We start from the raw sequence: 72,089 nt of genomic DNA, 5'->3' as shown, positions 1-72,089 counted from the left end.
GCTCTGAGAAAACTGCTCCAAGGAGGCAGGAGGGAAAATCAGATTATATACAAGTTTCCAGCAAAGGGAACAGGCAGTCTGAACATCAAAGATGAGGTATCAAGTTAAGGAATTTAGCATTCTGTGTGCAGGAGGATGCAAGCCTCTGGGCTCCCTTAATTCACTTCTTTCATATGCACCTCAGGTGTCTGGGGCCAATCCTGTTTCGTTGTTCACCTTGCTTCTTGCATTTCCCCAGCTCCTCAGCAATCCCCATGAGGGGTGGCAGCCTCTGCTGGATCGCAGTTTGGGGAGTGCTCATTCATATTTGGAGGCCACAAATCAATGATGGCTGTGGCATTTCTTGTTTATTAATATGGCAGGAGATATTTTCATTTCACAGATTTTCCCCCAGAGTTGTTTCAGCCCCCCCTTAGGTGTATTGGGTAATGCCTGTGGAGTATAAGACTTCCATGGGTGCTCAGATGGAAGAATGGCCAGTTCTTTTGTGTGTCCCTGGTTGAGCAGTTTGTTAATTATGTACGTGCGTTTCCCTGTACTGGACAAGCTGCAGGGCATGAGGACTTGCCTCTACCACTCTTGCAGGTTTCCGTCGCCTGAGAAAGCCATTGCTGGTCAGGAGGAGAGAGTTCCTTCTTTGCACCTCAGAAGCTCTCATAAGATTTTGGCTTTTTTTTTTTTTTTTAACAAAGTTGATTAAGGTAGCCAATCCAAGGGAAAATGACAGGGCAGTCTTCCCTCCTGAGCCTCTCAGTCCCAACTTAATCAGTGTTTAACTAAGCAAAGTCTTCCTAGTCTCTAAACTGAGGATAACCAACAGCTGAGTTATCCTTAAACTGAGTCTTCCCAGTGCCTTTTACAATGAGAAGAAGCCACTCAGTGCCTAAACTGAGCAAAATCTTCCCAATCCTCCCATTGAGGATGTCCCACCCTGTGTCTAAACAGAGCAACCCAGCTCTCTCTTCTGGAAAGGTATCCTTTCAAGGATAACCTCTTCCCCCACCAAATAAAACTTAGCATTATCAACCAATAATGGGAAATCCTAGAACCAGGAGAGACTCACTCAAATTTGTCTGGACTTTCCGAGGAGGTGGACGGGTACAAGGGGCTTCTGTTAGTATGAAGGCTCTGGGTCCTCGGAGAGCTCAGGTGGAGGTGAGGAATCTGCCCTGGTCCTTTCATCAGTCACCATAGCTGTTGACTGAAGAAATATTCACAACCTAAAAGTTGGAGTAGGTCTTATTTGGTGGGAATTTTTAGGATTTCAGGACTGGGAGGCCACATCTCAAGTAGCCCTGAGAGAACTGCTCTGAGGAAGGGAAGGGAAGAAGGGAAGGGAGGAAGGGAAGGGAGGACCCAGCTAGTCTGAACACCAAAAGATTATTATTAAAGAAAATTAGATGTCTCAAGCTGAGGAGTCTAGTGCTTTTCTATTATGAAAAGTTGCAAGAGTCAGGGCTCACTGAAATCATCTCTTTCTACGCATCTCAGCTATCCTGGGCCAGTGTCCTGTGTTTTCACATCCTGAGCTCCCTTGGCGGGCTCACCTTAGGGAGTGGCTGCAGCCACTTGCTGACGGCTCTTAGGACGCATGCTGGAGGGCTGCAAATTGCTCATGACTGTGACATTCTTGTTTACTGATACGGCAGAAAATACTTCATTTCTCAGCCATTTCATTTATATTAAAAACTAGAAATAGCAGACTATCAAACTTGCTCTCAGGAAAGCAGAAGGTAGAGTCCTGGGGGCTCAGGGTATGGATGAGATAAAGAGAATTAAGTCAGAAAGGCAATGATTTCAGCCTGCAGTCTTAGCTTATGTTAGGACAAGCCTTGCTAGTGGAAGGACAAATCAAGTGAAAAATTTCAGTTCCTAAAAACTAGAGCAAGAAGCTGTGAGATGGTTGTAAGGAGAGAAATGAGAAACAGTCTCATGGAGAAAGAGGGCTGGAAAATAAAACATACACAACCACATGCTTCTTTCCTAAAACTAATACTTGCCTGTGTGTCTTATTACATGCCATGAACCATTCACAAGTAGTCTTTATCTGCCTATTTTACAGAAGAAATACTAAAACTCAGAGATTATAAATTACTTGCCCAAGATTATTAAATGAAAATAGAAATTACAATCAGACATGTCTCCCGTAGTTTGTAGTGATGATTATCCATATTAGAAAGACCAGGCTCAAAGGATCAAAGCTATGGAGAAAGAGTTTGACCCCACGTTTTATTTTTTGCCCCCAGATTTTTAAGCAGCAATTTTAGCATGTTCCATTTGACTGATAATAGCCAAATTTGCATTGAAAAATCATTGAAGTAAGGAAGTAAAAACCCAAGCGATTTCATGTAGATGATTTATTGCTACAGAAACAATTTGCTTGATACTTGATGGTTACAGGCTGGACAGATCTTGCTTTTCGTCCAGGAAATGCAAAATTGAAGGAGTCCAAATTTGCCAGGCAGGGAACAACACATTAAGCTCATGAAAAAATGAAACCAACTGTGAGAAAGTTTTTAAGAGTTTTTTTTTTTTTCTTTTTCCTGAGCAATCTTCTTTAGGCCTACATCCTGGTTTAATGATAAATGTTTATACCTTGTTGTCATCTATGTTGCTTACTGGCACCCTGAGGCTGACTACTAAAATGTTATGAAATCTTTTATTCTCAGCCATAGTTAAAGCACTCAAGCATTTGAGCTACCTTTCAGAACCATTTTCGGATTCTATAGTCACCAAAGTAACCTGCTTCTGTGATGCTATGGAACTAGATTGGGCATCTAAAGCCCGTAACTGAAACTGTTTATTATCTAAGATTGTGCCTATAATTAGTAGATACTATCAAGAAGATGGTGGAATTTAGGCCCCTTGGGGTTCCCTGGTAGCTTAGCTGGTAAGGAATCCTCCTGCAACACAGGAGACCCTGGTCCGATCCTGGGTCAGGAAGATGGATCAGCTGGAGTAGGGATAGGCTACCCACTCCAGTTTTCTTGGGTTTCCCTGATGTCTCAGACAGTAAAGAATCCACCTGCAATGTGGAAGACCTGGGCTCAATCCCTGGATTGGGAAGATCCCCTGGAGAAGGGAATGGCTACCCACTCCAGTATTCTGGTCTGGAGAATTCCATGGACTGTACAGTCCCATGGGGTCACAAGGAGTGGGATACAACCGAGTGACTTTCACTTCCACACTGGGGCCTTTGGATTTACCTGGTGGCTCAATGGTAAAGAATGCACCTGCAATGCAGGAGAATGAGTGTGATCTCTGGGTCAGGAAGATCCCCTGGAGAAGGAAATGACAACCCACTCCACTATCCTTGCCTGGGAAATCCTATGGACAGAGGATCTTGGTGGGCTACAGTTTGTGCGTTTGCAAGGAGTCAGACATGTCTTAGCAACTGAGCAAGCACAAGCACATTGGGGCCTATGTAGTGAAGGAACTTCAAGAATCAATGACTAAAAAGTCAGGATTTAGCTTTATTAAAAAAAAAAAATCTTAATTAACCCAGACACAATAGGAGAAATGTCTGATTCTACTTACATGAGGAACCCAGAATACGAAAACTCAGGGAGACAGAAAGTATGGCAGCTATCAGAGTCTGGGGGGTGTGGGAAGAGGAGATGGGGAATTATTGAATTCAGAAATAAAGAATTCAAATGTATTCAAATAAATGAATACAGAGTTCCAGTTGGAAAGATGAAAAAAATCTGAAGATGGATATTGGTAATGGTAGTATAACAATGTGAATGTACATTTTTGCTTCTTCGTTGCATACTTACAAATGGCTAAAATGGTAAGTTTCATGTATATTTTATTTACCACAATAAAAAATTCTTAAGCCACAACAGTAATGCAGTAATACCTGAGAAATGAAACGCTTCCTGCCATATCAGTAAACAAGGATGTCACACTCATCAGTGGTTGCATCCTCCAATGTGAGCTGGTGAGTCCTAAGGGCGCTCAGGAAGAAGTACCTGCGATCTAGCAGCCGTCAGGACTGCAGCCACTTCCCACAGTGAGCGCTAACGGGGCCAAGGTGTGAAAAAAAACCACAGGATACCGGCCCAGGACAGCTGAAGTGCATATAATAGGAATGGCTTCAGTGAGCCAGGACTCTTGCATCTTCCCGCATATAAAAAAGCACTCAACTTCTGGAGATGTCTGATTTTAATTAACAATAATTTTGACGTTCAGACTACCTGCCTTTTGTCGCAAAACTTCTATATAACCTGGCTCCTCTCCTCACATCCTTGGAGCAGTTCTCTCAAGGTTACTTGAGATGCTGGCTCTTGGGCTTGACGTCCTAAAAATCCCCACTGAATAAAACCTCTCAACTTTTAGATTGTGACCATTTTTTTAAGTTGACATAAAAATGTATGGTGTTGACAACTGCACTGGACAATGTGCTAAATGCTTTTCACCCATTCTTGTAGATAACTCTTAAAATTAAGTACCAGAGAATGAAACATAAAAACCTAAGTCATCTATCTGGACTCCACACAGATAGTAAATGGTATAGGGGGCTTTGAACCTGGGCCTGTTTACAAAGCTCATGCTATACCTACAGCATTATATATATAAGACTTTAGAGAACTTTTAAAAAATTTTATAAAACATTTATATTAGATGTATATTTCCATATCAAACCAAAGGCAAGGTTTAAATAAATAAAAACACTGAAGCTCAGTGTTCTGACAAGTGGCTTTATTCTCAGGTGATGCTTTTTCAACTCTCCTTCATTTACAGAATCTCACACTCACAATAAACTGTGGAAAATTCTGAGAGATGGGAATACCAGACCACCCGACCTGCCTCTTGAGAAATCTGTATGCAGGTCAGGAAGCAACAGTTAGAACTGTACACGGAACAACAGACTGGTTCCAAATAGGAAAAGGAGTACGTCAAGGCTGTATATTGTCACCCTGCTTATTTAACTTCTATGCAGAGTACATCATGAGAAACGCTGGACTGGAAGAAACACAAGCTGGAATCAAGATTGCCAGGAGAAATATCAATAACCTCAGATATGCAGATGACACTACCCTTATGGCAGAAAGTGAAGAGGAACTAAAAAGCCTCTTGATGAAAGAGGAGAGTGAAAAAGTTGGCTTATAGCTCAACATTCAGAAAACGAAGATCATGGCATCCAGTCCCATCACTTCATGGGAAATAGATGGGGGAACAGTGGAAATAGTGTCAGACTTTATTATTTTGGGCTCCAAAGTCACTGCACATGGTGACTGCAGCCATGAAATTAAGACGCTTACTCCTTGGAAGAAAAGTTATGACCAACCTAGATAGCATATTCAAAAGCAGAGACATTACTTTGCCGACTAAGGTCCGTCTAGTCAAGGCTATGGTTTTTCCTGTGGTCATGTACGGATGTGAGAGTTGGACTGTGAAGAAAGCTGAGCACCAAAGAATTGATGCTTTTGAACTGTGGTGTTGGAGAAGACTCTTGAGAGTCCCTTGGACTGCAGGGAGATCCAACCAGTCCATTCTGAAGGAGATCAGCCCTGGGATTTCTTTGGAAGGAATGATGCTCCAATACTTTGCCTACCTCATGCAAAGAGTTGACTCATTGGAAAAGACTCTGATGCTGGGAGGGATTGGGGGCAGGAGAAGGGGACGACAGAGGATGAGATGGCTGGATGGCATCACTGACTCGATGGACGTGAATCTGAGTGAACTCCGGGAGATGGTGATGGACAGGGAGGCCTGGCGTGCTGTGATTCATAGGATCGCAAAGAGTTGGATGCAACTGAGCAACTTAACTGAATACACACAACAAAAGCAAACTCAGAGGCCAGCATCCATCTTTCTGACAGTATAGCGTGGAATTTGACAGTAAGATGGAGGAGGGGCAGAATGCATTTCTTCTTTCCCTGTTTCCTACTATTGTTTCTAATTATAGTGCCAACTGATGGCCTCTGTTATGATTTCAAGAATGGACTTCTTACTTTTGATGTTGCTCTCATATCATACTCTGCTCTCAAAACCGTTCCCATCTCTACCTGGATAATCCAACAGGGGCCCAACCTCCACCTAGAGGTGGGTAAATGACTGCAGCAGAGACAGAATCATTTTGAAGGAGTGTTGACTTTTCTACTACTTAATAAAAACCTGCTTGAAGATGAGGCCAATACTCAGAAAAGCAGAACCAAGAAATGGAGACTCCGAGTTTTCTTGACAGTCTTTAAAATGTCTGGCTTTTGTTTCAGGAATGCCTGGAACACAATGAGTACTGGGTTGTATTTTCTGTGAAGTAACATTTTCTGACCAACATATGAGAACTCCAAGATCTTGATTTCTAAAATATGGCACTGAACACAATCTTTTTAACCCACTTCTCCCATTCATTCAATCACTAAATATTTATTATGTAGCAGGTGAGACTACTTGATCACATGTCATAGTCTATGGTGAACAAAGCATCAGAAACATTCACAGTATATTACAGGCCATAGAGGAAGCAACTCTGCCTCTGTGGGAAGAGAATTCCATGTAAGGATGGAAGGTACAAGCCCTCAGGGGGTTATGCTGGGTGGGTTCAAGGATATCATGGAGACCAGGGTGGACTCTTTTTTTGCCTGCCTTTCTCCTGTGAAGGCTGGTTATGAAGGCAATGTGTCCTTTAGTTTACCTTTTCACTTTATTCCTTGGAGAGGTCTCTTTCATGCCTAAGGCTAAAAGTAGATGGCCCTTAACACAAATCTTCCATCTGAATCTTTCCATGCAACCCCGGGCACGCATTTTCAATTGCTTTCCCTGGCATCTCATGTGAACCACATACCCAGTTTGGTCACTCAGCTGTGTCCAGCTCTTCTGTGACCCCATGGACTATAGCCCGCCAGGTTCCTCTGTCCATGGGATTTTCTGGGCAAGATAACGGGAGTGGGTTGCCATTTTCTTCTCCAGGGGATTTTCCAGACCCAGGGATTGAACCTGTGTATCCTACATCACAGGTGGATTCTTTTACTGCTGAGCCACTGGGGAAGCCCAACAAAGAATACAATACCCTCAGCACTGAATTCACAGTTCCTGCAGCAACAAAGTTATAAAGTTCCAAGGATAGCACCCACCAAGTTTCTAAACCAGAGTAATGTGTAATTAGGCAATCATTCTCTGGCCATTGCAACCAAGGGGAAATTTTATTTTCCTTTTTGACTCACCTGCAACACTTACCTTTACCTGAAAAGTTGTATTGAGGTAAAATCGGGAAAACCACAAAGCACACTTTCAGATGAGCTTCCATGCTTAATGCATTGTGAGCAAATCATTTTAATCATAGTGAAAACACTTGAGGGGAAGTGTTTATGCATCACTACACTTTGATTTAAACCAGCTAGGATTGCCAGTTGTGTTCCTCTGTGCTGTCTCTAAGGGACCCAGGGATTCTATTCAGTTTAGAATATTTCATCCTGGCATTGAAATGATGTGAAGTCCCCAAATTCACTTCAGTTCTATGCAAGGGCTTCTAAACAGCCCAAGTTTTTCCTTATTAAGACAGCATTCCTATTCTCTCCATATTTTTCACCTTTTTATTTTATATTGGAGCATAGTTGATGTGGTGATAGTTTCAACTGAACAGCAAAGTGGTTTAACTATACATATACATGTACCTGGGAGTCCTCGGTGGCTCAGATAGTAAAAAAAATCCTCCCAAAATGTGGCAGACCCAGATTCAATCCTTGTGTTGGGAAGATCTCTTGGAGGAAGGCATGGCAACCCACTCCAGTATTTCTGCCTGAAGAATCCCCATGGACAGAGGAGCCTGGCAGGCTACAGTCCATGGGGTCACAAACAGTTGGACATGACTGAGCGACTAATACATGTCTATTCTTTTTCATTCCAATGAAACCAGTTTTCATTCCAATCCGAAAGAGTCATTGCAAAGAATGTTCAAAGTACCACACAATTACACTCATTTCACATTCTAGCAAGGTAATGCCCCAAATCCTTCAAGCTAGGCTTCAACAGTATGTGAACTGAGAACTTCCAGATGTACAAGCTGAATTTAGAAAAGGCACAAGAACCAGAGATCAAATTGCCAACATCCATTGGATTATAGAGAAAGCAAGGGAATTCCAGAAAAACACTGGACTTCTGCTTCACTGACTATGCTAAAGCCCTTGACTGTGTGGAGCAAACAAACTGAGGAAAATTCTTAAACAGGTGGGAATACCAAACCACTATATCTGCCTCCGGAGAAACCTGTATGCAGGACAAGAAGCAATAGTTAGAAATGGACATGAAACAATGGAAAGTTCAAAACTGGGAAAGGAGTAGTCAAGGCTGTTTACCGTCACCTTGTTTATTTAAATTATATGCAGATTCAGTTCATTCGCTCAGTCGTGTCCAACTCTTTGTGACCCCATGGACTGCAGCACACCAGGCTTCCCTGTCCTTTGCCAACTCCCAGAGCTTACTCAAACTCGTGTCTATTGAGTAGGTGATGCCATCCAAACATTTCATCCTCTGTCGTCCCCTTCTCCTCCTGCCTTCAATCTTTCCCAGCATCAGGGTCTCTTCATGATGAGTCAGTTCTTCTCATCAGGTGCTCAAAATATTGGAGTTTCAGCTTCAACATCAGTCTTACAAATGAACACCCAGGACTGATCTCCTTTAGGATGGACTGGTTGGATTTCCTTGCAGTCCAAGGGATTCTCAAGAGCCTTCTCCAACACCACAGTTCAAAAGCATCAGTTCTTTGGTGCTCAGCTTTCTTTATAGTCCAACTCTCACATCCATACATGACTACTGGAAAAACCATAGCTTTGACTAGACAGACCTTTGTTGGCAAAGTAATGTCTCTGCTTTTTAATATACTGTCTAGGTTAGTCATAGCTTTTCTTCCAATGAGGAACCATCTTTTAGTTTCATGGCTGATTATATGCAGATTATATACAGATTACATCATGCAAAATGTTGGGCTGGATGAATGACAAGCTGGAATCAAGACTACTAGGAGAAGTATCAACCTCAGATATGCAGATGATACCACTCTAATGGCAGAAAGTGAAGAGGAACTAGAGAGCTTCTTGATGAGGCTAAAAGAGGAGACTGAAAAAGCTGGCTTAAAACTCAACATTCAAACAACTAAGATCATGGCATATGGTGCCATTACTTCATGCAAACAGACAGGAAGAAAGTGGAAACAGTGACAGATTTCTTTTTTCTTGGGCTCCAAAATCACCGTGGATGGTGACTGCAGCCATGAAATTAAAAGACGCTTGCTCCTTGGAAGAAAAGCTATGACAAACCTAGACAGCATATTAAAAATAGAGACATCATTTGGCCAACAAAGGTCTCTTTAGTCCAAGCTATGGTTTTTCCAGTAGCCATGTATGGATGAGAGAGTTAGACCATAACAAATGTTGAGCACTGAAGAACTGATGCTTTCGAACTGTGGTACTGTGGTACTTGAGAAGACTCTCAGAGTCCCTTGGACAGCAAGGAGATCAAATGAGTTAATCCTAAAGGAAATCAACCCTGAATATTCATTGGAAGGACTGATGCTGAAACTGAAGCTCCAATACTTTGGCCACTTGATGTGAACAGCTGACTCACTGGCAAAGACCCTGATGCTGGGAAAGATTGTAGGGGGGAGGAGAAGAGGGAGACAGCGAATGAGATGGTTGGATGGCACCACCGAGTCAATGGACATCAGTTTGAGCAAACTCTGGGAGACAGTGAAGGACAGGGAAGCCTGGTGTGTTGCAGCTCATGCAATTGCAAAGAGCTGGACACAGCTTAGTGACTGAACAAATGAACTGAAAAGACTTAGCGGAAAACTACTCAGGTTCCCTGTCCTTCCAGCTTTGGTCAACTTGGGAACTGGATTTTAAGAAATAATGAGTATGAAACAGACCATGTCTCAAAACATTTCTACTGAAAATGGCTTTAAACTATGAAAGGCAGAATAAATGAATCCACTCAAGGTTTCTACTTTATGGTGGTTATGAGTTTTATGCCATCCTAGGATAAAAATACTTTTATTAAAATATACCAGTCTAAATGTATACCTACTTTTAGAACTATGTAATTCTCAAATTGCTCTTTTTTTTTGGTTCAAAATGTATTCTACTCACTCTTCTCTATCCCATTTCATGCATATTTTGTAATTTTTAAGCCTTTCAAATAGTGGGTTAACCCACAGAATAGTAGTCACTTTTAAGGCAGTAATATCACTTAATTTGGATAATCAACTTCACTGAAACATGACAGAATTACTAAATACAAATTTATCATATATACACCCTGTTTTAACACTATCACACCTACAATGCTTTCCCTAAAAATGTTCAATATTTAACTCATAATACAGTTGGTATTAAGATATGTTTTCCCCACACTCTGAGTACGGATAGGCACCCTCAACCAAGGAAGGTGACCATGGCAGAAAGTACTCTACAGCCCTGCGTAACGAATACACACACAGCCAACATATTTATTCAACGAGTGCTCCACTGCACCACCCCAGCTGAAGGCAGCCTGCAATGTGTGGTAGCCTATTTGTGCTCTAGCAAGCAATTCTGATCTAAAATGTCTAGGAAAAGTGTACATGCAACAGTATGGGATCAGCTCTTGATGAAAGTTAGAGAGAATAGTGAAAAAGTTGGCTTAAACCTCAACATTCAGAAAACTAAGATCATGGCATCCAGTCCCATCACTTCATGGCAAATAGCTGGAGAAACAGTGTCAGACTTTATCTTTTTGGGCTCCAAAATCACTACAGGAAGTGATTGCAGTCATGAAATTAAAGGATGCTTACTCCTTGGAAGGACAGTTATGACCAACCTAGACAGTATATTAACAAGCAGAGACATTACTTTGCCAACAAAGGCTATGGTTTTTCCAGTAGTCATGTATGGATGTGAGAGTTGGACTATAAAGAAAGACTATAAAGCTGAAAGCCGAAGAATTGATGCTTTTGAACTGTGGTGTTGGAAAAGACTCTTGAGAGTCCCTTGGACTGCAAGGAAATCCAACCAGTCCATCCTAAAGGAGATCAGTCCTGGGTGTTCATTGGTAGGACTGATGAAGCTGAAACTCCAATACTTTGGCCACCTGATGTGAAAAGCTGACTCATTCGAAAAGACCCTGATGCTGAGAAAGACTGAGGGCAGGAGGAGAAGGGGACGACAGAGGATGAGATGGTTGGATGGCATCACTGACTCGATGGACATGGGTTTGGGTGAACTCCGGGAGTTGGTGATGGACAGGGAGGCCTGGTGTGCTGCGGTTCATGGGGTCACAAAGAGTCAGACACAACTGAGCAACTGAACTAAACATACCAACAAGGACAATGTCATTCCAAGTACTAAGAAGAAAGTTTTATGGTAGCTGGAACAGGCCTTTAGGAAATAGTCATAGAAACAGGGTAGACATCAATAGGAAATTAAGATTGGTAAAAGTCGTTTAACATTATGAAAGGCATCATAAACATTTCTATAGCCTGGGCAAATAACTGTTATTTGACTGGCAGGTAGCATTTCATGATTTGGGGATGTTAGAAGAAAAAGCACACTGAAGGTTGCGTGCCAGTGTAAGATACCAAAATGATTTCTCCAACAGGGCCTCTGCCATAACCATAACCATCCTCATCTAGGGCCAATATGAGCATAATCACTTTTAGAAACATGTACACCATTCCTCCTGAATTGCTCCCTCCCCTTGCAAATGACCCTAAATTCATTAAATTACAGAGGGGAAGTAAGAGAAGAGAAAAGGAAAATAAAACATAACCTTTTATTTTCTCAGGCACACAAGTGATTTAGGATACCAATTATCAAGAGATTTTACTGATTTACCTTTAGAATTATCTATTTTAAACCTTCAGCTACCTTAGAAAATAGTTTACAGTGATCACTTTGCCATTCAGAAGTACCAAGTTATAATTCAGTTGCTTAATCAGTTAACAGTTTATGTTCAACATATCCGAGGTTATTGGAATTCCTTAGTTTTAAATATCCTGTGGAACAAGTATTCCACTTCTTTTAAGTTTTTCAGGTTAAAGACATGACCATTAAAAAGTATATCCTAAGTAGTTTATTATTAATAGAATCAGCAATGTAAAATTTAAAAACCAACTAGCGTTATTCTGACCACTATTCTGGTACACTAAGCGGCTTGTGTTTGAAACAAAATTCCATCACTGAAGTCAACAACTTAGTATCATTATTCCTGAGGTCCTCATTAAACCTCTCTTTTTCTCTGCACATGGTGACTGGTTTTGAACAGCCATGGATTCACCATGCACCTCAGAATTTACCTGTATCAACCTAGCATATACTTAGCAACTTTCAGCATTCTACAAGACAGTCCTACAAACGTAGATGTATATAAGCCACAGCACCTTTCCTAAGAATAGTTCCAATCAGCACTGCACATTAACAGACGCATACTGGTATATGTTAATAGCCTCCACCACTTAGCTCAGTTACAGCAATGGTAAATAAGAGTAGATACTGAATTATATAGCTTCTCAAGGAAGGAAATGCTTTATAGTCATAAGCTTGATCCGATCATGGGAAAGTCTTCTTTGAAAGGTTTGCAACTGGTTACAAAGTACATACAAAGGGAGTATGGCTGGCTCTGAATAAATCCACAACTCACTTCTGAACATAAACTCAAAATATACATTCTAACGACAGACATTTGGTTCTATTATTTTCACAAACCAAAGTATAGATTTCAAGTTATTTCACAAATCACATGATCAAATGAAAATGGACATGAAAACATTTAGTAAATTATTATGTACATGTTTTTAAAAGGGGATGCTGCTGTTTAAAAATAATTCACGAGACAAAACTTGGCAAAGAGTAAACAAAATCATTAATAACAAACCAGAAAATGTGGAAAACTAAGGAAAAGGTCCAAAGAATTAAAAACAGCACTTATCTTTCAAAAGGTTTGAAACAAGTGTATTGCGTGCTTTTAAAAATAAGCATAAAGCAACTTTAACTGTACTTTAAATGATTTGAGAAATAAAAAATCCAATATATAATTTATATATATATAAATATATATATTTAAGAAATCCAATATATAATATATGTATTAATATATACTCTATGACTGGAGGCAATATTAGGGCAACATAAAAAGGAACCTATAGAAATTTGTTGCTGCCAGAAATATGGCATGTGGGGTTAAAGATGGAAAGACTATAACATTGTACATGTTTTGTACAATACAGCATGTTTTGTACAATTTATAGATAGCACATATATTAATAAAAAACCAGCAACCAAATGTAGCTATCAAACAGCATGATTATAAGGGATAACAGTTTATGTGGAGGCTGGAAATGATGAACAAAAGGAAAACTGCAGTTTTAGATTAATGTTTTAAAAATAGTACATCCATACTATTTTAAGTAAAAATGGATGATTTTATTATATAAAATCATGTTGGCAGAATATAGAAAAATTACTTCTCTTTTACCTTTACATATTTAAGTACTAAGCAAAATGCAACAGTTGGAAAAACTCATGACAAACTACCAAAAGTTTTTCATTTGGCAAAATTATTCAAGTTACAAAATGCCAAAGTAAATAAATGCACTTCAAAATACATGAAGTGTAATACAAGTGTATGAAAGTAGTGATCTTAAATTATTAATTTCTTTATAAAAAAACTTAACAAACAGAAAGCACAAGATAAATATTTTCAAGTTAGACAAGAATAAATCAAATCACTGTTTATTCGGATAATTAAACTAAAATAATTATTAAAGAAACTAAACAATTAATTAGGATTTTAAAAAGAATAACAACATTTCAATGGTATTTTTCTATGAATAAAAGAAGGAAAGATTTGTAGGTCAGTTGACTGCTATAGACCCAGGTCCCTATAAAATCATCTGGACTATACCAAGAAGAACTTGGTACAGACATAAAAACAAACTTCAGTGTTATTCAAAGGTGAGAAAACTTATTCATTATGAAGGAAAGGGAAATAATTATACCTGCAACAGGGCAAAAATTTATATACTAAAATGATTAAATGCATCCGTAGCATAAAATTAAAATAATTGCTTCCAAATAAATCTTTTGCACTTTAGTAAATCAGGGCAAAGATTTTACCCTAAAGAAAAGGCAAATGGGAGGTGTCTGATAAGGTGGCACCTTCATAGCTAAAAAACATATACTTACCAGAAAATCTGCATTTATATAGATAATCTCTACTGTAAAATAAACTAATCATTAAGATCACAATTAAGCTACTTTAAAAATATAAGGTGATAAATGAATATCATATGAATCGTATACCAAATTATTATATTCTATACACATAAGTACTATTAATAAATATACTCAATTCATTCTACAGGAAAAAGAATTGAGACTTAATTTCACATTTCAGAATTCCTGAGTCTTATCAGAGGAAAACAAGTACCAAAAAGCAAACAAAATAAGCCTACTCTACAGTAGGGCAAATATAACAATACAAATCTGGGCATCAAGATAACATTATGTACAGTTTTAAAGCTGAAGACTATGGGGACAAATATATATGTACTTCAACAGAATTATAAACCTGATTTTAAAGCTCAATTTTTTAGATAGGCATTTTGATCAAACAAGGCCACCAGAGTGACATCTTCAGTGATTGCAAGCCCACCACTTTAAAGGAATAACATCTTTATTTCAAAGCCTAATAATGAATACAAAAAGAAAAGAAGTTTAATAAAATTTTCAGTAAGACTGTAATAGGACAGCCCTTTGATGGAAGACCTAAGGAGGCTAAAACCAATGGCGTGAAATTAGAACACAAGTTCTAATTTGAGACACTACTCATTAAATAATTTCCCTTTCGCTTTGCATATTACACAGCAAAAATTAAAAAAGGTATCTTAAGAGCACTTCAGTCCCACAATGTAGGATTTAAACTTGTGTGTATAGGTGTAACAATTTGATACTTGCAAAAATACATTTAAACAAAAGTTCATGTCTATTTTCTAACTAGCAAGGAAAAGGAAAGCAAAGCGGTTCCAACTAAAACATTTAAAAAAACAAAACAAGATATCATTTACCCTTTCTGGAAACACTATGAAAGCAAAGAACATCCAATAATATTATACATTTAAAATTGCATACTTTTACTCATTTTTATAAGCAGGAAAGACACATACAATTATTCATAGTCTTTATAAATGAAGACACTAAGCAGAAAAATATTTGGATTATTTTTCTGTTCATAAGTACTCATAAAGAAAATAATGAAAAAAAAAAAAAAAAAACCCCAAAACCTAAAGTGCAGACTTATAGGCCACTATGGGCATAATAAATGATAAAGAGCTGCAGCCAAAATTGCATCTACATTTACACTTATGTATCCGGAAAATGATTCCTGTTTTTAAAAAATGTGCAATTTAAAAACTAGTCATTTGTGTGTGTGAGTGTCTGTGTGCCATAATACAATTAAAACTTGCATCCCTGCCCAGTAGTAAGGGAATCGCTAGATCTCAGACAGCACACTAGGCTCTTGACAATTACACATTTCATTAGAATCATACAATATTGATTCCATCTCCAGAAAATGTTAGGGTCCTCTTGTAGAATGAAGAGCCACTGATATTTGGTTGATTGCCTTTAACCAGAGAGGTTTTCAGTTCCATTTCGCAAGCTACAATAGCTGCATTCAATTCCACTTGAGCTCGATGAACTACATAAAACATGAGGCCTATACTTATAATAATCTGTGAATAAAAATAAAAATTACAGTTAATAATATTTTACATAGTAAAAAGGGAGAACTTTCTAAGCCAATAAATATTGTCTTAGAAATGTTTCAAACAGGATATTTATAATAATCTGTGAATAAAAATAAAACATTACAGTTAACAACGTTTTACATAGTAAAAAGGCAGAACATTTCTAAGCCAATAAATATTGTCAGAAATGTTTCAAACAGGACAGTTTTCAAATACAGTAAGTTAACATTTTTAAATAGTTTACACAAAGGTGTTATTTATTTATTCTTTTGTCTGCTGGGTGTGGAGGGCCAAAATCTCCTGGGTGTTCATAATATAGTGTCAGGTTAACACAAAGCAAGCATATATACCTTTTAGTCCATATTAAATGATGTGTGTTTGATACATGTCAAGTTTCTTTCTTTGTATCAAAAAGTTTCCTTCAAGGAATAAAAAAAAATATACTTCTACAATAGAGATAAAGTTGGCTAAACTTTGTTAATGTAATTAATGTAGTATCACTTCTGTGCAAAACTATAAATGTCTGTAGGTATTTTTAAGTTAACTTAGAAACACTACCATTTGCAAATGACCTACCTGGTGCAGCTGAAATTAAAAATATTAAAACATTTGAAAAATGAAATGCCAATAAGCTTTAAAAGAAATTAACAAGAGATTGTGAACATGAAATTGTCTACACTTTTCAAACTAAAAACACAGGAACAAGGTAAGGGGAAAAATTCCAGTAAAAGGAATAGAAAAAGCACCCCAGGCTGTAGTCTCAGTTCAGCCGCTCACTTAGTGATCTGATTTCAAGCGCCTTTAAACCACGTGGGCTTCTCCCGCTGTCCAGAGGCTGTGCTCCCTCTGTACTTAAACATTCTACAAACAATTCAGCACAATGACTGTCTAAGCAGTCTACATCTTCTAAATGATATTTATTCCAAAGTTCATTTGTAAAGCAGTTCTTCAGGGTTTGGAGCAAAATATTCTCAGTAGATGTTGTTTAATGTTTCAGCACGCTTTCAAAAGCTGCTCTAAGCATAGTGATCCTGAAATACAATACTGTTTCAATTAAGCCTACCTATACTTTTATGGGAGAAATACTCCAGGTACAAATGTTGAGGGTGGAGGGGGAAGGTGATGAGGGAACCTGGAACTTGTACAAGAGATGTACATTAAGTGAGTACTCATTTCTCAATACAATTCTAAGCAAAGTAGTTATTTAATCTTATTTTTTATGCTACAGGAGACAAAGATAATTAATTTTCACCCATATTTAAATTTTTTTCTTTTTTTAATTTTATTATAGTTGATTTACAGTACTGTGTTCGTTTCAGGTGTCTATTCATTCTTTTTCAGATTCTTTTCTCACATAGGTTACCAAAGAATGCTGAATAGCTTCCTGTGCTGTACAGTAGGTTATCTACCTTATATATAGCAGTGTTTGTGTGTTCATCCCAAGCTCCTGATTTATCCTCTACTCATCTCCTCTTTTGTAACTCTAAGTTTGCTTTCAATGTCTGTAAGTCTGTTTCCGTTTTGTAAATAAGTTTATTGCATCTTTTTTTTAAATTAAATTCCACATATGAGGAATATTAGAGAAGGCAATGGCACTCCACTCCAGTACTCTTGCCTGGAAAATCCCATGGACGGAGGAGCCTGGTGGGCTGCAGTCCATGTGGTCGCTGAGGGTCGGACACGACTGAGTGACTTCCCTTTCACTTTTCACTTTCATGCATTGGAGAAGGAAATGGCAACCCACTCCAGTGTTCTTGCCTGAAGAATCCCACGGATGGCGGAGCCCGGAGGGCTGCCGTCTATGGGGTCGCACAGAGTCGGACACGACTGAAGCGACTTAGCAGCAGTGGCAGCAGCATGAGGAATACATATATGTCTTTCTCTGTCTGACTTACTTCACTTAGTATGATCATCTCTAGGTCCATTTATGTTGCTGCAAACAGCACTGTTCCATTCTTTGTATGGCTGAATAGTATTTCAGGATGTGTATGTACCACATTTTCTTTAACCATCCCCCTGTCAATGGACATCTGGGTTGCTTCCATGTCTTGGCTATTGTAAAGAGTGCTGCAATGAACGGGGTGCATGTACACTTTCGGATTATGGTTTTCTCTGTATATATGCCCAGGAATGGGACTGCTAGAGCATATGGTAGTTTTAAGGTTTTTAAGAAACCTCTATACTGTTTTCTGGGCTTCCCAGATGGCGCTAGTGGTAAAGAACTCGCCTGCCAATGCAGCAGATGTTAAGAGATTTGAGTTCAACCTCTGGGTCAGGAAGATCCCCTGGAGGAGGGCATGGCAACCCACTCCAGTATTCTTGCCTGGAGAATCCCATGGACAGAGGAGCCTGGTGGGGCACGGTTCATGGGGTCGCAAAGAGTCAGACATGATGGAAGCAACTTGGCATGCATGTTGTTCTCCATAGTGGCTGTACCAATTTACATTCCCAGCAACACTGCAGAAGGGTTCCCTTCAAATCAGTTATTTTAAAGGTAGGCCTTTAAATCTTGTCATTGTTCTCTAATATGTTATCTCTCTGAAAAATGTAGTTATACTTATTGAACACCCTAAGTCTGATACTATGTGGATGGTAATACCATAAAAAGAGATGGAAAAATGTTAGTTAGTTACCTAGTTGGGAGAGGGTGTGAATGAGATGCTAAGTTCTGCTCTGGATATGCTGAATTTGAGGTGCCAATTAGATATCCGAAGCAATTCGGTGAATGGGTCTAAAGGTATGGAAAGAAGACTAAGCTGAAGATGCATATTAAGGAGCCCTCACAATGTCCTTAATAATAGTAGCCACCATAGTAACTGCATTTGCCAAGAAGAAAAGTTTTCAGAGTGAGACTAAAAAGCTTTGGCTAGAGTCTTGAGGAGGACCAAGTTAGGAGTAAAAGGAGGAGGTGCTGATAAATGAGCCAGGAAAACAGTGAAAAAGCTCAAGATAGTGGTGTCAAAGAAGCTAAGAGAAGAAAATGTTTTTAAAAAGCACAGTCATGAGTCTTAGCTTGCTAAGATGAGAACTGAAAAGTGTATCTGATTTAGAGAAGCTTAGAGATGAAAGCTTGAGGGAAGGATTTGGCAAAGCCATAGAAATTAAGTTTAGAACTAGTGAAAAAGTTTTTCAGGTTCCCCTCAAGGGTGAATTGCCTAGATCTTTACATGGGATTTTCTCCAGATGCCTTTCTGGAGCCCAGGGCTTGGAAATTTATACTGACTCTTCCTAACAGCCCAGTGAAGTGTTAAAATAATACAAAACAAAACCTTTTTACAAAGTTTCCCTACTAAAACAAAAGAATCAAACAAGTAGAAAGACAGCCTTATACAAGAAGGCATACAGAAAGTGATTTCTTCCACTGTTAACTGAAAAGCAGGCCGAGAGTATAAGCAGAACATAAGAAGGTTAGGAGATTTCATAGCTGTAAATTGAGGGGTTTCTCATTTGAAGGCTTTTGATTTTTCTGTTAAGCAAGAAAGGCAATCTGTTGCGAATGAAGAAGGAAGTTGGGGCAGGAGGAAAAATTTGTGAGGGGAGTGAGGAGAAGTTTGAAAGTCATCAAGAAAAATGCAGAAATGGGAAGATGAAGGAACAGAATATACAGCGTGTTGAGAAACCAGCTGAAGGTTTGCAACCGCAAATTAAATATCACCAGTCTGCTTGGATGCATTACTTCCCCAAAAGAGCAGGTGTAAAAGCAGATCAAAACTTGGATTTATCACAGGACTGGGTTTTGGTTGATGAATACATACAAAAATATATGGAAAAGACTAAGTTGACAAACCATGGAATCTATGTTGGATTTCAGTACAATGAAGAGTTGTGCCTTCCTCTGAATATCTATGTGGTACTGCTCTAATGTTATGGACATTCTGGATTCTCTCTGGGTGGCTTAGGTGGCTATATTGGGAGGCAAATTTGTGGCTTACTTCTACCAAGTATGAGGAACCTTATGATACTAACTCCTTCATGGATCATAGCTCTGTCATGGCAAAGGGGCTTGTGTAACTCAATAAAGCTATGAGCCATGCCATGCAGGGCCTCTCAAGATGACGGATGACAATGAAGAGTACTACCTGATGGTCCACTAGAGCAGGAAATAGCAAACCACTCCAGTATTCTTGCCAGGAGAACCCCATAAACAGTATGAAAAGACAAAAAGATATGAAATGAAAGATGAGCTCCCCGGGTTTGAAGGTGTCCAGTATGCTTCTGGGGAAGAGTAAAGGGCAATGAAATAGCTCCAGAAAGACTTAAGAGGCTGGCCAAAGCAGAAACGGTGCTTAGCTGTGGATGTGTCTGGTGGTGAAAGTAAAGTCCAACACAATAAAGAATATTACACAGGAACTTTGAAGGTTTTTTGACCCTATGAACTGTAGCCCATCAAGCTCCTCTGTGCATGGAAGTTTTCAGGCAAGAATCCTGGAGTGGGCAGCCATTCCCTTCTCCAGGGGACCTACTTCACCCAAGGATTAAGCCTGGGTTGCATGCACTGCAGGCAGGTTTTTTTTTTTTTTTACCATCTGAGCCACCAGGGAAGCCCATTAGGTCAACGAATCAAGGTAAATCGGACATGGTCAAGCAGGAGATGGCAAGAGTGAACATTACAGCGTCGGAATCAGTGACTAAAATGGAGGGGGATGGGCAAATTTAATTCAGGTGACCATCAGAGCTACTACTGTGGGTAAGAATCCCCTGGAAGACATGAAGTAGCCCTCATAGTCAACAAAATAGTCCAAAATGCAGTACTGTGGTGCAGTTTCAAGAACAACAGAATGATCTTGGTTTGTTTCCAAGGCAAACCATTCAACACCACAGCAATCAAAGTCTATGCCCCAATCACTGAGGCTGAAGAAGCTGAAGTTGACCAGTTCTATGAACACCTATAATACCTTCTAGAATTAACACTAAAAAAGATGTCCTTTTCATCACAAGGGATTAGAATGCAAAAGCAGGAAGTCAAGACATATTTGGAGAAACAGGCAAGGTTGGCCTTGGAGTACAAAATGAAGTAGGACGAAGGCAAACAGAGTTTTGTGAAGAGAACTCGCTGGTCACAGCACACACACTTTCTACAACCCGAGAGACAATTCTACATTTGGACATCATGAGACAGTCAATACCAGAATCAGGCTAAATATGTTTTTTGTACCCAAAGATGCAGAAGCTCTATACAGTCAGCAAAAACAGGACCTGGAGCTGACTGTGGCTCAGATCATGAGTTCCTTATTGCAAAACTCAGGGTTGAATTGAAAAGTAGAGAAAACCACTAGGCCATTCAAGTATAACCTAAATCAAATCCCTCATGATTATATAGTAGCGGTAGTGAGTAGATTCAAGGCATCAGATCTGGCAGACAGAGTGCTTGAAGAACTATGGACAGAGGTTGGTGACACTGTATAGGAGGCAGTATCCAAAACCATCCCAAAGAAAAAGAAATACAAGAAGGCAAAGTGGTTGTCTGGGGAGGCTTTACAAATTCCTGAGGAAAGAAAAAAAGCAAAAGCATAAAGGAGAAAGGGAAAGATATATCCATCTGAATGCAGAGTTCTAGATAATAGCAGGGAGAGAGAGTGAAATCGCTCAGTTGTGTCTGATTCTTTGTCAATCCCATGCACCAGGCTCCTCCGTCCGTTGGATTCTCCAGGCAAGAGTACTGGAGTGGGGTGCCATTTCCTTCTCCAGGGGATCTTCCCAACCCAGGGATCAAACCCAAGTCTCCCACCTTGCAGGCAGACATTCTACCCTCTGAGCCACCAGGGAAGCCAGCAGGGAGAGATAAGACCCCCTTAAATGAAGAGTGCAAAGAAACAGAGGAAAAGAATAGCATCAGAAAGACTAGAGATCTCTTCAAGAAAACTGGAGATATCCAGGGAACATTTCATGCAAAGATGGACACAATAAAGGACAGAAATGGAAAGGACCTAACAAAAGCAGAAGAAATTAAGAAGAGGTGGCAAGAATACACACAATTAGACAAAAAAGGTCTTAATGACTTGGATAACCATGATGGTGTGATCACTTACCTAGAGCCAGACGTCCTGGAATATGAAGTCAAGTAAGCCTTAGGAGGGACTTCCCTGATAGCTCAGTTGGTAAAGAATCTGCCTGCAATGCAGGAGATACCGGTTCGATTCCTGAGTCGGGAAGATCCCCTGGAGAAGGAAAAGGCTACCCACTCCAGTAATCTGGCCTGGAGAATCCCATGGACTGTACAGTCTGTGGGGTTGCCAAGAGTCGGACACAACTGAGAGACTTTCTCTAAGCCTTAGGAAGCACCACTATGAACAATCTACTGGAGGTGACGGAATTCTTGCTGAGTGATTTAAAATCCTGAAAGGTTTTAGACTGAGTTCTGTTCAAGTGTTGCACTCAATATGTCAGCACATTTTGAAAACTCAGCAGTGGCTACTCTCAGGACTGGAAAAGGTCGGTTTTCATTCCAATCCCGAGGAAGGGCAATGCCAGAAAGTGTTCTAACTACTGTACAATTGTGTTTATGTCACAGGACAGCAAGGTTATGCTGAAAATCCTTCACCTTAGGCTAAAGCAGTACATGAACTGAAAACTTCCAGATGTATAAGCTGGGTTTTGAAGAGGCAGAGGAACCAGAGATCAAATTGCCAACATTCATTTGAATAATGGAGAAAGCAAGGGAGGAGCTCCAGAGATAGGTTTATTTCTGCTTCACTGACTATGCTAAAGCCTTTGATTGTGTGGCTCAGAACAAACCATGGAAAATTCTTAAAGAGATGGGAGTACCAGACTACCTTACTCATCTCCTGTGAAACCTGCATGTGGGTCAAGAAGCAACGGTGAGATCTCCTGGGTGAGGATAAAAAGTCACAACTATGTTTTGAATAATCATTGACAAAAGGATGCTGGAATCCCCCAAAGAAAGGTACTTCATGTCCAACAGAGAAGCTGTAATGAGATGACAGGAGGGGCACAATCACAATGAAATCAAACTCCCACAACCACCAGGCAGATGACCCTCAAACTGGAGAACAATAATACCAAAGAAGTTCCCACACAGCTGTGAAAGTTCTAGGCCCAGATCAGGATTCCCAGCCTGGGGATCTAGGAAATGGACTAGGAGATCCCAGGGAATCTGACATTGAAGGCCTGAGGGATCTGACTGCAGGACTTCCACAGGACTGGGGAAACAGAGACTCAGCTCTTGGAGGGCACAAACAAAACCTTGTGTTCACCAGGACCAAGGACAAAGGAGCAGTGACCCCACAAGACATTGAGCCAGACCTCCCTGGGAGTATCTGAGGGTCTCCTGAGGTGTGGGTTGGCAGGGGCTCACTGCAGGGACGAGGGCACTGGTGGCAGCAGACATAAGAGGTGCTCCTTGGTAGTCTAAGCCCTCTTGGAAGTCACCATCAGCCCTACCACAGACCCTGCAGACTCCAGAGCTGGGTCACCTTGGGCCAAACAACTAACAGGGAGGGAGTACAGCCTCACCCACGAGCAGACAACTGTATTAAAGGTTTACTGAGCAGGCTCTGCCCACCAGAGCAAGACCCAGATATTTCCTACAGCCAGTCCCTCCCATCATAAGTTTGCAGAATCCTCTTAGCCTCATCCACCAAAGGGCAGACTGAGGAAGCAAGAATTACAGTCCTGCAGGTACAGAATGAGAAACACAATCACAGAAAGCTAATAAAAATGAAAAGAATTAGGATTAGATCCCAGATGAAGGAACAAGATAAATTCCCAGAAAACAGCTGAATGAAGTGGAGACAGGCAACCTTACAGAAAAAGAATTCAGGATAGTGATAATGAGGATGATCCAGGATCTTGGAAAAGAATAGAGAAAATGCAAGAAATGTTTACCAAAGACCTAGAAGAACTCAAGAACAAACACAGAGATGAATAATACACTAGAAGGATTCAACAGCAGAATAACTGATGCAGAAGAACAGATAAGTGATGTTGAGGATAGAATGGTGGAAATCTTGCTGCAAAAAAGAATATAGAAAAAATAATAAAAAAAAATGATGACAGGCTAGCCTAAGAGACCTCTGGGACAGCATTAAACATACCAACATTCACATTATAGGTGTTCCACAAGGAGAAGAGAAAGATAAAGGACCAGAGAAAATATCTGAAGAGATAACAGCGGAAAACTTCCCTAAGATGGGAAAGGAAATAGTCAACAAAATCCAGGAAGCACAGAGAGTCCCAGGCAGGATAAAGCCAAGGAGGAACACACAAAGACACATAGTAAACAAAGATTAAAGATAAAGATAAAATATTAAAAGCTATAAGGGAAAAATAATAAATAATACACAAGGGAACTCCTGTAAGGTTATCAGTTGATTTCTCAAAAGAAATTCTACAAGCCAGAAGGGAATGATACAATATATTCAAAGTGATGAAAGGGAAGAAGCTACAACCCAGAATATTCTACCCAGAAAGACTCTCATCCAGATTTAATACAGAAATCAAAAGCTTTACAGACAAACGTTAAGAGAATTCAGCAACACTAAACCAGCTTTACAACAAATGCTAAAGAACTTCTTTAGTCAGGAAACACAAGAGAATGAAAAGACTTACAAAAAATAAACCCAAAATCAATTAAGAAAACGGTAATAGGGTCACACATATCAATAATTACCTTAATGTAAACAGACTAAATGCACCAACCAAAAGACATAGACTGCTGGGTAGATAAAAAAACAAGACCCAATATATATAGCTGTCTACAAGAGACCCACCTCAGATCTAGGAATGCTTACAGACTGAAAGTAAGGAGATGAGAAGAAAGTATTCCACACTAATGGAAATCTGGACGTGAGTCTGAGTGAACTCCAGGAGATGGTGATGGACAGGGAGGCCTGGCGTGCTGCGATTCATGGGGTCACAAAGAGTCGAACACGACTGAGCGACTGAACTGAACTGAACTGAACTGACTGAACTGAATGGAAATCATAAGAAAGCTGGTGTGGCAATACTCATATCAGACAAAACAGACTTTATAAAAAAGATGGTTATAAGAGACAAAGGACATTACATAATGATCAAAGGTTCAATCCAAGAGGATTTAACAATTATAAATATTCAATCCAAGAGGATTTAACACTTATAAATACCTATATATGTACCCAATGTAGGATCACCTCAATATGTAAGGCAAATATTAACAACCATAAGGGGAGACACTAACAGTAACACAATCATAGCACAGGACTTTAATAACCCACTTTCATCAATGGACTGATCATCTGGACAGAAAACTAACAAGGAATCAAAGGGCTTAAATGACACTTCAGCTGAGCTGGGCTTTTTTGATCTTTATAGAGCATTCTATCCCAAAGCAGCAGACAACACATTTTTCTCAAGTGCACAGGCATATTCTCCAGGACTGATCACAAGCTGGGCCACAGGGCAAGCGTTAGTAAATTTAAGAAAATCAAAATCAAGCATCTTGTCTGATCAAAATGCTGAGACTAGAAATAAACTATATAAAAAAAAAATCTAAAAAAACGAAACACATGGCAGCGAAACAATATGCTACAAAACAACCAAAGGATCACTAAAGAAATCAAAGTGGAAATAAAAATACTTAGAGACAAATGACAACAAAAGCACAACATTTCAATACTTATGGGAAGCAGCAAAAGCCATTCTAAGAGAGAAGTTTATAGCAATACAATCTTACCTCAAGAAACAAGAAAAACCTCAAGTAAACAATGTAACATTACACCTAAAACAATCAGAGAAAAGAACAAACAAAATCTAAAGTTACTAGAAGTAAAAAAAATCATAAAGATTAGAACAGAAATAAATGCAATAGAGAAAAAGAAAACAACTGCAAAGATCAGTGAAACTAAAAGCTGGTTCTTTGAAAAAATAAACAAATTTGATAAATTTTTAGTCAGATTCATCAAGAAAAATAAGAGAGTGGACTCAAATCAATAAGATAAGAAATGAAAAAGAAGAAGTTACAACTGATTCCATAGAAAAGCAAATGTCACAAGAAACTACTATGGGGCCAATAAATTGGACAATCTGGAAGAAACAGACAAATTCTCAGAAAGGCACAATCTCCCTAGACTGAACCTGGGAGAAACAGAAAATATGAACAGACTACTCACAAGTGCTAAAATTGAAACTGTGATTAAAAACCTCCCAAAAAAACAAAAGTCCAGGACCTGACAGCTTCACAGGTGAATTTTACCAAACATTTAGAGAAGAGTTGACACCTACCCTTCTGAAACTGTTCCAAAAAACTGCAGAGAAAGGAAAACTTCCAAACTCATTTTGTGAGGCCACCATCACCCTGATACCAAAAGCAGACAAAGATACCTTAAAAAAAAGAAATTTACAAGCTTATATCACTGCTGAATATAGATGCAAAAATCCTCAACAAGATAACAGCAATCCATATTAAACAATACATTAAAATACATGATCAAATGGGATTCATCCCAGGGATGCAAGGATTTTTCAACATCTGCAAATCAATCAATGTGATTCACCATATCAACAAACTGAAAAGTGGTTATCTGGGTCATCTCATATGATCATCTCAACAGATGCAGAAAAAGCTTTCGACAAAATTCAGCACTCATTTATGTAAAAAATCTCCAGAAAGTGGGCACAGAGGGTACATACCTCAATATAATAAAGGTCATATATGAGAAACTGATAGCTAGCATCATAGTCAATGGTGGAAAGCCGAAAGCATTCCCTCCAGATCAGGAACAACAGAAGGATGTCCACTACTGCCACATTCATTCAACACAGTTTTGGAAGTCTAACCTACAGCAATCAAAGAGGAAAAAGAAGTAAAGGGAATCCAAATTGGAAAAGAAGTTTGACCCCAAATAGTCAAAGCAATCTTAAGAAAGAAAAAGAGCTAGAGGAATCAAGCTCCCTGACTACAGACTATATTACAAAGCTACAATCATCAAAACAGTATGGTACTGGTGCAAAACTAGAAATATAGATCAGTGGAACAAGACAGAAAATCCAGAAATGAGACAAGACTCTGGCACGCTGCAGTCCATGGGGTCGCAAAGAGCTGGACATGACTTAGCTACTGAACAACAAGAACAACATGATACTTTACTCTTTCAACCTTAACATGTGCTTCATCCCCGCCCCCCCCCCATGCTAATTTTCCCTTCACGATGACATCTTTCTCCTCTCCATTTTCTTTTAAACTTTTTATTTTATATTGAAGTACGGCTGATTGACAATGTTGTGGTAGTTTCAGGAGGACAGCAAAGGGACTCTGCCATAAATATCCATGTATCCATTCTCCCCCAAACTCCCCTCTGATCCAGGCTGCCACAAAATCTTGAGCAGAGCTCCTTGTTCAAAGTTCCTATACAGTGGGGCTCTTCTTTAAGCTAAATTTAATACTCTCTGAAATAAATTAAACTATAAATAACATCAATGTATCAAATCAAGACATAAATATGCCACCACATTTTCTTTGTGTTGGTTGCTTTTTGTAAATGTCTGGGCTAAGAAACATTTATTTTTTTCCCTTTTGTTTTGTATCCTAAGCTTAAGCTTGCCAACTCAAGCTAAAGGGTAAGAAATCCCTTAGATAAAAGAAGATCCTATATTTTAAGAAGTACCACTGACAAATGCATGAACTATTTTGTTCTATTACAATTTTACTGATTATATGAGTAATCTACTAAGATGCATAGAAATATAAAGTATCAAATAGTGAAAATCTTCTGAAAGCTACTAATATGAGGAATTCTAATTGCAATGTCATAAAAAATGTTTTAAACTGTTTTCAGGAAACTAGAAAAACATAAAATCACTTAAATATACTAAAAAAATCTATCTGAGAATGTAGCATACATCAGAATCTTAGAGTACCTTGGGATGATTATAAACATAAATTATTAACATAGATACTACATAACACTTGGCAATAAGGAGTTCATGATCTGAGCCATAGTCAGCTCCCAGTCGAAGAAACTAGGGAAAACCACTAGACCATTCATGTATGGCCTAAATCAAATCGCTTACAATTACACAGTGGAAGTAACAAACAGATTCAAGGGATTAGATCTGATAAATACAGTGCCTGAAGAACTATGGATGGAGGTTTGTGACACTGTACAGAACGCAGTGATCAAGACCATCCTCATGAAAAAGAAATGCAAAAATGCAAAATGGTTGTCTGAGGAGGCCTAATAGTTGAGAAAAGAACAGAAACTAAATGCAAAGGAGAAAGGAAAGATACACGCATTTGAATGAAGAGTTCCAAAGAATAGCAAGGAGAGATAAGAAAGCCTTCCTCAGTAATCTGTGCAAGGAAATAGAAGAAAACAACAGAATGGGAAAGATTAGAAATCTCTTCAAGAAAATTAGAGATATCAAGGGAACATTTCATGCCAAGATGGGCACAATAAAGGACAGAAATGGTATAGACCTAACAGAAGCACAAGATATTAAGAAGAAGTTGCAAGAAAACACAGAACTGTACAAAAAAGACCTTCATGACCCAGATAACCACAATGGTGTGATCACTCACCTAGAGCCAGACATCCTGGAATGTGAAGTCAAGTGGGTCTTAGGATGCATCACTACGAACAAAGCTAGTGGAGGTGATGGAATTCCAGTTGAGCTATTTCAAATCCTAAAAGATGATGCTGTGAAAGTGCTGCACTCAATATGCGAGCAAACCTGGAAAACTTAGCAGTGGCCACAGGACTGGAAAAGTCAGTTTTCATTCCAATCCCAAAGAAGGGCAATGTCAAAGAATGTTCCAACTACTGCACAATTGCACTCACCTCACATGCTAGCAAAGTAATGCTCAAAATTTTCCAAGCAAGGCTTCAACAGTACATGAGCTGTGAACTTTCAGATGTTCAAGCAGAGGAACCAGAGATCAAATTGCCAACATCTGCTGGATCATCAAAAAAGCAAGAGAATTCCAGAAAAACATCTACTTCTGCTTTATTGATTACACCAAAGTCTTTCACTGTGTAGATCACAATAAACTGTGAGAAATTCTTTAAGAGATAGGAATATCGGACCACTTTACCTGCCTCCTGAGAAATCTCTATGCAGGTCAAGAAACAACAGTTAGAACTGGACATGGAACAATGGACTGGTTCCAAATTGGGAAAGGAGTACATCAAGGCTGTATACTGTCACCCTGCTTATTTAACTTACATGCAGAGTACATCATATGAAATGCTGGGCTGAATGAACCACAAGCTAGAATCAAGATTGCCAAGAGAAACATTAATAATCTCAGTTATGCAGATGACATCACCCTTATGGCAGAAAGTGAAGAAGTAAAGAGCCTCTTGATGAAAGAGAAAGAGGAAAGTGAAAAGTTTGGCTTAAAACTCAACATTCAAAAAACTAAGATCATAGTATCCGGTCCCATCACTTTATGGCAAATAGATGGGGAAACAGTGGAAACAGTGGCAGACTTTATTTTGTGGGGCTCCAAAAGCATTGCAGATGGTGACGGTAGCCATGAAATCAAATGATTCTTGCTCCTTGGAAGAAAAGCTCTGACCAACCTAGATAGCATATTAAAAAGCAGAGACATTACTTTGCTGACAAATGTCCATCTAGTCAAAGCTACAGTTTTTCCAGTAGTCATGTATGGATGTGAGCGCCAAAGAATTGATGCTTTTGAACCATGGTGTTGGAGAAGATTCTTCAGAGTCCCTTGGACTGCAAGGAGATCCAATCAGTCAATCCTAAAGGAAATCAGTTCTGAATATTCATTGGAAGGACTGCTGCTGAAGCTGAAACTCCAGTACTTGGGCCACCTGATGCGAAGAACTGACTCACTGGAAAAGACCCTGATGCTGGGAAAGATTGAAGGCAGGAAGAGGAGATGACAGAGAATGAGACGGCTGGATGGCATCACCAACTCAATGGATATGAGTTTGAGCAAGCTCTGGGAGTTGGTGATGGACAGGGAGACCTGGTGTGCTGCAGTCCATGGGGTAGCAGAAGAGTCAGACATGACTGAGCAACTGAACTGACTGACTGACTGACATAACACATAGAAAGTTTAATATGTGATTAGCATGTTACATTAATAAAAACAAACCGACTAAAACAAAAACTCTAAACCTAGAGCAGGTTATCTTTTAGAAAATATAGCTGTGAAGAAAAAAACAGTAAAGGAAAATAAAAATTGATTTTCCTGAATATCATAAATATTACAAAATTTATGTTAAAGCAAGTCTTCTCTGACAAGCTTATTTATAGTTTAAGGTAAATATTCCTGGGCTCATTTTGTTTACCAAATTTGTACTGCATAAGCACAAAGAAAATTAACTCTGTCATAGTATTTTTGAAACAATATAGTGCCTCAAAAACTTGAGAATAGCAGCATTGAGAGTAAATTTGTAACATGATACCATATATTCAAAAACAGTATAAATTAAAACTTACAGTTCAGGAGATCACTTAAGTCAGCTATCTAACTGGTATTATCTGCTCAGTAGACTTATGAGCATGGTCCCTAGAACCAACTGCCTTTGTTCAAATCCTGATTCTACGCCTTGCACAAATTACTATCTAATAGTGTTCTGGTAAACACACACCTCTGATCTTAAGGATCAGAGATGGCAGGCTTGATTTAGAACACTTGCCAATTTCCATAATTAAATGCCCCCTGTCATGAACAATTTCAAGCTACCGATGTAACATTACTCAATACACAATTGGTTCGTGATAATAGATAATAAATGTTTATACCTACTAAGGTTTTGGTAGGCATTAAATGAGCTTAAATATGTGGCATACAAAGCATTCAATAAATATTAGCTATCATCATCATCTTACTAAACTATCAAAAATAATAATTTTATATTTTGGTAAATCCTAGGCATGAAATGTGTTACAAGCAAATGAAGTTTTAACTCTTCCAGCATGTAATTTAAGGCACTGAATAAATCTGCCTACCTAGCAAGATTTTCCTTTTATCAATCTCTTATATGAAATTATATGTACCTCAAACTATATTATAATTTGCATAGTAATACTAATCTATTATATCTAATATTATTTGAACTTGCAATAGAATAATACTTTTATACTTTATATAAAGCAATAGTTTCTAAAAAAATTTGTTCACATCAAATTTTACTAGAAAGAAATTTACATTGCCAGTATATTACTCTAAAAAATATCAATAGAAAAGTTCAGTATCTTCAAAATTTAAAGATATAAAGTAACTAAGATTAAAAACCCAACTTCATGAAAGGTCATTAAAATTACCTTTAGAAACACAGTATTAACAATAGTTCATATAAATTCAGAATATTTGACTTAAGTCATGATTTTAAAAATAATCACTGCAAAAAGAACCCTATTTCTGTCATTCCCTTTTTTGTGCTTAGAAAATTTTCACTAAGTGTTAATTCAGTTCTAGGTATTTCCACATATTCACAAGATTAAAAATGTAAATGTCAAAATATGAAATAGTATTGAAAGAATAAGAAAAGATGTGAAAAGGAAAAAAAATCAAATTATTTTCAGTGAAATTTCTTAGATTTAAATCAAGAAACAACAAAAAAAGGCAAGCCTTGGCCTTAAACTCACCTGTAAACAAAAAACAAAATATCCACTAGCGCTCTGCTCTGCAATGACATCCTCCATGGTCCTCAGGGTGGTGCCCAGGTAAGAATTCAGGAGCTGCGTAGGAAGCAGGCCAGCTGAAGAGGCCACCAGATAGTTGGGTAAGGAGAGGTCAGTGATCTAGGAGTATTAAACAGGATGATTCATTACCAAGTAAAACTTCAGTGTCACATAAAACTGCGTATGCAAGTCTTGCTAGCAGTTTTCCCTTGGAAGTAGAGAGAGCTGAACTACTTTTCAAAGCATTCTGATTTTTAAACATGATTATACATGGAATATATACAGAATGTAAAAGATCTACAATGAAATAAAAGTTTAAAGGAAAATTTTAACATTCTATTGCTCTGTCATTGAAAGCTGGCATTTGTGACTATTGTTTTTTTTCTTACACATAAATAAAAGGTGCAGACACACACATCACTTTGTAAAAAGCTTTTAAAGTCTTCCTCATGTCATTAAATGTTCTTCAGGCTTGGTTTTGTGCTTAGTCGCTCAGTCGTTTCAGACTCTTTGAGACCCCATGGACTGTAGCCAGCCAGGCTCCTCTGTCCACGAGGATTTCTCCAGGCCAGAATACTGGAGTGGATTGCCATGCCCTCCTCCAGGGGATCTCCCCAACCCAGGGATCGAACCCAGGTCTCCCACATTGCAGGCAGATTCTTTACCATCTGAGCCACCAGGGAAGCCCAAGAACACTGAAGTGGGTACCCTAACCCTTCTCCAGGGGATGCTACTGACACAGGAATCAAACCGGGGTCTCCTGCACTGCAGGCAGATTCTTTATGAGCTGAGTTACCAGGGAAGCTTCTAATTATTCCTCATAAGCATACCTAAATAGCAATGTGGTCACTGGGTTTTGAAGCCAGGTAACTCTAACTCAAAAATGACATTTAAGTACAAAGTCTTCGAATATCAGATTTTTCATCTGTAAATGAGGATAATAACCACTACCTTACCTGAAATATTTTACAGATATATGTGTAAATATCTTAACAAATGCCTAACACATGATCAGCACTCAAAAAGGTACAAATTATTATTATACATTTATACTACATAGCACAATTTAACCATTCTTTTGCTGTGGAACATTTAAACTCTTCCTTAATTGTTTCTTTGTGTACATGTGACTATGTATTTTTTGGCTATTATGAAGTTTTTAAAACCTGTATGAAAACCTTTGTGTATAACCTGTATGGGAGTCAGTAAACTATTTCCAGTAAATCTATCTCATGGTATTCATGCCCTTGTGTGATCCTTTCCCAAAGAGTGTGGGTTAGACCTAGCGCTTTCTTCTGGCAAATAGACTATCGCATAAGTGATGAGATGTTAGTTCCAAGATTAGGTTACAAAAATAACAAGACTTCCATCTCTCCCTCAGGAAGGTAAGTTACCATGCTGTAAGCAGCTCTACAGAGAGGTCCCTGCTATAGCAAGGAGTTGACGTCTTCAGCCAAAAGCTAGTAAATACCTAAGAGCTGCCAACGGCCACCTTAGAGTGCCTGGAAGCAGAGTCTTCCTCAGTTGTGTCATAAGGTGGCTGCAGCTCTGGTCAGCATCTTGAGTACTGTGAGACAACCTGAATTAGAGGCACCTACCTATTCTGTGGGCTTCCCTGGTTGCTCAGTTAGTAAAGAATCTACTTGCAATGCAAGAGATCCGAGTTCGATTCCTGGATTGGAAAGATTCCCTAGACAACGGATAGGCTACCCACTCCAGTACTCCTGGGCTTCCTTTGTGGCTCAGCTGGTAAAGAATCTGACTGCAATGTGGGAGACCTGGGTTCAATCCCTGGGTTGGGAAGATCTTCTGGAGGAGGCATGGCAAAATCTGACTGCAATGTGGGAGACCTGGGTTCAATCCCTGGGTTGGGAAGATCCTCTGGAGGAGGCATGGCAACCCACTACAGTATTCCTGCCTGGACAGAGGAGCCTGGTGGGCTATAGCCCATGGGGTTGCAAAGAGCTGGACATGACTGAGCGACTAAGCACAACACAGCTATTCTGTACAGGAATTCTCGACTGACAGAAGCTGTGAGATAAAAATGTTTATTAAGCTATTCAATTTTGGAGTCATCTGTTACACAGCAAGAAATAATAAAATATGCAACTCCATATTTTAGGATAGATCACTAGGAATGGAATAACTAGATCAAACACTAAAAACTGCCTTCCCCAAAAGTTCACACTGATTTACATTCTTATCAGTGAGTAATGTATGTATGACCGTTTCATCATACTCTTGCCAATTTTAAGTTTTAAATTTCAATCCTCCTTAGTTCCATGGGGTTGCAAAGAGTCAGACATGGCTGAGCACACACACATGCATTCAGTTTGAGAGGGGTAAAAATGATTTCAATTATTGTTTAATCTGGCTTTCCTTGTAGCTCAGTCGGTAAAGTATCTGCCTGCAGTACAGGAGACCCGGGTTTGATCCCTGAGTTGGGAAGATCCCCTGGAGAAGGAAATGGCAACCCACCCCAGTATTCTTGCCTGGAAAATCTCATGGACAGAGGAGCCTGGTGGGCTGCAGTCCGCGGGGTCACAAAGTTGGGTGCGACTGAGCGACTAACACTTACTTACTGTAATTTTAATTTACATTAGTTTTAAATATACACTTTTCTATTTACATTTCTTTCATGGCTTTATTTGTTCACATTTATTCATTTTTATTGAAATGTTAAAGTGTTCTCTTATTTATTCATGACATTTATTCTTTGTATAGTTAAGGGCAACCTTTGTCCATGCTGTGTGCTAAGTCGCTTCTGTCGTGTTAGACTCTTTGCAACCCTATGGACCACAACCTGCCAGGCCCCTCTGTCCACAGGATTCTGCAGTTAAGAACACTGGAGTGGGCTGCCATTTTTTTCTCCAGGAGATCTCCCTGACCCACAGATCAAACCCGCATCTCTTATGTCTCCTGCATGGGCAGGCAGGTTCTTTACCACTATTGTCACCAACTTTTGTCCATAATATGCAGCAGATATTTCCCTCTGAACTGTCTCTTATTTTTTGTTTAGACATACAAATGTTTCTAAATTTATATTTAACTAAATATTATTGTTTCCTCTGATCTTCCATTGCTTTTAGCTTCAGAAAGTCTTTTCAGATCTCATTATTAAATTTCTCCCTATTTTTTCTTTTCTCAATATATTTTCCTCTTTAATATTTACCACCAATTCCTTCTGCAATTTATTGGAATTAAAGTTTGATGATATATCCTTACTCTTCCCGTTCCCCAGTAGCCAATTTTCCTAGTATCATTTACTGAATAATCAGTAACTTCTTTAGCAACTTGTGACGTTTATTATAAATGAAGTTACTGTATATAAAGGAGCCTATTTGGGGTTCTAATACTGTCCACTGATAGTCTTTTATATATACGTTTTTTTTAAATTAGAGAATAATTACAATATTGTGATGGTTCTGCCATATATCAACATGTCTACTGATATCTTAAATCTTGTGTTGAAACCAAATTATTGTAGACTATCAGTTTAATATCTCACAAGGAATTTCTAACCTTCAAATTCCTTTTCTTACTCTTCTTTTTAAAACTTCCATAAGCATTCTTATCTATTCATTTTTGTGAATACTTTTTAGGATCACTCTGTCATTCAAAAAACTAGTAAAGATTATACTAGAATTAAGATAAAATTATAAATTAATCTGGATAGAGATGTAACCTCCAGAATATTCAGTATTTTTATCACGAAATGTTTTTTATAACTACTTTAAATCTTCCATATTTATTATTAAAATTTGGTTGTTTTATTTATATAATCAAGCATTTCTTATTAGTTTATTTCTAAACATTTTATGTTACAGATATTGTGTGCGTGTACTCAGTCACTTCAGTCATGTCGGACTCTTTGCGACCCTGTGGACGGCAGCCCGCCAGGCTCCTCTGACCATGGGATTCTCCAGGCAAGAAAGAACACTGGAGGGGGTTGCCATGCCCTCCTCCAGGGGATCTTCCTGACCCAGGGATCGAACCCGCATCTCCTATGCCTCCTGCATTGGCAGGTGGATTCTTTACCACTAGCACCAACTGAGAAGCCCATAGTTGTTACTACAGCCATTAATTTTGAGAATAACTTTCATATCCTTATCTGGGTATTGCTGTTATAGAAGAAAGCTAGTGGCTACTTTATTAAATTTTATTTTTATTAATATTAAAATCTGGTGTTTCAGTGAGTTATAGGTTATTCTACAACTACAGTCTAACCTAAAATTATGTAAAGCTACACTCAGCTCTACTCATGGGTGATTAGCAGGAGACGCACCACTGCTGATTTAGAAAGAATACTGAAGTGTGACTGGCTGTTAAGATTCCGCTAAACAATACTGACTCAGTGACTGCAAGATGGTCTGGAAGGTATCTGCCAGAGATAGACATAATGACTCAACTTTTACCTTGAAGAATTCGCACACTGACAAGTATACACAAGCAGACGGGAGCCTTGAGAACTGCATGGAAAGTATTAAAGAGTAAACAGGGACTAAAATCTCTGTAGGAGTGGGGGCCAAAGGGCAACACTGTGGGATAAGAGGAATTTGAAATGAACTCCACAAGCTGAACATGGGCTTCACAGGGAAAGACGGTGGGATGGAGAAGGGAAGGGCTTCCAGGAAGGGAATGAATGGGGTCCACGTGGCACACAGGGCGAGGGCAATGCAGGGTTATCAGTAAAGTCAGCAGTGCAGTCTGGAGTGTTTAAAGTGCAAGGCACTCCTGCAGAACAAAGACAGGGCAAGTGTTTGAGAGGACACTTGTGAGGGGTCTGGGTGAAAGGGGAATGAGTTTGTACTCAGCAGAAAAGCTCTGAGGAACCTAATCCAAGAATGACATGAACAGGGCTAAGTTTTAGGAAGATTCCTCTACCAGTTTGGGGCACTTAACAGTAATGGAAAAACTTTCTTTAGAATTAAACATGTCAAATGTATAAAGTAAATATGACAAAAATGAATGTCATAAAATTATACTAGTTATAGTAATATTATGTGTTATGCAAGTTATTTTCTAAGTAAGTACTTAAAATGTCAGAATGCAAAGCTTCAGTTCATAATCTTTAAATGTAATTAAAGTTTCCCTAAAGAGAATATATATTTGACATTTATGGATGACAGCAATAATATCTAAATGGCTATTTTAAGAACAGATATCATAAATCTGAAACAACTCTGCCACTTAACTCTTTTAACAAGACCTTTTTCCAAAGCATACATGAAAGTTTGTCAAACCTTTCATTACCAAATCTCACCCTACAGAAAAAGGAATTGTTATGATTTACATATAGTTCTCTTTTGAAAAGCTGCGTGGCTAAATAAAGCAAAGAAACTAATTTCAGCTAATCACAGTAAAACTGTTTTGCTAGCATGTCAAATAATTTAGCCAGTATATCAAAATAATAATGTACACAGGCACACACAGTTTTTCAACTAAGTGTATTAAAGATAAACAGATTCTAAATTATCCTAATATGGCATTTCCTATAAGCCAAGATCCTACTCAGAATCTGCATCCAATCTTGGACAAACATAGTTAATACACAGCACTTGATCTCACAAAGAGATCCATCCAACCTTCTTTCCCTAGAAAGCCTTTATCCATGGACGTTCTGTAAAGTCATTTGTTTGTTGTCTTTCATTGGCACTGGCTCTCTCCAGCTGTGGTGAGTGGGGTGGTCCTTGCCGTGCGGTGGGGGCATCTCTTGTTGGGGAGCATGGGCTCTAAAGTGTGGGGGCTGTGGCAGCCGCTGCCTGTGGGCTCTGAGCACAGGCTCAGCAGTGGTGGCACATGGGCTTAGCTCCCCACAGCACGTGGGATCTTCCAGGACCAAGATCGAACCTGTGTGTCCTACACTGGCAGGCAGACTCTTAACCACTGGTCCAGCAGGGAAGTTCTACCCACTGACTTTAAAAAAATATGTCTCCTTATCCTACTTTCCCAAAAGACATTAAATGTGAACTCAGAATAATCTTACTGGGAAGGCCTGCCTATTATACCCTGGGGACTTGTCTCAGGACTGTTTTCCTACTTCAAAGACTCAGAAATCACAATCCAGGATGTCAGTGTCACCCTGCTGGTTAGCGTCTATGATCAGAAATACTTCAGTGTGGGTTTCAGGGAGGGTGAATGCCACCCTCCCGTGCTTTCAGAACTCCAGAAGCACCGTGAAAGTACACACATTCTTATTCCCAGAAGTACTGTGATTTACTTGCAGATGTAATTTACTTGCCGCAGTGGGTAAGGGTTACTGTAGAATATTACCATATACCAGATAGATCTTGAAAACAAAGTGCCCATCTGAAGGGAAGAAAAAAGAGGGGGGAAAAAAAACCCTTAATCTTAAAGAGTAAGAACTGATTCTTCACTGAACACACATTTTTGAAGCTGATAATAAGAGAACTCTGTGTACAGACTGTCACTTGAATGCGCGCTGAACCTCAGACACAGTACAAAGCACAGCTCCTCTGGCAACACTGCCTATAGCTCCTCTACCTTCTCCATTTACAACTGTTTACACAATGGCTTTACAGGCCTTAACAAACTAAAATACTTTATCATTTTTACACAGAATATCTTGACACAGATTGAATGAAGAATATAAAGGTGATTTGTGTATGGAAGACCTCAAATTTTATCCACTGTTTTGTGAAATGATTTTAGTTTTGGCAAATCACACCTTCCTGTAGAGGTGTGTTTCCTAGTTTATGTAAAAGCAATGTTGTTTATTGACAAAGTTATATCAGTATAAATTTCAATTAAAACATATATTTAGTATTATACAGAAAAAATCATGAATCCCCATTATAATTTTAAGGAATGGTCAAAAGAAGTTAAAGTGACTGCAGTTTGATCTTTTCATCTACTTATTACTGATAAATTATATTTTATAATGTATATACTCAAAATACTATCAGTAGTTCAGAAACAGAAAGGAGGGAGAAAGAGTTAACAAATGGCAACCAGCTTTCACTTCCAGAAACATGAAATTTTAAAAACTGCTTAAAGGAAAAACACTATCATTCTCTTCCCTCCTCAAAATACTTCTTTTCATGTTTCCAATCTCAGTTGCCCTAACTAGACAGACAGCACTCTTCCCTCACCGCCACAATCAATCATCTGCTCTTTCTTATAGATTCTGCCTTCTGCGTCCGTAAGAAATCTACCCGTCACCTGTTCCTGTTCCTGTTCAGTCTCCTCCTCTCTGGTCTTGATCCGTTAGATCTACCCAACACTCACAACCTAACTTAAATTTTGCAGAAATCTTTAAAAAATGGCAAATCCAATCCTGCTTAAAGTTTTTCCTACTGCCATCAGAATGAGGTTCAGATTCATCAACATGCAAAGTACAAAATGACTGTGTGGTCATGAAAGTCATTCTGTCCTGTACTTAATGACCAAAATGTTCATTACAGTCAGCAAAGTCTCAGAAATCATTTACAACATTCATTCACAATGTTATATAAAGAAAACACATGCACTAATAAGTGAAAAGACTAGGAAAATAAACACTAAAATGCTGAATGTTTTCCTCCATATACTTACTATACTTTTCAAAGTTTTTACAATGAATACTTATTCATAGGCAGAAAAAACACTTTTAAAGTAAGTTTTAATAAGACTCTCTGCCTCTAAAGACATTTTAATCTAGAAAGGGGTAAAAAGACATAATCTATTTGTTACTATGATACAACAGGCTAGATATACAGGTTTGTGAATTCTAACCCCATATATGACCATGAAAACCACAGAAGCTGGTGAGATGACTGAAGAGGCACAAAGAGAACACAGTTTTAAGGAAGTAACAGTCAGCCATTCTCCGTGGTTCTGTGAGGTCTACGGATGAGGTGGCAAGGCATTTTTCAACTTGGTCATTACATCTCAACCTTCAGACTTAATGACTCCAAGGCAAATATAACAAAACTGTATTGTATTTTCCTAGAATTTGCCTTGAGTAATCAAGAAAAAGATAAATTGCTTCTAATAATTTAGTTCACAATTGAACTGAAATTTACTGCAGTTAAATAAAAATATTTATTTTTTAAATATTCAAAACAGGCTGTGTCTCTGTCATCTACTCCATCTGAACTGTACCAATGGCAATGAATCAGGATACTTTAATAGTAAGAAGAATCGGTATGCTTTAATAGCAAGAAGAACTAATCATTAGTTAAGTGGGCACAGTGTGTATTATGACTCATACTTGGTATATGAATGAGTTATCTATAACACAGAATAAGAATTTAAGAAGATGAAAAAACATTTTTATAAAACATACCATCACCAAACTGTTACATACAAAGTAATGTTAAATAGTTACTCAGAACATTTGTCTCTTTAAGAGTAAACTCTGAGGCCCTGTCTAACCTCTTTAATTTTACAAATAACGACAACTGGAGGCCAGATCATTAAATGACTTCACCAAAGTCACACAGGAGCTGAGACAGAACTGAATGTCCCCAAACAGTCCATGAGACTAAGACTTTACCATTTTTCTGGTCTCATAGTCACTAGCCAATAAAATATTTTTATTTAACTGCAGTAAATTTCAGTTCAATTGTGAACTAAATTATTAGAAGCAATTTATCTTTTTCTTGATTACTCAAGGCAAATTCTAGGAAAATACAATACAGTTTTGTTATATTTGCCTCAACTTTGTTTTTTCATCTTATTTTGCCATCATTATTTTAGTCAGTACACCAGTTTAACAGCTACCTGCCCTTCCCCCAAAACAAGCAAAACACTCTCTGTTGCTGCTTCTAACCTACTCGGGGCTAATAAAAATAGCCAAAGTAAGTAACAGTTTGGTAACATAAAGTTCTTTAAAATGGTTCTACTGAGAAGTGAGCCAGGCTGATGGGTCAGGCCTTCCACTTTTAAATTTATTCATTTCTTTTTTTTTTTTCCCTTTTACCCACAATACCTCTCTCTCTCTCTCTCTCTCTCTATATATATATATATATTTGAAGGCTTTTGTTAAATACAAAGGTAAAAAGATACATACGGGAGCTTATGGGCCTCTTGCTAGTTTCAGGGCTTGGACTTGGTGGTTATTTTACTACAGTGACTGTTACAGCCCTAATGCAAACTTCTGTAAAGCCCAAGGTAGGAAATATTTTCAGCTTTGCAGGCCATAGGGTTTTTGTCACAACTACTCGACCTTGATGTTTTAGCTTAAAAAGAGCTACAAACTATACATCCACGAATAAGCATGGCTGTATTCCAATAACATTATTTACAGATGCTGAAATCTGAATATCATGCAATTCTCTCACACACACAAAACATTATTCTTTGGGTATTTTTTCCAGTTACCTCCCTAGGATGATGCCTGATTCAACTGTGGAGAACGTGGCCCAGAGCCTGACACACGGGAGGTCCCAGGGCTGGTGCTCTGCAATTAGAACCAGGAGATCGCTGAGAAACCAGCAAGTTCTCTGCTGATCTCAGATCAACAATAGAGCCTCAGGTAAGTTCATGGCTCTACCATTTACCAACTGCATGCTCCTAGGCTAGTTATTTCACCACTCTGCCTCAACTGCCTTAGCTTAATATGAGAATTAGGGTTCATATGAATATTAAGTAATGTGTACATGTTAGAACAACAGTGCCTGGCAATTACTAAGTACAACATAAAAAAATGGTTAAAAAGAAAAGTAAATTCTCTGAGTTTCAATGTCCTTATCTTGAAATGCAGAGGATGGAGAGAAGGAAATAGTAATGAGCAAGCTATACATTTTATCAAAGCTATGCAGTAGATAATGGCAAACACATTTCACAACAGAAAGCATGGCTCGAAGAGTAGCTCAAGAAGTCAGAGTAAAGGTTAGAATTAAGTCTGACTTCAAGTATGTGAGCTTTTGTCCTCTATGTAACTGCCTATAAGTCACTGGTAACTCCTCAAAGGACTGTTGTAATGATTAAGGCATAGTATATATGTAAATTTTCTCTGAATACTGTAAAGTGGTATACAACATATGATCAAGAGTCAGACACAACTTAGCGACTAAACTGCCACCGAACCACCATATTTGGATTAAAGTTGGTATTTCACAGGTGGTAGCTTTAAACTATTGAAGTCCAGATATCTCCACGGGAGTATCTTACAAGAGACCTTACAATAATGCATTAATGCTTTCTAAGTAGTTATTTTTATGAACAGTTTTCAACTTTATCAACAAAAAGGAAATCCTCAAGTTTTGAGGCTACAGAAAAGATCTGCTATGTTTAAGTCAGAAATAATCATGTTTACCTCTTAGAATGTTGAGGATGAAATACGTTAACATATTAAGGGGTATTTAGTAATTGTGGAATGATAAGAGAGAGGCTAGGAGTAAGCTGAGGGTTGGGAAAATGTCCTGAGGGGAAAAGAAAACACACTTGAGGGTTTCCCTACAGGGAGTACCAAGATTAGACTTGCATTCTACAAAGATCATTCTGGAGGGAGAAAACACTGGAAATCCTTGCCTAAGAGGCAAGGAGACTAGATAGGAGGCTGAAATGCTGCCAGGGTAGTGGCGGTGGACTGGACTGAAGGGCCTGGGAGGCAGGATCCAGAAGTCAAGGGCCAGAGTCAAAGACTACTGCCAAGCACTCAAGTTCTTGCTCCTTCCCGGCACACATATTGCCCCTGTGAAGTCAGCTGCGGCCATGTCACTTGTTCAGGCTAGTAAAGAGTGAGATTACTTCCAGGTGAAAGCATTAAAAATCAGTACAGAATTCACTATGTCATATAAACCAAGTGAAAGATGGTGGCTCCATCAACCTGGATCCCAAAGTAAAAATAACATAAAGCAGAAACTCTCGACTCCTTCCCCAAACAAAGCTGAATCTGGATCAGCGCCAAGTAAGGAAACAAACCTTTGCTTTTTATTTTAATACTTAAGGAACATGTATTTATGAGAAATCATGAGGAAAAATATGGCATCATATGCAATATAGAGTCTACTTATTTAATTAAAACATTTTTAAGAGGATATATCATAAATGCTAGGAGCATATATTATAGTCCCCCAAATCATAAAAGTGGAACTCAAAATAAAAATTAAATTTATCTCCCTTCACTATAAATAATAATATAAGCTGCACTTTTTACAAATCTTTGCTTTTCAACCCAGTGAGGTTTGGGGTGGTTGTTGTAGTGTCATTTACCCTATCCTGAGTGAAGCAGTAAGAAACAGTCATTCTAGATACACGCCCAGATTAATGTACAATACCTACAGATGCAAGACTACATCAAAAATGTTGGTAGGTGGGGGCCTTTATTTCCCACAGGAAAAATGAGTACATTTTAAAAGGTAGAAATGATTCTACAATGTACTTCAGAAATTATATTTCTTACGATCTAAGAATTCATACTATAAAGTGTTATGTACTTAATTTCCATTTCAAAAGTGAAGTGTCAATTTGTTCATCCCTTTTTAGCACACATGGGAGAAGGAAAGAAAGTTAAGAACAGATAGCAAGCAAGGCAGAGCCTTTTTCCTTCTTCTATATATTCATCTTTTACAATCAGCTCCTGCCTCTTAAATATAAAAACTACCTCCACCATAATAATTGCTATTAATTTTTGAGAAATGAGTACGTGCCAGGCAAATACACAATGCCTTCACTGCATTAGCTTATTTGAGCCTCATAACTCAGCATAGACCGTCAAGGACTGTCTATTTCCAAACCCTGTGCCTCTCATGACCACTACCTTTCCTCATGAGCATTGATTAAAGGCCAATCGTGGACACTGAAGATGAATTTTAACTGGAATGGAGAGGAGGGAGGATAATTTTAAAAGATAGGTAGGGAAGAAGAAAAAGAAATACGCCTGGAAAGGGGGCACCTTTGGGTAGCCAGAGGGGTATGAGGACAGAAAGGATAGAATCAGAAAGAGGTTCTAGAAGGCAGAAGTGAAAGCCAAGCTAAAACAAAAATTAGCATTAACTAAGCTTTCTTTTCACTCACATACCCTGGGTGAATTCAGTAAACAGTTCCAGTTGCAGGAGCTATTTATTATGTAGATAGCTAAAAAGAGAAATGAATAAGATGTAATAGACTATATCCAATGGGTCCACAAGCCACCTTGCTTAAGGCCAAGAGTGAGAGTTTGACACAGTATCGTGAACTTTTTTAGATAATCTGGGGTTTATAGCTCAGCTCCACCACTTGGTCCTTCGACACTCTTCATGGATCACACTCTTGTCAAGGCAAAGGGGCCTATGTAACTCAGTGAAGCTGTGAGCCTGCTGTGCAGAGCCACCCAAGATGGACGGGTCACAGTGAAGACTTCTGACAAAACGTGGCTCACTGAAGGAGGAAACAGCAAACCACTCCAGTATTTTTACTGCGAGAACCCCATAAACAGGATGAAAAGGCAGAAAGACAGGATAATGGAAGATGAGCGCCCCAGGTTAGAGAGAGAAGAAAGAAAGTGAAGTCGCTCAGTTGTATCCAACTCTTTGCCACCCCACCGACTGTAGCCTACCAGCTCCCTCTGTCCATGGGATTTTCCAGGCAAGAGTACTGGAGTGGGTTGCCATTTAAGGAGTCCAGTAAGCTACTGGGAAGAGAGGAGGGCAATAACTCATAATTCCAGAAAGAATAAGGTGTTTAAGTGGAAACGACACTCAGCTGTGGATGTGTCTGGTGGTAAAAGTGAAGTCCAATGCTGTAAAGAACAGCATTACATAGGAACCTGGATTGTGGTGCTGGAGAAGACTCTTGAGAATCCTCTGGACTACAAGGAGATCAACCAGTCAGTCCTAAAGGAAACCAATCTTGAACATCCATTGGAAGGACTGATGCTGAAGATGAAACTTCTATACTTTGGCCACCTGATATGACAAGCCAACTCATTGGAAAAGACCTTGATGCTGGGAAAGATTGAAGGCAAAAGAAGGGGATGGGAGAAAATGATATGGTTAGACAGCATCACTGACTCAATGGACAGGAATTTGAGCAAACTCCAGGAGACAGTGAAGGACAGAGGAGCCTGGCATGCTGCAGTACGTGGGGTCACAAAGAGTCAGATATGACTTAGCTACTGAACCACCACCACCACCACCACTTGGTAGCTGGGTGATCCTAAACAAGCTCCTGGATGCCTCCATGTCTTCCTCAGTTAAACTATGCCAATAATACCTATTTCAAGAGGCCAGTTTTCTTTTTTCCTTCTTTTCTCTTGACCCCCACAAGGCCAAACTGAAAACTGCCTCTTGTCAAGTTCGTTTTCAATTAATTACCTTAAATTATTTCCAAGTACAAAGTATAAATTATATGTTTAACATATTTTATTATTTTAAAAAACTTATTTAATTTTAATTAACAAATTATAATGAGCCCACATTATATATCCAGGACAAAATATAAAATGAAGAAATGGAGTCATGGGTTAAACTCTATCTGCAAACCATTATTTAGTACCTAGGTGATCCTGGATAATAACAACAGTAATGACGCCATGAAATTAAAAGACGCTTACTCCTTGGAAGGAAAGTTATGATCAACCTAGATAGCATATTAAAAAGCAGAGACATTACTTTGTCAACAAAGGTCCGTCTAGTCAAGGCTATGGTTTTTCCAGTAGTCATGTATGGATGTTAGAGTTGGACTATAAAAAAAGCTGAGCGCCAAAGAATTGATGCTTTTGAACTGTGGTGTTGCAGAAGACTCTTGAGAGTCCCTTGGACTGCAAGGAGATCCACCCAGTCCATCTTAAAGGAGATCAGTCCTGGGTGTTCATGGGGAGGACTAATGTTAAAGCTGAAATTCCAATCCTTTGGCCATCTGATGCGAAGAGCTGATTCATTTGAAAAGACCCTGATGCTGGGAAAGATTGAAGGCAGGAGGAGGAGGAGACGACAGAGGATGAGATGGTTGGATGGCATCACCGACTCAATGGACATGAGTCTGGGTAAACTCTGGGAGTTGGTGATGGACAGGGAGGCCTGGAGTGCTGCGGTTCATGGGGTTACAAAGAGTTGGATGCGACTGAACTGAACTGAATGATGACAAAAGCCAGATTGTTATTCCAGGCTTAGTAGCACTTATTTATGCAGTCGTCTCAATAATCCTGTGAAGTAGGTAACATTACTTTCCCATTTTACATATAAGACAGCGAACCATAAAGAGGATAAGCAACTTGACCGAGAGTCGACAGATTCAGATTCTATGGTGAATTCTATGGGGACAGCAGAATTTCAGATCATCAGCCCTGTGTTCTGGACTATTAGATAATAATCTATAATATACATATAATCACTATCTGTAGAGCTAGTTTAAAGATTAGAAATAATATGTGGAAGCAGTCCAGGACAGTCGGCACACAGTTGGTAGACACGAAAATGCACAAGGAAATATACTGGAGAAGATGCAAATTAACAGAATCAAACTATTCAGGTTCCTTAGTCCCAACCCTCTTTCAAAGTTTAAGGATATTTGATCAATTATTAGCCAAGGCTGGGTCAAAATTCAAGCTTATAGGAAGCTGTGAAAAGGTAAAAATTTAAGGAAGACAACATACTAAACCACCTGTAAACATCAAACTTTCCCTGTACAGAAAACTTATCTATTTCCATGTTGCCACAAGCCTCATTCTAGTCATTGCTGCAGTTGGCTAGAATCAACATGACATTTGCAAAAGGCATTTAAAAAGAAAAGGGTAGGTTGGTTAGAAATATTCTTAACATAAAACAAAACGAGAAAGTTTCTAGAGATAACAATTTATTTTTGAAACAAAGTTATCAGGTTCACTATATATATTGATTCCTGTGATTTGAATGCTAAAATTCTTCAGTTTTTTTTAGGTCTAGTTGAAGGGTTGAGTTTCTGGGCATCTATATGAAAATTCTTTGAACTTCAGAATCGCTGAATTTGAAGAACACAGTAACTAGTTTAACCCCTTCACCTTAAAAAAAGAGGAAAGCAAGGGCACATAGCCAGTGGTAGAGAACCTGCCTGTCAACGCAGGAGACATGAGAGACACAGGTTCGATCCCTGGGTCAGGAAGATACCCTGGAGAAGGGAATGGCAACCTACTCTAGCATTTTTGCCTGGAGAATCCCATGGACAGAGGAACCTGGTAGGCTACAGTCCATGGACACGGCTGAGGTGACTTAGCATACAGCATGCGCTGAAGACACTAAGTTTGTAAATACTGGATCTTTTTTCCCCCTTTTTTTTCTCCGTAGCAGAGTTCCATTCTTCAATCATTTACTAGCAGTGTTTCCATTACTCAATCATTTACAACGCGATGTACATTAGTTAGAAACACCTTAACTGAATAAGCAAAGGATATGAATACAAGACCCCCAAAAAAGTGTAAAGGTGTATAAAAAGATAAATATATTCACAATTGGGAAAAAGGTTATCTGTCCAATTTTGTTGTATCCACTACCAAGTGATTTTAAAATGAAGTTCCTCCAAAGAAAGGTAAAAAGGAGGCTTCCCTCCTTACTACACTGTATTAAAAAAGCAAATTACTTGATGGAAAAAAAATCGTATTAAAAATTTTAGGAAACTCCAAAATAGAGTCTACTTTCTCCTCTATTTACCCAAACTCTTCCTTTAGTCAGACATTGTTAAAAACTTGAGCTAAAATACTGGATGCATTTTGGCAAGTTAGAGGGAAAGCCAGCCTTTATTTATTCCCTGACGGGTGCGACAGCTGCTACAGAATAAGATAACAAATGTTTAAAATAGATATTTCTTTTTTTTTAGATATTTCTTAAAAAAATATATATATATATTTCTACTCCTCTCCTTTCATAGTTAAGAGGGGTCATTTTTAACCAAACTCATATGTCAAAAAAGGAGTAGTTCTTTCTCTACCAAATCTCCTACTGAGGGAGCCCGACACAGATTGGCTTTATCTGTTTGAAATTTCTCAGGGTACGTCAGAAAGTAATTTCCACTTCTGTTATCTCACTCCTCTGCCAGCATTCCACAGGACAGCGCGCCCTCCCAGGGCCGCCCCAAGATCGCTCAAAACAAACAAACAAAAATACTTGGGAGAACAGCCCAGCGGCATGCCACTTACCGAGAACACTGCGTTCTGCAGCCCGAAAGGTATGGGGGTGAGCCTGGCCAGCGCCACCACTTTGAGGCCGCTGCCCCCCTCCACGACGCGGATGACGGCGCTGAGCTTCTCGCTGCTCTGGATCCTGGCGGCTACCCAGGCGGTGAGGAGCCGCTTGCAGACCACGTGGGCGATGAAGGTGCCAATGAGGACGCCCACCACCATCAACCCCATGCCCAGCACGAAGCCGTACAGGTAGCCGGCCGCCACGTTGAGCACGATGTAGCCCCAGCCGCAAGGGAACGAGACCACGATGAAGCCCACGACGAAGAGCAGGACCCCCAGCAGCGAGTCGAGGCTCTCGGCCCAGAGCAAGAGGTGCTGCAGGTACCGGCGGACCAGGGCCAGGGAAGCGAAGCACACGGCGGCCAGCACGCAGACCAGCACCAGGCTCCGGCACCAACAGGTGCTGCCGAGGCAGCAGCAGCGCCAGCTTCTCACCTCGGCCACGTCGACCACCACGCCGCCGCCCCCGGGGCCGCCCGCTAACGCCCCGCCCGGCCCCGGCAGCTCTGAGGCGTCGGGCGGAGCGTGGCGCTCCAGACAGGCGCCGAGTAGCGTCCCCGGGGCGGCCGCGGCCGCCGCCGCCGCCGCCGCCGCGCTCGCCCCGCCCCCGCGCAGGGGCAGGCGCTCCGCCGGGCCGTCCCCGCTGGCCGCCCGCGGTAGGGCCCAGCCGGCCGGCGGCGGCGGCTCGGCGTGGCCCGGGAGGGCGGCGGCGTACTGCAGAAGCCGGGGCAGCGACTGGAGCAGGCTGCCGCCGGCGCTCCACATGCCTCGGCCCAGCGTCGGGCCCTCCTCAACCGGCTTGCGCCTCCGCCGCCGCGGCGGCCGCGCTCGTCAGGCGGCGGGCCTTCATGGCGCCCCGCGCGCTTGGCCTGACTCGCCGCGTTCTCTCGAGGGGCAGGAGAGGGCCTCAGGGAGAAAAGGCTGAGGGCTCGCTGACGGAAGGATGACGCCGTGAAGAGGGAGAAAACTCCCGACGCCACACAGGCGGAGGCCGCCTCTCCGGGGGCCGAGGGGGCGGGGCGTCGGGAGCGCGGGGCGGGGCGTCAGCGCGCGGGGGCGGGGCCTGCGCGAGCGATATTTGGCCCCGCCCCCGCCAGGGTAATGAGGAGGCTGGGTAGCGGCGGCGGCGTCTGGAGGGCTGAGGCGCTGAGGGAGCCGCTGGGAGGAGAAACAGCAGAGACTATGGGAGCGCCAGGGAAGGAGAGGGGCTGCAGTGAGGTGGAGAGTTGGGTGGCGCGCGAGGAACCCTGCAGGGGCCTTCCCGGCCTTCCTAGGAGGCGCATGCGTGCCTGCCTGTCAGGGCAGTGACAGGCCCCGTCCCAGTCAGCCAGCCGCTTGGATTCTCGCCCAATACCTGTTGACTGTTTCTGCAGTAACCTCTGATCGTTTATATCCACAGCTACTGTGGTGGTATTAGAGGAAAAGGAGTTCTTCATCTGTTAAGGACGATTTGCTCATTTTTACCTCCAGGTAGTGAAATCTCCGTGCAGGTTTCAGGTCATCATTTGGTACTTAAGGAACTTAAGGAATTAGGTATTAAAACCCAACCTCGACAGAATACCACTTCTGACCCCAGAAGTCTTTAATTGAGCGCCAGACACCTAGGCTATACTTGTCAAAAAGATACACCGAAGAACATTCTTAAGGATTAGCCGTAACAGATGACTCCTCATGCTGCTTTCCTTTCTTCTTTTTGCCTAGACTCTAAGGTTAGTGTTCCTCAGGCGCTCTTTCCTTCTCTCTGTTTAGAGCTCGCCGAGCCCTCTCATCTGAGCTCATAGACTTGATCCCACTTGGTGTAACCCCCAAGTCTATCTCTTCCTGTCCTTCCCTTGCACTCCAGCCTGTGGACACACCCAGATGGAATTTCTGTAGGTACCTCAAACAGCATACTCTGGTGCAAAAAGGACTTAGTAACTGGTCAAGTCATTAACCCCTGAATCTCAGTATTTGTTTTTAAACTGCAAAATGAAGATGATAGTACAATTTTACCTCATAAAACTGTTGTGAGGATTAAATAAAATAATAAAGGTACTTGGCACTATGCCTGGAATCAGTATTCAGCCGTGAGAAGATATCTCATAGTCTAAAGTGTTGTTCCCCATAGATTTGCTCTTTGAGTTTCTTGTCTCAGTGGACGATCTTCCACCCATTTACCCGCCAAATAGCCACCAGGACACTTTGAGACCTACTGATTAGGTACCTACTTTCTCTTTCATGTCATTCCTCTCAAGCCATTGGGTTTGGCCAGAGTCAGTTAAAGTTTTTCAAAGGTATTAGGCACAAGCTCCCTCACCTTTTTTAATTCCTGTAGTTCACGTGGAGGAGCAGCTCCCTTGTTTAGCTAAAGTTTTACTTCCTTTCTAGAAACTCCCAATACTACCTTTCCATCACCCAGTCACACCCAGTTTGTTGTTTCGTTCCCATTCTCACGCTTCCTTCTACTTAGTTATGATATTTGTCCATTATGTTGAGATTTTTTGTTTGCATCACCGTTTCCCTCTTTAGACTGAATTTCCTTAACGTGGGCCCGTTACTTATTTAATCTTAATAAGTAAAGAAACAGCACTCTATATGTTTTTCTGAATGACTAAGTTACAGTTTACAGGGGAGGATAAGAAAGCCAGACAGGAAGCTAACAATTGTTTGGGGAAGAATCCAGGAGGGACTAAAGTGAGGTAATGGTTATGGAGTTAGTAGGATGGGGATAAATTAGAAGCTATAGGCTTGGCCACCGATTGGGTGTTAGAAGAGAGAACGAGTCAAAGCTAATACCTGGGTTTTCTATTTGAGGTAGTGGATAGATAATGGAGCCAATGACCAAGAGAAAAAGTACAGAAAGTTTCTGAGAAAGGTGAAAGTACAGAAAGTTGTGAGAAAGGTGAAACTTGAAATGTCTAGGATATCATCCAGTTGTGGCATGTTGGTAGATGGTTGACAATGTGAATAAAGAGAGAAAATGGGGCACCTCTCCTAGAAATTTTGACATTGGTATGTAGAAAGCAGTTAAGCCATGGTTTGGATGAGTGAATGGTGGTGGATGTGCCAAATATCTTCTGTTGTCTTTCAGGTTCATGGTAAAATTGCATTTCCCAGTCTCCTTGCAGTTGGGATGAGATACATGTCTCATTGTGCCCTTGAATTATGAACACAGCATTTAATTGTTGATGCAAGACCTTCCAGAACTCTTTTTCTCTTTGCCATGGCAATCAACAATGTTCCAGAGTATTTGCTGTATTAATCTTGGTCTTGGAAGGATAATGCAGAATAGTGTTGCATCCACCTTGTGATGGGCTATTTAGAGTGAGTGAGAAGGCAACTTTGGTTGTTTTAAGTAACTGAGATTTGAGGGGTTTTGTTGTTTGTCTCAGAGTAAATCTTTGTCACTCCTTAGTGAATGAGAACAGTGAAACCTTGGGGACACTACTGTACTCATTAAATTATTTTGCATGCAAGAAAGTGAGACCAAAAAGCCACTTTAATTAAAAGGGTTGGAAGCAGGAGTATTTATATACATATATGAGCAGCTATTCGGAGAAGGCAATGACACACCACTCCAGTACTCTTGCCTGGAAAATCCCATGGACAGAGGAGCCTGGTGGGCTGCAGTCCATGGGGTCGCTGAGAGTCGGACATGACTGAGCAACTTCACTTTCACTTTTCACTTTCATGCATTGGAGAAGGAAATGGCAACCCACTCCAGTGTTCTTGCCTGGAGAATCTCAGGGACGGGGGAGCCTGGTGGGCTGCCATCTATGGGGTCGCACAGAGTCGGACACGACTGAAGTGACTTAGCAGTAGCAGTAGCAGTCTTCCCATTGTATCTCTGTTTTTCTGTGCCTCTTTGATCACTTCTCACACTACTGAGTGCTAGTTAACCCTTTTCTTATCCTATAATCTGCATTTCAGAGGAGCACAGTTCAGTTGCAAGAGCTCATAGCTGTAAGCCATGCCATGGGCTGCCAACAAGTCTGTGGTTGAGCCACTCTTGTATCAGGTGCCCATTGTAATCCAGACAGTGCCACCACTTTGGAAATACCACTTCTGAAGATGGGAACTCTAGTCAGGGCATTGTAAACTATAATGGGACATTTCCATTCTTGTCTTACTACAATTTATTTTTCAATAAATTGTGAAATTATGAAAGTTATATTTTACAAATGGAAACTAGATATGTCTTAGCCTGCAAACACCCTAACTTCCCACCCTCTGCCTAAAACCTTTCTGCTGCTTTCGCAAAAACACCCAACTCCTTGCCTGGCCTACAAAGACCATTATGATCTAGCCTTTGCCTACATTCCTACTTATTCTCCTACGACCCTTCCTTCAGTCACAATGGCCTCCTATCTCTCTCTTGAATAAAACAAACTGGTTTCAACCTCAGAAGCTTACAGTCTTGCTTGGCTGATCTCTCTTGTTTCAGTATTCTTCCCTTTCCTCTTGAAAAGCTTTCTTGTTATTCCTTTCTTCTTCTTACTCGCTTAAAGTTCTTCTGCCGTCACCTCATATATGTTAGAGTCATAATACTCCTTTCCTTCATTGCATCTGCCATCTGAAATAGTCTTGTGTGGATATTGTGTTACCATCTGTCTTCCCAATGAGAATGAAAACACCATGAAAATGAGCATCTTTTCCTGTCTTATGATCCCCTATATCCTGAGAATAGTCCCTGGCATGCAAAATACTGTTTAAGTGAATGAAGGAGATGGTAGGCACTGTGCTTGTCTGCTGGTTATTTGTCTCTGGTCCTCCATCTGGATTCATTCTTTACTCTTTCCTGCCTTGATGTGCATTTCAGGGGTTGACTTCTGGAGTTTGCCATCATTCAATCTTCACTGTGCTCTGGGTTTCCAGTTAGGTTTGACCAATGAGAGGCACCAGAAGACTGGAAGATAGTAGAATGAGAGGTGGTCAAGGTATTTATCTCTGCCCAACCCAGCTTCACTGTGTTTTCTTAGTAACTGAATTCTTCCATGTCCAAAGGTCTTGTTGAGTGGCCTTTAAGATTATAGCTCTTTCCCAACTCTGGTAATGGTTTCCTGATGCTTCATCATCCCTTGTAATACTCCTTTGATTAGACACTTCATTATGGCTGCTAGATCGGTGGAGAACTAACTCCAGAAAGAATGAAGAGACAGAGCCAAAGCAAAAACAACACCCAGTTGTGGATGTGACTGGTGATGGAAGTAATGTCCAATGCTGTAAAGAGCAATATTGCATAGGAACTTCCAATATTGATTCATAGGTCCAGGAATGAAGGCAAATTGCAAGTGGTCAAACGAGACAGGAAAGTGAACACTGACATTTTAGGAATCAGCGAACTAAAATGGACTGAAATCAGTGAATTTAATTCAGGTGACCATTATATCTACTACTGCAGGCAAGAATTCCTTAGAAGAAATGGAGTAGCGATCATAGTCAACAAAAGAATCTGAAACGCAGTATGTGGATGCAATCTCAAAAGCGACAGAATGATCTCATTCGTTTCCAAGGCAAACCATTACCACAGTAATTCAATTCTATGCCCTGACCAGTAATGCTGAAGAAGCTGAAGATAAACGGTTCTATGAAGACTTACAAGACCTCCTAGAACTAACACCCCAAAGAGATGTCCTTTTCATTATAGAGAACTGGAATGCAAAAGTAGCAAGTCAAGAAATACCTGGAGTAACAACAAATTTGGCCTTGGAGTACAGAATGAAACAGGGAAAAGGCTAATAGAGTTCTGCCAAGAGAACACACTGGTCATAGCAAACATCTTCTTCCAACAACACAAGAGAAGACTCCACACACAGACAACACCAGATGGTCAACACCAAAATCAGATTGATTATATTCTTTGCAGCCAAAGATGAAGAAGCTCTATACACTCAGAAAAACAAGACTTGGAGCTGACTGTGGCTCAGATCATGAACTCCTTATTGCCAAATTCAGACTTAAATTGAAGAAAGTGGGGAAAACCACTAGACCATTCAGGTATGACCTAGATCAAACCCCTTACAATTATACAGTGGAAGTAAGGAATAGATTTAAAGGACTAGATCTGATAGAATGCCTCATGAACTATGGACAGAGGTTTGTGACATTGTACAGGAGACAGGAATCAAGACCATCCCCATGGAAAAGAAATGCAAAAAAGCAAAATGGCTGTCTGAGGAGGTCTTACAAATAGCTGCGAAAAGAAGAGAAGTGAAAAGCAAAGGAGAAAAGGAAAGATACACTCATTTGAATGCAGAGTTCCAAAGAATAGCAAGGAGAGATAAGAAAGCCTTCCTCAGCGATCAATACAAAGAAATAGAGGAAAACAACAGAATGGGAAAGACTAGAGATCTCTTCAAGAAAATTAGAGATACCAAGGGAACATTTAATGCAAAGATGGGCTCAATAAAGAACAGAAATGGTATGGACCTAACAGAAGCAGAAGATATTAAGAAGAGGTGGCAAGAATACACAGAAGAACTGTACAAAAAAGATCTTCATGACCAAGAATCATGATGGTATGATCACTCACCTAGAGCCAGACATCCTGGAATGTGAAGTCAAGTGGGCCTTAGGAAGCATCACTATGAACAAAGCTAGTGGAGGTGATGGAATTCCAATTGAGTTATTTCAAATCCTAAAAGATAATGCTGTGAACGTGCTTTACTATATGTCAGCAAATTTGGAAAACTCAGCAGTGGCCACAGGACTGGAAAAGGTCAGTTTTCATTCCAATCCCCAAAAAGGGCAGTGTTGAAGAATGTTCAAACTCCCCTACAGTTGCACTCATCTCACACACTAGTAAAGTAATGCTCAAAATTCTCCAAGCCAGGCTTCAGCAATGCGTGAAATGTGAAATTCCTGATGTTCAACCTGGCTTTAGAAAAGGCAGAGGAACCAGAGATCAAATTGCCAACATTTGCTGGATCATCGAAAAACAAGAGAGTTCCAGAAAACATCTATTTCTGCTGTATTGACTATGCCAAAGCCTTTGACTGTGTGGATCACAATAAACTGTGGAAAATTCTGAAGGAGATGGGAATGTCAGACCACCTGATCTGCCCCCCGAGAAACCTATATGCAGGTCAGGAAGCAACAGTTAGAACTGGACATGGAAAAACGGACTGGTTCCAAATAGGAAAAGGAGTTCATCAAGGCTGTATATTGTCACCCTGCTTATTTAACTTATATGCAGAGTACCTCATGAGAAATGCTGGGCTGGAAGAAGCACAAGCTGGAATCAAAATTGCTGGGAGAAATATCAATAACCTCAGCTATGCAGATGACACCACCCTTATGGCAGAAAGTGAAGAGGAACTAAAAAGCCTCTTGATGAAAGTGAAAGAGGAGAGTTAAAAAGTTGACTTAAAGCTCAACATTTAGAAAACAAAGATCATGGCATCTTGTCCTATCACTTCATGGGAAATAGATGGGGAAACAGTGTCAGACTTTATTTTTTGGGGCTCCAAAATCACTGCAGATGGTGATTGCAGCCATGAAATTAAGACACTTACTCCTTGGAATGAAAATTATGACCAACCTAGATACCATATTAAAAAGCAGAGACATTACTTTGTCAACAAAGGTCTGTCTAGTCAAGGCTGTGGTTTTTCCAATAGTTATGTATGGATGTGAGAGTTGGACTATAAAGAAAGCTGAGCGCTGAAGAATTCCTGCTTTTGAACTGTGGTGTTGGAGAAGACTCTTGAGAGTCCCTTGGACTGCAAGGAGATCCAACCAGTCCATCCTAAAGGAGATCAGTCCTGGGTGTTCATAGAAGGGCTGATGTTGAAACTGAAACTCCAACATTTTGGCCACCTGATGTGAAGAGTTGACTCATTAGAAAAGACTCTGATGCTGGGAGGGATTGGGAGCAGGAGGAAAAGGGGATGACAGAGAATGAGATGGCTGGATGGCATCACCAACTCGATGGACGTGAGTTTGAGTGAACTTTGGGAGATGGTGATGGACAGGGAGGCCTGGCATGCTGCGATTTGTGGGGTCGCAAAGAGTCGGACACGACTGAGCGACTGAACTGAAATGAACTGATCTGATTGGAAGAGCTGACTCATTTGAAAAGACCCCGATGCTGGGAAAGATTGAGGGCAAGAGGAAAAGGCTACAACAGAGGATGAGATGGTTGGATGGCATCACCAACTCAATGGACATGGGTTTGGGTCGACTCCAGCAGTTTGTGATGGACAGGGAGGCCTGGCGTGCTGCGGTTCATGGGGTCACAGAGAGTCGGATACGACGGAGCGACTGAACTGAACACATCAATGGACAGATCTTCCAGACAGAGAATTAATATGGTAACAGAGATATTAAATAATACAATAGAATAGTTAGATTTAATTGATATTTTCAGGATATTAATTTAAAAAAAAATACAAATACTTTTCAAGGATATATGGAACATTCTCTGGGATTGACCACATACTTGGATACAGAACTAACCTCAACAGATTTAAGAAATTTCAAGCCTCTCCTCTGACCATGCACGCATGCTAAGTCACTTCAGTCATGTCTGACTCTGTGTGACCCCATGGACAGCAGCCCACCAGGCTCCTCTGTCCACAGGATTGTCCAGGCAAGAATATTGGAGTGGGTTGCCATTTGTTTCTCCAATGCATGCATGCATGCTAAGTCACTTCAGTCGTGTCTAACTGTGCGACCCCATGGACAGCAGCCCACCAGGCTCCTCTGTCCACAGGATTCTCCAGGCAAGAATACTGGAGTGGGTTGCTATTTCCTTCTCCCCTCTGAACATAATGGTATGAAATTAGAAATTAACCACAGGAAATGAAAAAAAAATGCCTATTTTGGAGGCTAAACAACATGTTACTAAAATTCCAATGAGTCAACAAAGAAATCAAAAAGGAAATTAAAAAATACCTTCAGAGAAATTACAATGTAAACACAACCAAAAAAAGCTATGGCATGCAGCAAAAGAAATTCTTAGAGGGATTTTCATAACACTACACGCCTTCATGAAAAAAAAAAAAAAAGAAAAGTCTCAAGTTAACAACCAAACCTACCATCTAAAAGATTCAGAAAAAGAACAAACAAAACTTAAAGACAGTAGAAGGAAGGAAGTAATAAAGATCAGGGAGGAAATAAATGAAATAGAGATTTAAAAATATAGAAAAAATCAATAAAACCAAGACCTGGTTCTTTGAAATGGTAAATAAATTTGACAAACCTCAGACCAGGCTCACCAACAAGAAAAGAGGGAACCCAAATCAAATAAGAAATTAAAAAGGAGAACTCTCAACTGATACCACAGAAAAACAAAAAACCCTAAGAGATTACCATGATCAATTATATGCCAACAAAATTGACAATCTAGAAAAAATGGACAACTTTCTAGAAAGATAAAGCCCATCAAAACTGAATCAAGAATAAACAGATGATTTGAGCAGACTGATCATTATAAGTGAAACAGAATCTGTAGCAATAATAATGATACAAAAAAACCCTACAAACAAAAGTCCAGTTCCAGATGGCTTCAAAGGCAAATTCTACCAAACATGGAAGTCATACCAATACTTTCCAAACTCTTCCAAAAAATTGAAGAGGAGGGAACACTCCCAATGACATTCTATGAAGCCATCATCACTCTGACACCAAAACTAGAAAAAGACACCACTGAAAAGGAAAATTACAGGTCAATATCTTTGATGAATATACACAAGGGAATTACTACTCAGCCATCATGAAGAATGAAATAATGCCATTTGCAGCAACATAGAGATGACTAGAGATTATCATACTAGTGAAGTAAGTCAAAGAGAAGGACAAATACTGTATGATGTTACTTATATATGGAATCTAAAATTTGGCGCAAATGAACCTATCTACAAAACAAACAGACTCATAGGGAATAAACTTTTGGTTGCCAAAGGAGAGAGGGGTAGGGGAAGAAAGGACTTGGGAGTGTGGGATTAGCAGATTAAACGATTATATATAGGATGGATAAACAGCAAGGTCCTACTGTATAGCACAGGAACCTGTATTCAATATCCTGTGATAGATCATAATGGAAAACATATACATAAAAAGAATCCATATATGTGTTTAACATTAACTTTGTTGTACAATAGAAATTGGCACAACATTGTAAATCCACTACACTTCAATTTAAAAAATTATAACAAGAGGAAAAGAACTTGAAGGGCAAACATTTTATATGTTTTAGCAATAACTATTATATTAAGTACCAAGAAATCATATGAACACTTTAAATATGTTTGTTAATTCCTCTGTTCTTTGGAAAACATTTCTTCAATAATTGGTCAAAGGTGAATAGGTCTTGAATTTAGTTAATCACTATCAATAAGTACAGGAACTAATACTGTCATGTATAAGAAAACCGATGTTTAAAATAAAATACTATGGTTAAATTTTTGTTGGTTTGCACAAAATAATCTGACCTATCTCCTTTAAAATGGAATACAAATGATTAGAAGTTAGGATTATTGTGGATCTGGACTCTTGTTTTTGTATATTTGTTCTTACAAGTTGGTGAAATAACATTCCCTTCTAACTAGTGAAAATCTCCAATTTAAGGTTTAAAACTGTTTAACAAAGAGAATTTTCCTTAAGTGAAGGAATTATTGCTCATAATTCCCCCTCAAATCCCAGTTTATAAAATGCACCTTTTAATATTTGGGCCTTTCCTCATGCCTCAGATGGTAAAGAATCTGCCTGCAATGAAGGAGAGCTGGGTTTGATCCCTGGGTTGGGAAGATCCCTTGGAGAAGGAAGTGGTAACCCAGTCCAGTATTCTTGCCTGGAAAATCCCATGTACAGAGGAGCCTGGTGGACTACAGTCCATGGGGTGGCAGAGTTGGACACTAATAAGCGACTAACACTAACATTTACTCGAGCCATTCTTCATGTTAAAACAATGCAACAATTTGTCCTGTGGTCTCAACTGGAAGAATGCTTTGAGCATTATACCTATAGCTTTGAAATATGTGGACCTTTGTTGGCAAAGTAACGTCTCTGCTTTTGAATATGCTGTCTAAGTTGGTCATAACTTTCCTTCCAAGGAGTAAGCGTCTTTTAATTTCATGGCTACAATCACCATCTGCAGTGATTTTGGAACCCCCGAAAATAAAGTCTGACACTGTTTCCACTGTTTCCCCACCTATTTCCCATGAAGTGATGGGACAAGATGCCATGATCTTCGTTTTCTGAATGTTGAGCTTTAAGCCAACATTTTCACTCTGCTTTTTCACTTTCATCAAGAGGCTTTTTAGTTCTTCTTCACTTTCTGCCATAAGGGTGGTGTCATCTGCATATCTGAGGTTATTGAGATTTCTCCCGGCAATCTTGATTCCAGCTTGTTTTTCTTCCAGTCCAGCGTTTCTCATGATGTACTCTGCATATAAGTTAAATAAGCAGGGTGACAATATACAGCCTTGACGTACTCCTTTTCCTATTTGGACATCAGGCACCCAGAAAAGCAGCCCATTGTCTTTGAAAGAGGGTAGCAAAAAAATATAAAAGACAAAGAGAGAGACAAAAGAGGTAGGGATGGAGCTCTGTCCCGGGAAGGGAGTCTTTTTTTTTTTTTAATTCAAATAAATTTATTTATTTTAACTGGAGGCTAATTACTTTACAATATTATATTGGTTTTGCCGTACATCAACATGTATCCGCCACAGGTATACACGTGTTCCCCATCCTTAACCCCCCTCCCTCCTCCCTCCCCGTACCATCCCTCTGGGTCGTCTCAGTGCACAAGCCCCAAGCATCCAGTATCATGCATTGAACCTGGACTGGTAACTAGTTTCATATATGATATTATACATGTTTCAGTGTCATTCTTCTAAATCATCCCACCCTCTCCCTCTCCCACAGAGTCCCAAAAGACTGTTCTATACATCTGTGTCTCTTTTGCTGTCTCACATACAGGGTTATTGTTACCATCTTTCTAAATTCCATATATATGCATTAGTATACTGTATTGGTGTTTTTCTTTCTGGCTTACTTCACTCTGTATAACAGGTTGCAGTTTCACCCACCTCATTAGAACTGATTCAAATGTATTCTTTTTAATGGCTGAGTAATACTCCATTGTGTATATATACCACAGCTTTCTTTTCCATTCATCTGCTGATGGACATCTAGGTTGCTTCCATGTCCTGGCTATTATAAACAGTGCTGCAATGAACATTGGGATACACATGTCTCTCTCAATTCTGTTTTCCTCTGTGTGTACGCCCAGCAGTGGGATTGCTGGGTCATAAGGCAGTTCTATTTCCAGTTTTTTAAGGAATCTCCACACTGTTCTCCACAGTGGCTGTACTAGTTTTCATTCCCACCAACAGTGTAAGAGGGTACCCTTTTCTCCACACCCTCTCCAAGCATTTATTGCGTCTAGACTTTTGGATTGCAGCCATTCTGAGTGGCGTGAAATGGTACCTCATTGTGGTTTTGATTTGCACTTCTCTGATAATTAGTGATGTTGAGCATCTTCTCATGTGTTTGTTAGCCATCTGTATGTCTTTTTTGGAGAAATGTCTATTTAGTTCTTTGCCCCACTTTTGATTGGGTCATTTATTTTTCTGGAATTGAGCTTCAGGAGTTACTTGTATATTTTTGAGATTCTTTGTCAGTTGCTTCGTTTACTATTATTTTCTCCCATTCTGAAGGCTGTCTTTTCACCTTGCTTATAGTTTCCTTTGTTGTGCAGAAGCTTTTAAGTTTAATTAGGTCCCATTTGTTTATTTTTGCTTTTTTGGATTATGATTGCTAGAATTTTGTTAAGGATTTTTGCATCTATGTTCATCAGTGATATTGGCCTGTAGTTTTCTTTTTTTGTGTGGCATCTTTGTCTGGGGAAGGGAGTCTTAAAAAGAGAGAAGTTTCCAAACACCAGGAAACACTCTCACTGTCGAGTCTGTGGTGAGCCTTGGAACCACAGAGGGCAACATAACCAGGAGGAAAAATAAATAAATAATTCAAACCCACAGATTATGTGCCCAAAAGTAACTCCACCAGCAGAGAAGCAGTGCAGACGCCTGCATCACTAGCAAGTGGGGGCTGGGCAGGGAGACGTGGGCTGCATTGCTTAGAGTAAGGACTGGGCCTGAATGCCCCGAGGGCAATCTGAGGGAAATAACTTGGGCTAGTAAACCAGACTGTGGGATAGCTACCATGCAAAAAGCCCTAACCTAAGACATCGCCAAACCTGCTCACAGAACAAAGGACTGACTAGAACTACGTGAAAAGCCCTAACCTAAGACACTGTCAGGCCCGCTTACAGAATGAAGGGCTGAACAGAGCCAGCTGGCTGCAGACCAACCCTGGCCGGTGAAAGGCAGCCAGAGCCGGAAGTGGGCAATCACAGCCCCAGAGAGGCATTATCTACCAAACTGCAAGCAGGCTTCTTTGCTAACTAAGACTTCTTGGAGTTCTGGACGGTCAACATCCGCCAGAGAAGGTGCGTCAGTTGTACACTTATAAAACCGAGCGGCAGGGACGGGGGAGGCAATAAGTTCCAGTGACTGCGCTCGCCAAACACCTCATCACCTGAGCTGCTTGGACCTGGGAAGGGCACAAAACGCAGGCCCAACTGAGTCTGTGCCTCTGAGGACTACCTGAGTGCCTGAACCTGAGCGTCTTAGACCTGGGAGGTGCATGCAGCCCAGGGCTGGCTTCGGACGGTTCCTGGAAGAGCAAAGTAGAGCCTGAGCAGTGTGTGCAGAGAGGGCACACGTGCTGTGAGTGGGGGCAGGCCCAGTGTGGCTGAGACACTGCGAGCACACGCCAGTGGTATTTGTTTGCAGCGTCCCTCTCTCCCCACAGCACAGCTGAACAAGTAAGCCTTAAAAAGTGTCCACCACCGCCCCCTTTTGTCAGGGCGGAAATCAGACACTGAAGAGACCAGCAAACAGAAGAAGCTAAAACAGAGGGAACTGCCTTGGAAGTGACAGGTGAAATACCTTAAAACCCTGTAGTTCGTATCGACTACATAGTAAGGGGCTTATGCTGCTGCTAAGTTGCTTCAGTTGTGTCTGACTCTGTGTGACCCCATAGATGGCAGCCCACCAGGCTCCCCCGTCCCTGGGATTCTCCAGGCAAGAACACTGGAGTGGGTTGCCATTTCCTTCTCCAATGCATGAAAGTGAAAAGTGAAAGTGAAGTCGCTCAGTTATGTCCAACTCCCAGCGACCCCATGGTCTGCAGCCCACCAAGGTCCTCTGTCCATGGGATTTTCCAGGCAAGATTACTGGAGTTGGGTGCCATTGCCTTCTTCAAGGGGCCTATAGATCTTGAGAAATATAAGCCAGACCAAGGAACTATCCGACAATGAACTGACCCCACACTGCCCACAATACCACCAGAGAAAGTCCTAGATATATTTTTACTATTTTTACTGTCATTTTTTTAATTAAAAAAAATTTTTTAAGTTCTCTATTACTCCTTTAATTTTCATTTTTATAACCTACTATTACTTTGCAAAAAAAGAGACCCTATTTTTTAAAGCAAACTTCATACATATATATTTTTTATAATTTTTGTGACTTTTTTCTTTTCTTTAATATTGTATTTTTGAAAATCCAACCTCTACTCTAGATTTTTAATCTTTGCTTTTTGGCATTTGTTATCCATTTTGTACCTTTAAGGACCCAATCTTCAGTATCCATTTTTACTTGGGAGCGAGATTACTGGCTTGACTGCTCTCTCCCCCTTTGGACTCTCCTTTTTCTCCATCAGGTCACCTCTATCTCCTCCCTCCCCCTTCTCTTCTCTACCCAACTCTGCGAATCTCTTTGTGTGTTCTGGACGGTAGAGAACACTTATGGAAATGATTACTGGCTGGATCTGTCTCTCTCCTTTTGATTCCCCCCTTTATCCTCCTGGCCACCTCTGTCTCCTTCCTCCCTCTTCTCTTCTCTGTGTAACTCCGTGAACATCTCTGAGCAGTCCAGACTGTGGAGCACACATAAGGAAGTGATTACTGGCTAGCTTGCTCTCTCCTCTTTTGATTCTACATCATCTCATTTGGGTCACCTCTAACTCCCTCCTCCCTCTTCTCTTCTCCATGTAACTCTGTGAACCTCTCTGGGCGTCCCTCACTGTGCAGAAACTTTTCATCTTTAACCTAGATGTTTTATCAACAGTGCTGTATAGATGGAGAAGTCTTGAGGCTACTGTAAAAATAAAACTGAAAACCAAAAGCAGGAGGCTCAAGTCCAAATCCTGAGAACACCAGAGAACTCCTGACTCCAGGGAACATTAATCAACAGGAGCTCATCAAATGCCTCCATACCTACACTGAAACCAAGCACCACCCAAGGGCCAACAAGTTCCAGAGCAAGACATACGATGCAAATTCTCCAGCAACACAGGAACACAGCCCTGAGCTTCAATATATAGGCTGCCCAAAGTCACTCCAAACGCACTGACATCTTATAACTCATTACTGGACACTTCATTGCACTCCAGAGAGAAGAAATCCAACTCCACCCACCAGAACACCGACACAACCTTCCCTAACCAGGAAACCTTGACAAGCCACCCGTATGACCCCACCCACAGCAAGGAAACTCTACAATAAAGAGAACTCCACAAACTGCCAGGATACAGAAAGGCCACCCCAAACACAGCAATATAAACAGGATGAAGAGACAGAGGAATACCCAGCAGGTAAAGGAACAGGATAAATGCCCACCAAACCAAACCAAAGAGGAAGAGATAGGGAATCTACTGGATAAAGAATTCTGAATATTGATAGTGAAAATGATCCAAAATCTTGAAATCAAAATGGAATCACAGATAAATAGCCTGGAGGCAAGGATTGAGAAGATGAAAGAAAGGTTTAACAAGGACCTAGAAGGAATAAAAAAGAGTCAGTATATAATGAATAATGCAATAACTGAGATCAAAAACACTCTGGAGGGAACAAATAGTAGAATAATGAAGGCTGAAGATAGGATTAGTGAAGTAGATAGAATGGTAGAAATAAATGAATCAGAGAGGAAAAAAGAAAAATGAATTTAAAGAAATGAGGACAAGTTCAGAGACCTCCAAGACAGTGTTAAATGCCCCAACATTCGAACCATAGGAGTCCCAGAAGAAGAAGAGAAAAAGAAAGACCATGAGAAAATACTCGAGGAGATAATAGTTGAAAACTCCCCTAAAATGGGGAAGGAAATAATCACCCAAGTCCAAGAAACCCAGAGAGTCCCAAACAGGATAAACCCAAGGTGCAACACCCCAAGACACATATTAATCAAATTAACAAAGATCAAACACAAAGAACAAATATTAAAAGCAGCAAGGGAAAAACAACAAATAACACACAAGGGAATTCCCATAAGGATAACAGCTGATCTTTCAACAGAAACTCTTCAGGCCAGGAGGGAACGGCAGGACATACTTAAGGTGATGAAAGAAAATAACCTACAGCCCAGATTCCTGTACCCAGCAAGGATCTCATTCAAATATGAAGGAGAAATCAAAAGCTTTACAGACAAGCAAAAGCTGAGAGAATTCAGCACCACCAAACCAGCTCTCCAACAAATGCTAAAGGATCTTCTCTAGACAGGAAACACAAAAAGGGTGTATAAACTCGAACCCAAAACAATAAAGTAAATGGCAATGGGATCATACTTATCAATAATTACCTTAAATATAAATGGGTTGAATGCCCCAACCAAAAGACAGTCTGGCTGACTGGATACAAAAACATATGTTTTGTACATATACAAAAATATATGTTGTCTACAATAGACCAACCTCAAAACAGAGGACACATACAGACTGAAAGTGAAGGGCTGGAAAAAGATATTTCATGTAAATAGAGACCAAAAGAAAGCAGGAGTAGTAATACTCATATCAGATAAAATAGAATTTAAAACAAAGGCTGTGAAAAGAGACAAAGAAGGCCACTACATAATGATCAAAGGATCAATACAAGAAGATATAACAATTATAAATATATATGTACCTAACATAGGACCACCACAGTATGTAAGACAAATGCTAACAAATATGAAAGGGGAAATTAACAATAACACAATGATGGCGGGAGACTTTAATACCTCATTCACACCTATGGATAGGTCAACTAAACAGAAAATTAACAAGGAAACACAAACTTTAAATGATATAATAGACCAGATAGACCTAACTGATATCTACAGGACATTTCACCTGCTAACAATGAATTTCACCTTTTTCTCAAGTGTACATGGAACCTTCTCCAGCACAGATCACATCCTGGGCCATAAATCTAGCCTTGGTAAATTACAAAAAATTGAAATAATTCCAAGCATCTTTTCTGACCACAATACAGTAAGATTAGATCTCAATTACAGGAGGAAAAACTATTAAAAATTCCAACATATGGAGGCTAAATAACACGCTGCTGCATAACCAACAAATCACAGAAAAAATCAAAAAAGAAATCAAAATATGCATAGAAACGAATGAAAATGAAAACATAACAACCCCAATCCTGTGGGACACTGTCATAGCAATACAGGCATACCTCAAGAAACAAGAAAAAAGTCAAATAAATAACCTAACTCTACACCTAAAGCAACTAGAAAAGGAAGAAATGAAGAACCCCAGGGTTAGTAGAAGAAAAGAAATCTTAAAAATTAGGGCAGAAATAAATGCAAAAGAAACAAAAGAGACCGTGGGAAAAATCAGCAAAGCCAAAAACTGATTATTTGAAAGGATAAACAAAATTGACAAACCATTAGCCAGACTCATCAAGAAACAAAAGGAGAAAAATCAAATCAATAAAATTAGAAATGAAAATGGAGAGGTCACAACAGACAACACAGAAATACAAAGGATCATAAGAGACTACTATCAGCAATTATATGCCAATAAAATGGACAACGTGGAAGGAATGGACAAATTCTTAGAAAAGTACAACTTTCCAAAACTGAACCAGGAAGAAATAGAAAATCTTAACAGACCTATCACAAGCACAGAAATTGAAACTGTAATCAGAAATCTTCCAGCAAATAAAAGCCCGGGTCCAGATGGCTTCACAGCTGAATTCTACCAAAAATTTAGAGAAGAGCTAACACCTATCCTACTCAAACTCTTCCAGAAAATTGCAGAGGAAGGTAAACTTCCAAACTCATTCTATGAGGCCACCATCACCCTAATACCAAAACCTGACAAAGATGCCACAAAAAAAGAAAACTATAGGCCAATATCACTGATGAACATAGATGCAAAAATCCTCAACAAAATTCTAGCAATCATAATCCAACAACATTAAAAAGATCATACACCATGACCAAGTGGGCTTTATCCCAGGGATACAAGGATCCTTTATTATCCGCATATCAATCAATGTAATACACCACATTAACAAATGGAAAAATAAAAGCCATATAATTATCCCAATAGATGCAGAGAAAGCCTTTGACAAAATTCAACATCCATTTATGATAAAAACTCTCCAGAAAGCAGGAATAGAAGGAACATACCTCAACATAATAAAAGCTATATATGACAAACCCACAGCAAACATTATCCTCAATGGTGAAAAACTGAAAGCATTTCCCCTAAAGTCAGGAACAAGACAAGGGTGCCCACTTTCACCATTACTATTCAAGATAGTTTTGGAAGTTTTGGCCACAGTAATCAGAGCAGAAAAAGAAATAAAAGGGATCCAAATTGGAAAAGAAGAAGTAAAACTCTCACTGTTTGCAGATGACATGATCCTCTACATAGAAAACCCTAAAGACACCACCAGAAAATTACTAGAGCTAGTCAATGAATATAGTAAAGTTGCAGGATATAATTCAACACACAGAAATCCCTTGCATTCCTATACACTAATGGTGAGAAAATAGAAAGAGAAATTAAGGAAACAATTCCATTCACCATTGCAACGAAAAGAATAAAATACTTAGGAATATATCTACCTAAAGAAACTAAAGACCTATATATAGAAAACTCAAAAACACTGGTGAAAGAAATCAGAGAGGACACTAATAGATGGAGAAATATACCATGTTCATGGATCGGAAGAATCAATATAGTGAAAATGAGTATACTACCCAAAGCAATTTATAGATTCAGTGCAATCCTTATCAAGCTACCAATGGTATTTTTCACAGAAGTAGAACAAAAAATTTCACAATTTGTATGGAAATACAAAAAACCTCGAATAGCCAAAGCAATCTTGAGAAAGAAGAATGGAACTGGAGGAATCAACCTGCCTGACTTCAGGCTCTGCTACAAAGCCACAGTCATCAAGACAGTATGGTACTGGCACAAAGACAGAAATATAGATCAATGGAACAAAATAGAAAGCCCAGAGATAAACCCACACACCTATGGACACCTTATCTTTGACAAAGGAGGCAAGAATACACAATGGATTAAAGACAATCTCTTTAACAAGTGGTGCTGGGAAAACTGGTCAACCACTTGTAAAAGAATGAAACTAGAACACTTTCTAACACCATACACAAAAATAAACTCAAAATGGATTAAAGATCTAAACATAAGACCAGAAACTATAGAACTCCTAGAGGAGAACATAGGCAAAACACTCTCTGACATACATCACAGCAGGATCCTCTATGACCCACCTCCCAGAATACTGGAAATAAAAGCAAAATAAACAAATGGGACCTAATTAAACTTAAAAGCTTCTGCACAACAAAGGAAACTATAAGCAAGGTGAAAAGACAGCCTTCAGAATGGGAGAAAATAATAGCAAACGAAGCAACTGACAAAGAATTAATCTCAAAAATATACAAGTAACTCCTGAAGCTCACTTCCAGAAAAATAAATGACCCAATCAAAAGTGGGGCAAAGAACTAAATAGACATTTCTCCAAAAAAGACATACAGATGGCTAACAAACACATGAGAAGATGCTCAACATCACTCATTATCAGAGAAATGCAAATCAAAACCACAATGAGGTACCATTTCATGCCAGTCAGAATGGCTGCTATCCAAAAGTCTAGAAGCAATAAATGCTGGAGAGGGTGTGGAGAAAAGGGAACCCTCTTATACTGTTGGTGGGAATGAAAACTAGTACAGCCACTGTGGAGAACAGTGTGGAGATTCTTTAAAAAACTGGAAATAGAACTGCCTTATGACCCAGCAATCCCACTGCTGGGCATACACACTGAGGAAATCAGAATTGAGAGACACGTGTACCCCAATGTTCATCGCAACACTGTTTACAATAGGCAGGACATGGAAGCAACCTAGATGTCCATCAGCAGATGGAAGAATGGAAAAGAAAGCTGTGGTACGTATACACAATGGAGTATCACTCAGCCATTATAAAGAATACATCTGAATCAGTTCTAATGAGGTGGATGAAACTGGATCCTATTATACAGAGTGAAGTAAGCCAGAAAGAAAAACACCAATACAGTATACTAACACATATATACGGAATTTAGAAAGATGGTAACGATAACCCTGTATGCGAGACAGCAAAAGAGATACAGATGTATAGGACAGTCTTTTGGGACTCTGTGGGAGAGGGAGAGGGTGGGATGATTTGGGAGAATGGCATTGAAACATGTATAATATCATATATGAAATGAATCACCAGTCCAGGTTCGATGCATGATACAGGATGCTTGGGGCTGGTGCACTGGGATGACCCAGAGGGATGGGATGGGGAAGGAGGTGGGAGGGGGGTTCAGGATGGGAAAATGTGTACACTCGTGGCAGATTCATGTTGATGTATGGCAAAACCAATACAATATTGTAAAGTAATTAGCCTCCGATTAAAATAAATAAATTTATATTTTAAAAATTAAATAAATAAATAAATAAAAAGGAAGGGAGAAAAACCCATACAAAGTGCATTACTATCAGATATTTGCTCCTAAAAGACAGAAAACTAAGATGATCAAAAGAGGTCTTTTTTATTTATTTGAAATTAATATTGAAACAAAGTCTTACAATCTTGTTTTTAGTTTTAATTGAAACGTTCAAGCTAGTCTAAAGCTCCTAAAAGACTGTTTTCTATCAGTCCTTTGCAGTGGCTAGCCCTTCACCTGATTCAGTGAAATCACCACCAGCCAGAGACATTAATAATTATCCACCAAGATCTGGGAAGGTAACTATTAGAAAGACAAAAACATTTGCTTTAAGTTATATGTGAAATTTTAAAATATTTTGATTGATCACATTGAAATTCTGTCAAATGAAATAAATTTTATACTTGTAAAAATAAAAACTCTCATATTCTGAGACAAATTGAATAAAATGTTTCAATGGGTGAAACAGTGATTGCTATTGTGATGCATAGTTAAATGAAAATAAGGGCAAGCATAGACAAATACTAAAGAAAAACTTTATTGTGCAAATACATATTTTCTTTAAAGTAACCTTGGAAGATGTACCTCCCAGCTGAGTTTACACAAAGGTGTTGTCTATTGAAGCCAGTAGGAGTTATGATCATAAGATTTTTAAGGATTGCTAAAACCTCATAGAAAGGTCTATATGATTTTTTTGTCTTAAACAGGAGTTCTTGTTTCCACATTCAGTTTTTCTAATTAATTTTTGAAACACCAGTTACCTAAAAATTAGGAGATGATCACTATTTTGGTTGTAAACTATCAGTTACCAAGTTTACTTTTGCACCTGCTTTGCAATTATTTTTTAACTATTTACATTTTAGTATCATACCAGATAACCTCATGTCATGTTTTGGTAATGTCTATATAGATATTTCATCGATGGGAGGGCTACTGGCCATTGTGGATCAATCAGATGGTAAATTGTGCTTATTTGAGGTTTTCTGTTTTTAGCCTCATGATTTATTTATGACTTTTGAGGATAGTTAAAGAAAAAAAAATAACAGAATTAAAAACAATTCATAATACTTGTCACAAATAGAGGAAATTTATTATAAAGAATAAACTAGTTTTAGTGTATCAGATTTGATGTAGGCCCTATGCTTTGCTGCCTATATAAATTGCCTTATTTAGCTTACTTATCTCCAGATGTTGCCAAAGAACCTCAACCTGTCAGATCAGCCCCATTCATACTTTAAGATAATCTAAATCAAGCTGGCATCCCACCTACCCAGAGAGTTGTTCAGCAAGCAAATGAAAATACCAGTTAGAAGATAAGAGAGAAATTCAGCAAGGGGATGCATAGTTTAGAAGGCCATGCCAGTGGATGAGATCTAGAAAAAAGTAGAACTGTTATCAGCTATCTAAAATCCATGCCCTTTTTGAATAAATACACCTTACTTCATTCCCTAATCCTTATCAAAGCCTCAAAATCCACAGGTTTCAGCTTTAGTTTGTGTGGTCTATTTTCTAAAACTAATATTTTTGCTTCACTTTCAAATTACTATAAAATTTAATATGCATTTCCAGACTCAGTTCATTCAGTCACTCAGTTCGTTCAGTCACTCAGTCATGTCCCACTCTGCGACCCCGTGGACTGCAGCACACCAGGCCTCCCTGTCCATCGCCTTCTGGAGTTGACTCAAACTCATGTCCATCGAGTCAGTGATGCTATCCAATCATCTCATCCTCTCTCGTCCCCTTCTCCTCCTGCCTTCAAACCTTCCCAACATCATGGTCTTTTCCAATGAGTCAGTTCTTTGCATCAGGTGGCCAATTAGAGTTTCAGACTAGAAATGATAAATGAGAAGAGCAGCAAGCTGAGCATGGCAACTTTACTAAAGGAATAGCCATGGCTTCCTACTCACCTCATAGGATTGCTAGGAGCTGCAAACAAAACCATACAGGTTGAATCCTCTGAGACTCAGTATACAAAAAGACAGAATTACAGGATGCTCTTGTGGGAAACAGATAACTATTTCTAAACATATGTGCCATGGACAATCACTAGCATGTTTTGGGAAACCCTGGCATGTTATATTATAGCAATTGGTGGTTTTATTCATTGTACAATATCAATCATATGGCTGCAGTATGATTCAGCCATATACATTTTATTACCAGTATTCAGATCATTTGCATCTAATTTAATGGGTAATAGTTCTCTACTTCTAAGCCTAGTGAGGCAGAGAAGCTCATGAACAGTTGTGGGTAGTGGCATGGATCTCATCTGTTCGGTATGGGGAGTCTTAAGTTCATTATCAAGATTTTGTAAAAATTTTACTGCTCTGTATAACTCTGCCTTTGAGAGGCCTTTACTGGGACCAGTATCAGTAAAATACTGCAAACAAAAAGAGCATTTTAATTAATTTTTAGCTGCACCACATCTTGGTTGTGGTGCATAGGAACTTTAGTTGCGGCAGTGAGAACTCTCCATTGCAGCATGCGGGATCTAGTTTCCTGGTGAGAGATCAAGCCTAGGCCTCCTGCGTTGGGAGCACAGAGTCTTAGCCACTGGACCACCAGGGAATTCCCACATTTTCACTTTTAAATCAATTATTTGTGCTTACACTGTTTAGAAATTTGAATGTGATTGGGGTGCTATAGGCAGTATCTTTTGTAGATACTAATCAAGTTCAGTGGTACTTCTGAACTTAGTTCAACCAATTAACTCCTTCCCTCATACTTCTGAGAGGTATCTTCTTATAAAGCAGATTTCAAGGGCAAAAATAACCAAATAGTTTTTTAAAAAATAATATTAGCTGGGAATTTGGCCTAGAAGCAGAGTACAGAGCTCTAGTACAATCAATTGGGCTGAGCACATGAAAGGTCTTTATTTCTTTAGCTTGTTAGGCCTAAATAACCTCAGGTGAAAGCAGGCTCCAAGGATTGCTCTCACTTTTAATGCTGCAAAGGGAATCCTAATATGCCAGTGAGCACTAGTGGAAATGGAAAGAATGCCAAACAAGAGACCCATTAGCTCTCCTATGTATTGCCGAAGTTAACTTCTTGTGCTCCAAACCTAGGGAGATGGGGGAGGGGGAGAGGACAGCCCCAGAGTGCCTCCATACCCCTTGCCCTGTCCTGCAAAAGAGAAAACTGTGAATTGTAGTTCCTTGGAAAACATTGACTCTTGAAAAAAGCGGCTTAATCAATATTCTGTGATATTATTCTCCTCCCTAAAGTGGAAAAAAGGGGATAAATGTGGAGCAACAAAATTATCTCAAGTTATGTGGATATATTTCTTGAAGGAAGCAGCATACTGTTGTTTTCTGTTAGATCTTTGATAAAAAGAGGCTTTGGAGGGACCCTCAAGTCCCCGAAAAGTCATCCATCTTCTTATTCCTCGGGGCCTAGTGGAAAAGTCTAAGCACACACATGCATTCTTTACAATCAGTTCAGTTCAGTTATTCAGTCGTGTCCGACTCTTTGCGACCCCATGAATCATAGCACGCCAGGCCTCCCTGTTCATCACCAACTCCTGGAGTTCACTCAGACTCACGCCCATTGAGTCAGTGATGCAATCCAGCCATCTCATCCTCTGTCGTCCCCTCTCCTCCTGCCCCCAATCCCTCCCAGCATCAGTCTTTTCCAATGAATCAGCTCTTCGCATGAGATGGCCAAAGTACCTGAGTTTCAGCTTTAGCATCATTCCTTCCAAAGAAATCCCAGGGCTGATCTCCTTCAGAATGGACTGGTTGGATCTCCTTGCAGTCCAGGGACTCTCAAGAGTCTTCTCCAACACCACAGTTCAAAAGCATCAATTCTTTGGCGCTCAGCCTTCTTCACAGTCCAACTCTCACATCCATACATGACTAGCCTTGACTAGATGGACTTTAGTCAGCAAAGTAATATCTCTGCTTTTGAATATGCTATCTAGGTTGGTCATA

The 72,089-nt window shown here is 39.8% G+C and overlaps 1 protein-coding gene across 2 annotated transcripts; it reads right to left on the bottom strand.

Moving 5' to 3' along the window:
* Positions 1–13,690: 13,690 nt before the first annotated feature.
* TMEM64 (transmembrane protein 64) lies at positions 13,691–48,404 on the bottom strand. 2 transcript variants are annotated; one of them, XM_069600652.1, is made up of 4 exons: positions 47,355–48,259; positions 31,283–31,438; positions 25,943–26,041; positions 13,691–15,706 (listed from the first exon to the last, which is right to left on the bottom strand). In XM_069600652.1, exons 1-4 carry the CDS (start codon positions 48,162–48,164, stop codon positions 15,518–15,520), a joined length of 1,254 nt encoding a protein of 417 aa, XP_069456753.1. In that variant the 5' UTR covers positions 48,165–48,259; the 3' UTR covers positions 13,691–15,517. The 2 variants fall into 2 exon arrangements, with proteins under 2 accessions (XP_069456753.1, XP_069456754.1); XM_069600653.1 differs by lacking the exon at positions 25,943–26,041 and having other exon boundaries at positions 47,355–48,404.
* Positions 48,405–72,089: the final 23,685 nt, after the last annotated feature.

The sequence above is a fragment of the Ovis canadensis genome, chromosome 9 (genome assembly GCF_042477335.2).
Source record: "Ovis canadensis isolate MfBH-ARS-UI-01 breed Bighorn chromosome 9, ARS-UI_OviCan_v2, whole genome shotgun sequence".
NCBI classification, from domain to species: Eukaryota; Metazoa; Chordata; class Mammalia; order Artiodactyla; family Bovidae; genus Ovis; species Ovis canadensis.
This window is presented reverse-complemented; position numbering and strand designations above follow the sequence as displayed.

Excerpts from the sequence above, each read along its gene's own strand:
- TMEM64 (XM_069600652.1), bottom strand. The coding sequence starts at position 48,164 with ATGTGGAGCGCCGGCGGCAGCCTGCTCCAGTCGCTGCCCCGGCTTCTG. Across the intron at positions 31,439-47,354 it reads TGCAGAACGCAGTGTTCTCG|ATCACTGACCTCTCCTTACC; the intron begins GTAAGTGGCATG and ends TAATACTCCTAG. Across the intron at positions 26,042-31,282 it reads ATTTTGTTTTTTGTTTACAG|GTATCTTTGTCTGCTTTTGG; the intron begins GTGAGTTTAAGG and ends CTTTTTTTTAAG.